Source organism: Ptychodera flava, chromosome 18, assembly GCF_041260155.1.
Source record: "Ptychodera flava strain L36383 chromosome 18, AS_Pfla_20210202, whole genome shotgun sequence".
Taxonomy (NCBI): Eukaryota; Metazoa; Hemichordata; class Enteropneusta; family Ptychoderidae; genus Ptychodera; species Ptychodera flava.
The window spans coordinates 22,209,349-22,267,540 of NC_091945.1; the positions used below are offsets into that span (position 1 = coordinate 22,209,349).

The 58,192-nt window shown below is 38.3% G+C and overlaps 1 long non-coding RNA gene across 1 annotated transcript; it reads left to right on the forward strand.

Moving 5' to 3' along the window:
* The first annotated feature begins 13,784 nt into the window (after nucleotides 1–13,784).
* Nucleotides 13,785–22,357, forward strand: LOC139117829 (uncharacterized). The gene is made up of 3 exons (XR_011548594.1): nucleotides 13,785–13,845; nucleotides 18,427–18,504; nucleotides 21,928–22,357. It is a non-coding gene; the product is annotated as an uncharacterized lncRNA (long non-coding RNA).
* The last annotated feature ends 35,835 nt before the right edge of the window (nucleotides 22,358–58,192 follow it).

A 58,192-nucleotide genomic window follows, 5' to 3' on the forward strand; every position in this document is an offset into this window, starting at 1 on the left:
GTTTGTCAAGTACTGCTGGCAGTAATCACCCACATGGGACCAAAGATCCATCTGCGTCACTGATTACAATTTATATTTGCGTGGGTTCGCTGATAGGTCCCGGCGCGTGCTATCAAATCAACGCTGCTTTGTTGGCTGGTTGCTTGGAACGCGAATTTCATTCACTGAGTGTTCTTGGCTGGAATAACATAAATGATTACTTAATTTACAGCTGCATTCCACACAAGCAATTGTAGGGAACTAAGGTCGTGACATTTATTAAGGTTCTATGCCGATAATTGATACCGACCATATACTTTGCATAGAGCGCCGGAGATAGCACATAGAAGTTGGTGAACTACTTAGCGCGGTAATTTTCATTCCGCTGATCAATCAAGCTTGCATCTCATCATTCCCATACAGTGAACCCAAGTGAATTATTTTCGAGCTTACAGTTAACTCATGCCAAACAAGCGTGAAAAACGATCAACAGTAAAGAGTAAGAGAATTCGCCCGGCTTTGACCAGACTAATCCTGAAAACACAAGAACGATCAACGAATTAGTACTAATGGTGCAGTCTACTTATCCAATTGCACTCTTTTGTAAGAAATTCCCCATACACGCGAGGTCACGTTTCTCAGATCTTCGTACCTGGAAGTAGAAAAAACGGACTTTGGATTAAGCTCACATTTGCTTGCTTATTAGTATTCTACGTCGAAGCCAAATTAGAACGATTATAATCAGATAAAACAGGCCAATTCAGTTTGTATCAAATCAATCGACAGTTTGTTTGATCAGGAGACCCCTTCAAAATCTCATATTCTACATTTGGAAGGAAATCCAATAATCACAGCCTTGTCAGAAAGCCTACCATTTGCATATATGACGTAATTAATTGTCACAAGTTGGCCAGGGCGTAGGTCCGGCCGATATATCGAAATGGTTTTGAGCTAAACGAAAGGCCAGAAAAGGTTGGACATTTTAGTTCATATGAGAGAAACACACAGAGATGAATAATATACCCTAACTCGTCTGAGACTAACATGAAAAACAGAAATGCACTAAAATAATACTATAGAGAATACTTAAACTTATAAAAATATTGCAGTTCGGTTTCAGTCATCTCGTGATGTTGCGTCCCTTTCAATTACTCATCGTACTCCTTGTCGTCAGAAGATCTTTGCGATAATACTACCGTACGTGTGTTGTCACTGTGGACGTGAAGGGGTCATAGTTTCTGCTATCTTGATCTTCCTATTCTGTCGCTGTTTGTCAGTTAAGTGGCCTCAATTCATCTTAGCGGCATCGAAATCGACAAATTAGCGCCACTTAATGTAACGGAATAACCTTTTAGTTACTTGCCGAAAGAAGGACGAACAGGCATACTGCAGCTGTGTACTCAGACTCCAGGATAAAGTTCATTTTGCCATTTCATTGATATTTAAGTATATCAGACACAAGCTCAGTACGGTTTGTTTGAACAGATCGGAATAAATCTCAGTTAATATGATACGCTAGTAAAATGAGCTATCAACATTTGGTACATATTAGCTTTGATAAACGTTTCGAGCAATAATGAAACATATCTCTACGCATAAAGAAATTTTTACCCGATGCGAGATTATTAGAGATTATACGAGAATCATAACAAGTCAACAGACACCCCTTCTCAGTAAGAAGAGATAATAAGATACAATGACATGTACCGTAGAGATGAAATGAGATCATTTATTAAGAAGTAATTACTTGACTTTGGTGAATAAGAAAGATGAGACAAGACGAGGCAAGATCAGGTTAGATCAGATTTGAAGCTTGAATAAGCGAAAGTGTTGATAGAATATACAAGTATTAAGATTTCGATATTTGAAAGTCATGTTTTGGCAATTATAGCTAAAAAATATTATTGTTGCTTTTTATCAAGATGAAAAAATATCAATATGTGCTAAGTAATATCTCAAATTCAATAGTAAGAAGTCCTTGAGACTTACGGCTGTTAGATTAAAAAGTCGTATCCATGGTTGCGTTATTTGTATTTCGTCGTCACAGGTGCGTGGGCAGGAGACAAGTAGACAGAAACACGGAACCCTGAGGCTTTCAAAATGGGAGAGTCGGTAAAGTATATTTTCACAGGTGTCATGGTGTTCAGTTGGGGAGGATAATCCAGTTTCAATTTAAGAAGAACATTGTTAGAAAATATTACGTAGGCAAATGTTAAGGACAAGATTCAGCGATGTTTACTATCATGGTTTTCAAGTTTTGCTGATTTTATCCTAGCCACATAATTGAATGAAAGATGACGAGGATGTAGGAATAGCCCTGAAGACAAGGAGACATGTGTCGCCGATCACCGTCTCAGTTTGTCGTCCTTTCAAAGAGTTTGAACACCATGATTGTAATATTACTATAGCCAGTGTGCGTGCGACAGGAGACAACATACGCCTAACCTCTTGGCTACCACGTGCGGCACCAAACATATTCACGTCAGACGTTATCCACAAAGTCTTCGATTGCTACACTAATTTCGAAAAAGCAATTCATCATGCGTTTAAATTGTTAGGGCAGTACACATAGACGGTACCATTGTAAATAAAATGACACGCTTTTTGTACATTTCAACACTCCACAGGTGAGTCTTAACATGAAAGGTTTATCATGACTATAGAATACACGAGACTTAACGAGATGAGGCTGAATAACAGTGTGCCGCAACCTAGCTCTATCACAAATCATCTACAGAAGCCCATAGAGTTACAGAGTAAAAGGAATGATTGTTTTCTATCACCGGCAACTGGACTGGTGCATAGAGTATCTAAATGTGACGGAATCTTGAAATAATCAAAAAATTACAATTCAATTCCGACAGTCCGGAAATAACATCTCTACGTCTATATTTGATAGTGATAACATATGGCTAATGCACATTGACGGGAAGGGTCGGGAGGGATTTGGTCGAGCGGTTTTGACAGTAACTAGGTGACTGGGTGCCGTACCTTGTGAGTTCGAATCTGATCGAAAGTCTATTGTACTGAATATGGCTTAATTCTTGTAATAGTATTTCAGAGAAAACACAGTAATATCAAATCCTAGAAAGGAGAAAATCTCATCATGGCCGTGAAAGAGATGGATTTTTTTGCTACCGTGTCGACAAACAGTTTAAACACTAATTTTAAGGAGTTGCAAATACCAGAAACTTATTTGTAAAGAGGCAAAGTTTTACAAGAAACCACCAAAATATCTGAAAGACTCCCTAAAAACTTGGGCTTCTGTAACTAACGGCCATACTGATGACTGAGAGATTTTACCTTGTATGGATTCTCTTCCAATCTGACATCTTACAGTCTACTGGTTATTCATACACGGCAAAATCTTTGAGTCCAGCCATAGGGATGTTCTCCTATACTTCGAAGTTTTTATGTCACACGATTTTAATTTCAATTGGTTTCTTTTGGCAAAAATGAAATTTTCTCACAGAGGGTTACCTCTGGAAGTCGTATTCTATCATGGTGTAGCCGAGTCCCAGTAAATTGACGATGATTGCGTGAGAACACAGGTCGCATTTAAAATGCAGGCGATGTTACCGCTTTAATGGGCGACCACCAAGTAGTGATTTGTTAGCAGGGTATATAGAATATACTGTCAAGTCACACCTGGACGAGTTACTGTGTAATGACGTTTAGAGTATTCAGAGTACATAGAATATGAATGTCTATCCACACCTCGACGAGTCACAACTGTGTTATGACGATTGCAGAATGGGACTTCCTTGGGTTTAAGGGGAAAGTTGACTCTGCCTTCTCCAAAGATTTCTCCATCAGTTTCTGGCACATGAAGTTCTTTACATTGTTAGTGCAGACTACTGACTACTGACTACTACTGCTGACGAATTTGGTTCAGTAATCGAAAGTTGGCGTGTCTAAACAGTTAAGACAACACAGTCTCTGGTTGAAGTGTTTGTCTGTGTCGCGATACACCATTTAAAATGGCATCTTCACTCCAATAATGTGCATCATGCAATAATATCGTGCGAGAGACAACATAAACCTCGCTATATCGTATTCTGAGGATTACAGTTTGCGAGGTCAACGTCAACTCATGAGTATACCTTTCTGGTATGAAATTCTGTCATCATGTTATTCATGTTATGTTAATATAGAGAGTTGAAGGGGAAACTTTATAGACCACAGATTTCATTGTTCTGTCCAGTGTAAATTATAAAGTCAGTCATCCAAAACTGGGAAAGTAATGCCTAAAGAGATTGACTTTTCCCCTATCATTGTATTGAATGAGCTTTCAACCCCTAAGTTACCATCCATATGAAACGAAGCTGTTTATTTATTCATCGATTTATTTATGCCGCCATCCAGTAGGCGGAAGCCCAATTACAGCGTGAGGTACCTGGTATCATTACTCAATGAGAAGTAAAGGTTCCTCGCTCCAGGGCACAACAATTTGCTTGAACCTCATCACTCATGCGCTAGTTAGTACTCTAAATCTTGACTTGCCAGGGTCTCGAGCTCAGCATTCTATGATAGATAGCCAAGTTTCCTATATAAAGAGATGCGATGCCTCCTCAAGGGATACTTCACATTCGCTTGATTCGTCCATAGGAAGGTCGTTTAAACTAACGGGCCGGGGTGTAACTTAGGAGTAAGAAAATACTTATAGAAAATACTCGTTGAAAATACTTATTGGTTAACAACACATTGTAATAAAAGTGAAATATGGTATTGTTAAGCGGTTTCAAACTCACAACGTAGTGTACCCAGTCACAATTTAGTGAATTTCAAAATAGCTCGGAATTACAACGTGCTTGTGGGTGATTACAAAAAACGTTTCTGGCGATGGACAATAACCCCAACTGCATACATTGCAAATGCTCTCCTTCGATAGATTTTGCAACAATTGAACCCAATACGACGTCCACTGTTCTCACTTACAGAACACGTTAGTGTAGGCAACACCGATCGGCGTTGTGCCGACCTCACTGAGGAAAAAACCTGTCGTTAGCGTTCTGTGCAGTTTCATCGCCGGAAAATGTGATAAAGACCACATAAAAATGTTCAAGCAGTCTGTGTACGGTGAGTTTTTCAATGGGAGCACGGCAACACTGACGATGTTGACTGTGGCACAGTGAACGTCATATTGGGTTTAATTGTTTCAAAATTTATCGAAAGAGAACGTTTGTAATGGATACAGGTGGTGTCATTTTCTATCGCAGAAACATTTCTCTTAACACCCAAGCACATTGTAATTCCAAGCTATTCTGAAATTCACTATAAGCAATCATTTAACTTTTAATTGTATTACTGTTTAAGCTTAGTGTCTACACTTCGGTAATTTCAGAGTGTTCATGTCTGCAAGCATTTTACCGTGGTAACGCACCCAAACACTCCGCCACTTTAACATCTTTCGTAAAGGATCATAAACGTTGGTTAGATATCGAAGGTAACATTGAATATTAAAACACCATCTACTAATTATTAGTTATTTCGGACAAAAAGAACAACAAATACCTTATTAACGTGGAAACCATGACAAACAACTTACACTTTTTTCAATAACACTACTTAGGTAAAAGGCAACTTAATATGAGAATGCTTAATGTAGTTTGACCACAGAATATTTTTCAAACATGGCGACGAACGCATAACTTAGATGTGAAAAATCAAATATAATCCGAGTTTCATTTCAAATATTGCCACAGCAAACAAGCGTCTGGATTTATTTGACCTAATCAACCTCTGAGGATTGAAAGAGTGACCTTAAAAAGCTTAATAACAGGAATTCTAAACATCTCTCCGAAGATTGGACGGTATTTTATTGTTAGATTCATGAAGAATTGACACTGCTAACAGGTCAGGGTTTGGAAAAGTAATAGCAATTATCCATAGCCACTATGTCATGCTCAACGGTTCGATATTGCAGCATCATTTGACCAGTTAGAATTTAATGCAAGAACTAAGATTAAAGTGCTATCTAAATGGTAGCAAGATAGTAGTGAAATGTATCGAAGCCAAATTAACATCCTTATGTAACAATCGATACATTATGGGTCATGCTTTTTACTTGAGAAGGCATAATGTGCAACCTGTACTTACTGCTGCCGTCTTGTGTAGTCGACATTAAGGCAAATACACGGTATTTGATTATCTGGCATGGAAGGATATGCTGTTGCGAAGCGGACCTATCTGGCTTACTTGTTTCATTTTCACAGGGCCGTATCCCAACACTAGGTTTTCCACCATAAAAGTAGTCCCAGCCTAACAGTCGGTGTGAATTATTATCTGTTTAACTATGATGTAAAAGTTCATATTATCACTATCTCTATAGTTGCCAGCTATTGATATGTAACCATCACGCAGTCGATAGAAAACTCGAACCTTTGATCTTGCATGGTAAACTAATGGATATTTTATGTGGCAAAAGATATCCTGTAAGTGTTATGCCATTAATGTGGCTTAGTGTTTTGTAGTATCCACGTCTTGATGTTCACAGCCCTGCGTAAAAATACACCCGCGAAAAGTCATACATCCCTTCTGGATGAATAATTGAATTAAACTAACTCTCTATCAGTCTCTAAAAAGTCTGAAAGTCAGAAACGCCCAACACTTTACAGAGATTTTCACTCCGATCAAGGTGCAAAGGTTTGGCGATGAAAAGAGTGTATTCCCTGCCATTTCGCTTTTTCTTATCTTTCAGATCGGCCTATGCAAACAAGAATCAAGTTCAAACCACACCGTAATAAGCTTAATCTAGCCTAAAACTTGTACTTTTTAAGTATATTGATGATGATGGTGGTACGGATGATGATGATGATGATGATGATGATGATGGTTATAGTTTTTTGCAATAAATACAAAGTGAAATACATCAAAAGACCCTTCAATGTACTTTTTCCTTAGAGTCAAACTACCCAAACTGCCAATGAACACGGCACCATGGAGTTTTTTTTATGGGATGCATTTTACTTAAAACAGTCAATAACTTTTCAATTTTACCTCGCGGGGTTCGGTGCCCCGATTTCAAACAAACTGCATTCTACTTCATACATGATCGACTTTTCAAAAACTCGTCTCAAAATTCCTCGGGGAGTGGTAGGTCTCACCTATGCTAGCTCATGGCCTAAGACGTCATAGTGGTACAGCGTGATTAATTGGTTAACTTGTTCTAGGCATCGTGTGAAATGAAAGAAACAAATAAATGTAACCAACGAAATCATGAAAATTATCATTTACCTAAACGCTTGTACATCATTACGACACAGTCTTAACAACCTTAGCTGGGTTTTAGTGAGGCATTCACTTGTCAGACACTGTCGATATTTGTGTTACATGTATATGGATGGAAATTAGTAAGCCCTCGTTTATTTCATGTATCGAGAAGTAATCAAGATAAATGTAACAACAAAGGCAGCAGAAACAACGACAAAAATAATAAATTGCGGTAACTTTTTTTTCAGATTTTGTCTTGCTTGGAGGTGACTTTAAATGTACTACTGGTCGTGTTCGGATTTTACACGCCAGGTAAGTAAATTCAAATGAAAGACTCTCAATTGTGACGTGTTCCTTTTTTTCATGGAGACAACAATAAGTGTCATGTATGGATTGCACGATAGAAACATGCAAGGCTTATTGCAACCAGAATAACTGTATTAGATTATGACCGAGCCACATTTTACCAGGGAAATTATTGGGTGGCGCCAAAACTATTCCGCCTGGTGTAATATTGCACTGAGCTGGAGCGATCGTTTGCGAAGAAATTGTAGATCAGGATGACCAAAGTAAGGCTTCGGGAACAGTCTCTACCTTGGGTCGGCAAATACACGGATTTCTTGAGCTGAGGTTTTATGCAAATATCGCAAGGAAAAAATCTGCATTGCTTCTCTGGTAAGCATTTGATAAATATATGATTTGATTTCAGAAAAAAAGAATTATGTCCATGTTTCATTTCATTTCGACGGTTGGGCACTGTAACAAACGTGACCACATGACCCATGTGCCTTTTCTTCCGACGTGATTAAGTACGACAGCTGTGAGCCTTGAGGCTTTTATTCAATAATCTCTCTGAGATTAAATTATTTGACTGTTTAGTCTTATTTAACGACGCATGAAGAATTGTTAGGAGTAAACCATTCCATTTCAATAGTGTATTTAAAACGGTCTGGTCGTGAGTTGTGCAGGGACGATATATCTCTCTCTCTCTCTCTCTCTCTCTCTCTCTCTCTCTCTCTCTCTCTCTCTCTCTCTCTCATAAGTTATGTATGACCGCTTGTACAAGTTTGCTTTAATAGTGAAGGATTACAGCTCGTCGGCCATTAAGAATGAAAAGTAAATCAAGTAATACTAAACGACGTATTTTCTGGTACCTTCCGGAAGTCACGTAAACATAGTCGGAAGAAAAAAAAGCACATAGTCACCAGATTATCTTCTTAAACCACACTTAAAATAATTGTCGAATAGTCGTGATCGACACTTTGTCATCTTGAGAGAATCATACCTTACATTGAACTTTTATCTGCAGTTGACTGCATAAAGGTTATTACTAAATAATTGATAACGAGAGGTGTTGTCGTGGTTTGGTTGACTGATTTTACATTAGCCGTAAGGGACAGAATTTAGAACACGACTTTGTAAAGATTCTTTTTTTAACCATTTGAAGCACAGTGTACTAAGCATCAAGGAAGATTAAAGCGCCATTCATCAAGTGCTCCTTCTTCATCTTTCCATTTACTAATCCCGAGCCTGTCTGTGTGTCTGTCTGTCTGTGTGTCTGTATGTGTGTCTGTCTGTCTGACCGTCCACCCGTCCGTCCGTATGTATGTATGTATGTATGTATGTATGTATGTATGTATGTATGTATGTATGTATGTATGTATGTATGTATGTATGTATGTATGTATGTATGTATGTATGTATGTATGTATGTATGTATGTACGTTGCTTCTTTTGAGATAACGGCTTGATGGATCTAAAATTATTATATATTCATCAGTATCTTTCTCTCCACTTCACTTCAGTATTAATTGTCATGATACCAAACTGAAAGAAAGATACTCAAGATCGGAGTGATCGAATACAAAGGATAGACTCACCCACGTTGATGAATCAAATATGTAACATACATATGTATGATTATCTCGTTGACTTTGTTTTTATTTATTTTCAGTTGGCTTTGTTTGTCTCGTTGTGTGTGTGGTTACCTTTGGAGCTCTCGTCGTCACCTCTGTCCTGTTGATAATTGGCATCGCAAAGGTAACAACTTGGATTGCTAGGTTCTACTCACTTTAAAACATTACTGATGTTGTGCATTCTTCAAGCTTGGAGTTATTTCAATGATCCGTGAGGAAAGGGAGTACCTCAGGAGACTAACAACTCACTGACTCTCTCCTTCTCATGATGAACCTGTTCTTGTTTGAGACTTTTACTCATTTGCTTGCTTCATGACATGGCTTGGATGTATAATACTGTTTTGAATAGTCAAAGTCTTAGACGCGATTTAGCTTTTGAATTTCTTGAAAAACTGTACATTGAACTGTTCAATGAAAAGGTTATGCGAAACATCATGCTTCTTACAGAATCACTCGTATACACACGTACATTCATATGGGAGTGTATCCTCTCTGATATTTACTTATAAACTCACGTTTTCCTCTTGAAGGACATAGTTGTTCTACTCTTGCCGTGGATGTTCTGCATTCTTCTGACTGTCGTATCTATCCTAGTTGTTGTCATAGCATTATTAGCATCTATGGTAAGTGATTAAATCGTACTATATGAATTTATATTATAAAAGATAAAAAAGCGGCAGTGTATATGCTCTTCGTGTGTGACCTTGATTTACGCAATCAAAAAATTATGTCGTAGCTATTTACACAGGATGCGTCAATTCATCACTCGAACTCAAACCATCATTACATCACTTTTTTCTTATAAATATAAAAGAGCAATGGGCATGATAGTCATAACATAATGGATGTTATCAAAATAAAGGTGTTCAATATAGTGGCGAAATCGTGCAACCTATTTAAAACGATCGCAAAACACCTACTTTAGTTTTTTTCAATAACAGGTACCTAGTGAAAAGCTAATCGGCACGCTACGGCTTGTTTAAAATTTAAACCAGACACCGTTTTATGTCCGACATCGGTTTCTGGGGAGTGAAACTACCACAATAATGTTTTGCTGTCAAAGTTAATGTGCAGATCGGAAAACAAATATGAAAAATAGTGATACGACATCTGCAGCGCTAAAAGCCATTTTCACATTTTCGGTATCTGTATTTTTGTATCCATTTTTCCAAACTTTCTCTTACTTATACAATGTATACAGTATAGCCATTTAACATCATACCAAAATTGTGGCAGCATGCAACGTCTTCTGACGGGAAGATAGTCAGGGCTGAAAGCAATGTCGGAGATGGGTAAAACGATGGCACCGCTTTGGCAGTACTGATTCAAAAGATGGTGACCGCTTTCAAGCACAAACTTGTCAATCAATGTCACGATATTCCCACCTCGTGCAAAATTCGAAAGCTGTGAATGTTGCTCCCGTCGCGAGGTTTTGATCACAATAAACTACATTAAAGTAGAGACAGACAGGCTGTAAACAGCCATTTTTCGCATTTAAAACTATGGGACTCCCGTGCTTTTGTTCAAAGATCAACAGTTAAACCGTTCAGTTCACAAAAGGCATCGGATTCCTCTTATAATAAGTTAGCATCAGAATACAAAATTTATTGCAGTCAGACAGGCTCACACCGTTTTTATGCTGATCTTTAAAGATAAAACCGGGTGATAAAAGGTAGTTGATGGGAGATAAGACTGTTCATTAGTGATCTTTACCTGTTCCTGAGCAAATCATCGATCATAGTTATTAAGAAAGATGTATAATGACGTCTTTGTTGTTTGTATCGTCATTTCATGGAGCACCAACAAGTTTGCGTGAATGGCGAAGTAAGTCTACCAACAGATACGTTTGGGCGGGCTGTTGTCCAGTAACTCACGATTTGCCTGTGTCGGCGATTCACAAACGTTAGTTTTCTTAGTTATGCATAATCGCGGCAGGGAAATCTTTTATGCCGGCACTTAAGGATTTTAATGGCAGGCATTTCATCTATGAAAGACAGTTTGTTGAGTGCAAATTTCCCCGAAGGTGTCTCAGATTTCCCCGAAGGTATCTTTGTCTACCTTCCTAATCGTAATTCTGATCAAGTATTTCTGACCAACGGGCCGAAGAGCAATATCTATCACTGTCTCCTCTCAAATCATCAGGGGATAACAGCACAATTGGGCCGCGTGAAACGACGCTCGCAGTTTTTTCCCCAAAGAAAGTGTCCCCGTCAATGTACTTTGCTGTTTTTCGCAACATAAAATATGATTGAAGAAGCACTGGTACCTAACAAACATTTCCAATTTGGCCCCTTCATACCCCAGAATGAGTTTAGAGCGAGTTGCCATAACAGGGTATTAACAATAGTTTGTACCTTTTGTCTTTACATACTCTGGAAAGAAAAATATACACGTATAATACATGTATGTTATTGCATATTTTAGTAGATAAGAAAAGGAAAAACTTTAAGAGGTTATATAACAAAATAACCACCTGGCATTAATAAGAACATTAAAAAATGTCGAAGGGTAAAAATGGTTGGTACATTAATTTAAAAGGGAACAAATTGTGTAGCACCCACGTGACATCCCTGAATTATCGAGTAACCTGACAGAAAATCTTAACTTGAAAACAACTTAAAAGTCAGTATGTGATGTTCCATGACCTGCATAAGATTACATCGTCTCCATTAAGCGACTAATAGTCAACACGAGAAGCTGCAATTGCAAATAGAAAAGCATATTCTGTATATGTTAGCACGATCTTGCTGTAATTGCTCTGCAATCGAAAACTCCTAATTCAAATCTCTTGTCATCTTGCAACATAGAAACTTGGCTCTGTTTCTAGCCAAAAGTTTGAGAGTTAAAGACCTTAAATGTTTCTTTTACATCTTGAGAAATATTGCAATGTACAAAAGGAAATAATACTGATGATGGATATTGATCAAATTACCTATGATTGTTTGTTTTGATTTGAAGACGACTATATCTCTATTGTTAGGAAGGACGAAAATGTCATCCCTTTGCAATTGAATGCAAACCGCTACCCTGTGATGTCTGCAAAGATATGCCCTTAATCAAATATGAATTTAAGTCACACCATGGGATAACCGTCTCGCAACCAAATACAACCGGACCGCAATAGTCAGATCTCGATAGAAAGGAATCGCCTAGGTGACGGTTGTGTGACTTGAAACAGCAATCAGAAATTGGGAAGGGTATTCTACTATAGAGTGCGCATGTAAGTTTTCGAAAGGACATACCAGTGATTGGGCATGATCACATTGAACACCGTTTTAATCGATGTGAAGTCGTATTGCTGAAGGATTTCAGTCTAAGTACTGGGATATTATGGAAGTTGTTCCAAATAGGAAACCTTCCACATTTAGTATCAGGACCTTTGACGGTACATTTGATTTCAATGAACTCAGAGTCAATCTGTCAAGCGGAATAATGGAAGACACCGCAACAATAATAAAAACTCCAAAAGCCCTTGAATTGTCAATGACGATGCTTGGGCCTTTAGAATCTAGTTTAGCATTGCAGGCAAATATTAGCAAGGAAAACATTGAACTTAGTAATAAGTCAACAGTTCCGTCTCTTCTGTTAGACATACATAATGTGGTCCAAAACGAACCGGAGACAACAAGATTAACTGCTTTCTACTCTCGAAGATACATTATGTTATTCAATGAATTTAGAAGTCAATCTTTCAAGTCGAGCATGCAAAAAACCGACAACAGCCACACCATAGAGCAAACCTTCATGTGTTTAGCAAAGTAGGCAAATGTTTGTAAGGAAAGCAATAAACTTATTGATAGAACAGTTCTATCTCTCCTGTTTACGAATACATTATGTGATCCAAAAGTGCCGGGAAATAGCAAGACTAGTGTTGCATATTAGCTCCGAGAGGTTTGGCAATGAGCCTCCAAATATTTGCATTTTCATTTGATGATATTTTGATAGAGCAAAGGACATGCTAAGTCATAGATTGTAGTTTTATGCTACTGTGAAGCGATAAACCTCAAAAAGAGGTTCAAGGGTCCATTGAATGAACTACTAAACTACTGCCCAATGAACCACTATTGCCCTCGTAATATTGTTTTCCCCCGAGGGTAGACAACTACAATGTCAGTTTACATATGTAGCTTATTTTTACATCGGACATTAGGCCAAGGTGGCTGCAGGGGAGAAGAAAAATTATTAATATTTGACTATGTTGATATTTCGGCCCATTTACGCAGCCTGGAAAGGCTATCTAATTGGCCGAAGTTCGCAAACTATGTATCTTATTTCTCTGTTGTGTTCATTCAAGTAGTTTTCGTCCTTTTACCGTGAATTAAGGTCAAATTGCGTAGAAATACATGTATGCCAACGGCAAAAAGTGAGAAATATACTTCATATTCCGTAAACCCTTTCGAACTATATCAAAAAACGATTTCATTTATGACCCACTTTAATGTACACTGTTCATTATTTCAAATTCGTTCGTAGCGTAAAATATCAGCTCTGCCACTGAAATAACTTAAAACGCAAATTATAAAGTATAATAAAATAAATAATATATATATATATATATATATATTATATATATATATATATATATATATATATATATATATATATATATATATATATATATAAAACAGTTAACTTTTCACATGACATGGCAACTAACAGATTCCTTCTCATTTAACAGGGATTTTCGATTTTCACAATTGTATATCTTGGAGTGTGGATTGTCACCAGCTGTTTTAATGTAAGTATTCACAATTAGCCATAACCATCGGATATCTAGAATTCCAGTAAATTATCCATCGGAAAGGGCAGTCTTTGTTTGAGTCTTATTTACATATTTTAGTTCAGGCGGGTTAATTAATGAAAGAGCTTCGCTTGATCATGAGATGGATGGTTATGACTCTGCAAGGAGCAAGTGGAGCAAGGGAACACAGATCCAGGCCAAGTTCTGTAATTCGTGCGGGCCATCCCACGTGTGAGTCATATTATCACTGTACCTATCGCAAAATAATGCAACGCCTCGTCGCTCATAAGTTCACCCAGCTCTCGATGGTCTTGCCACCCAGCATACATACCACACATACTATGAATAGCAATAATGCTTTAAAGTATATAATGTCCCGTCACACCACCACATATCCTCAAGTCAAAGCTGTGTCCCAGCAGATTTTGCTCATATAACACTTACATTCACATCACAAGTTCACACATGGCTAAGACAAAAACGTTGACCATCAAGATGTGTATAGTCCTTAGGCTCTGATCATCATCAAGATGTCGAGTAGTGACACTGCAACTATCGATCAGTACGCGACTGACCATATCTCTGAATTTATAGAGATGGAGATCGCAACTTCCCTCAGTTATATCCACCCTGAACTCTTCTCCGCATTCGCCAATGGTGCTACAAGTTTGACAACACAGCATATGTCTAACAGCCTGTTGTCCCCAGACCATATATGCCGGAGCCCTGTAACCAGCATCAGTCATCACCACTGGTCCAGAGCAGCTTGTGGAGCAGACCCACTCCAAACACAGTCTACAGAGTTAACAAGCTTTAACACTACCGCAGAAAGTCGTCACTGTGACTAAACCTACACAACCTGTCATAAATTCAGTCTCTATAATGGCTCACACCACATCCTGAAGTATAGGGTGCAGCTCACAACAATACGACCACCATGGCTGTGCCTTTGGTTCGATAGACTTGACCAGATGGTCGCGTCGAAACATCATGGTGTCTACTTTCCAATGAAAAATCTAAGAGCTGTGGATGCACACCACCCAATCTGCTTTTACTATACATCGAGCAGACAAATCTAAATATTATCTGGCTAACTGCAGTAACTTCATTGAACTTGGTAAACTATACAATGATGCCCTCGCTTAAACAAATCACAGGTCACAAAGACGCATATAGCATTTGACCAAGACAAGCAAGGCATAGCCACATTCACCACCTAAGTCAATTACAAAGTCATCGGTGATTTCAAGACCTGATCACAAAACTTCAACACATTCCTGGTGAATCGAGGTAATTTTTATCACCCACACGTTAAAACACCGACAAAGCGCATCATCGCTTTAGAAGCAGCAGACTAGAAGCCAGGGGCCGGGCTAAGTTATGACAAAGCCCATTACCTGAATGCTTCACAATGTCCATATCAGCTCAACAGTAGCAAACCAGCCCCAGAGCTCCACCTCCTCCAAATCCAACAACACCAACACCTTCTAATTTTAACATGCTTCACCTGTAATCAAGAGTCTCTTCAAATTTGAATGTCCCAATTAAGTACCAGAGAGGTACAATCGGCCCGTATCCCTTGTAAATTCCTAGTGCCAAGAAACCATCTTACTCAATTCAGGTATGGCACTCCTCCAACAATTGTTCCTGCAAGGCCTTCTGTCCCAATTGCAGAAAGTTGCTCTGTGTTCAACAACTTCCCACAATGCCCAACTGCACCAGCCAGGTCATCAATCGCTTAATACTATTTTACGCTTGGAATTCTAAACATATTATGAGAAAGACTGTTGAACATTCAGACTCGATGGCGCCAAGTATAGTTTTATGGCAAGCTACAGAAGGTAACTAATTAGACATATGTCTGCCTAGCAGTCTTTGGAACAGATAAACGTGTTTTATAAGGGATCTGTTTGTAACATATTTGTGTTTATGCAAGATTAGCATAGGCTTCTTCATAGAGGTTGTTGGCGAGTACTGAGGCATTGATCTAATTATCGTAACATTTTATGATATTTAACATTTTAACGAATCCGTTAATATGCCTGACAATTTTATGATCTAAAATACACATTAGGGATTTGAAAATTGAGTAACTGGTAGACACCCTAACTCCTAGAGCATGGACATTCACTGATTAAGCTCTCAGGAAGTAAAGGCAATGTGGAAATAATGCGGCATTAAAAAAACCGTGTCAGATAAAAACAGCTTTTACAAGGAACATTTCTTTATATCTCACTTGCCTACACTGCGGATTTCATAACATGAACTTTTCAATCTGATTTACTGTTTAACCACTTTTTCAGTGATTCAATAGTTTGTCTGTAAAGTATGACGTCCAAAGTAAACGCACAGTTCTTAGATAACACAAGGTCCACTCCTTTCCCTTCTTGTTCTGTCTTTATAAAATTATAGAAGATGAGCATTGTTGATTTTATAAATTCGTATACTGGTGATAAATGATACCGCTTATTCTCCAAAACAATTGTCTTCTCAACTGGGGGAGTATAGAAAAACGATGATCGGTCTCATACGCGAAACGAGGGGTTCACACTAACTGCCCCGGGCCAACAATGTTGTGAAAATACATAAACTACATGATGGTTGTTCTACTGTGGAAGTGGCCATCCTTTAACGCTCACTATACGCATAGTTTCTTTATCAAAATTGTGTTTCCTCCAATTGCAAGTAGACCATCGTACATGCTTTTATTCACGTATTACTTACATTTTTTGTCCAAGATGATCCTTCCTGAAGTTGTAAAGGTTTGTGTTTATGCGACCTGGTAATTTTATTACCTTGTATCATTTGGATAATTTGGTTTGTTTTGAAGTCATATCATGACGATATTCAGATTTGTAAACGTATCAATAACACTCACATATGATCCGATATTTTGTAAAGACAAAAGGACAGGGTCATAATCACTTGAATAATACTTAATTAGCCTGTGTTTCACCCTTCAAAAGGATTAAAGCCAAGGTACCGTTTTTTTAACCATTTAGTTGCCGGCTTGATAGGGAACATCGACTAATTGACTATCATAAAGAATTTATCTGCAATATGCGCGAAATCATAGAAATATATGTGTCGATAGGCGTAGGAGATAAGTCATGAGAGCCATCATCAATTCTTCATCAACCGTTTATGGACCGAGTTCTCGTGAACGATACTTGCCGAGAGTCTTTGCTGTATCATGGGGTCTATGAATAGTCTCTCATAGGTGATTATATGGTTCTAAAATATTAAGGTACTATAGGAAAATGCGTTAACATAAAGATGTATGTGTGTACATCTGACACGAACAGGTAAAGTTTAGACTCCTTGAAATATTAAGAACTTCGTCATAATTATAATTATGGGTTCTTATACAGTACATATCCACAAGTACTTGTGCTCAAGGCGCTTCTCAAGTATTATTACCCCTGGTCCCTGGACCTAATTTGATATCACTCAACTCCCTGGGGAGCAAATTAAACGACATCTCACATGTGCAGCCAATCAGCGCAGCAGACCTAAACTCACAATTTACAACCACTGTCCTACCAGGTGGGGAGGAGCAATGCGTAATAAAGTGCCTTGCTGAAGGACACAACACAATAGGCAAGCCTTGGCTCAAACTCACTATCCTATGATTTTGCGTCCACCACTGAAGCCACAGGCCCATGGTGCCTCCTTTTCATGAAAGGCAAGACTTGAGAATATGTCAGCTTAGGGATCTACTGTCGTCGAAATGTCGCTATTAGTATATATTTGGTTTGTTGATTGTTACGTCTATCTCTATCGATGTTGTCACTATAAATGGTTGAATGTTTATTGAGATATTTGGCGGAAACTTGTGCATATACATGAAAAAGCTAGGTTATGTTTTCGCGTTCTGTTTCTATGGACATTTCAAGTGAATAAAAATCAATCTTGCTGGACAATTTCATTTTATACACTGAGTAACGAAATTGTTACAAAAGTAGCGATACCGGAAGTAAATTTTCTTGTTTCTCTTAGTTTTTAGCGTAATCATCTGGGAATAGACCGAATGAGCTACCTCATTGTACAACTAACCTTTCACAGGTTGATAAATTGAGAGTCATGATCCGGTTCGCGACAGAATTACAGCGTTGCATGTTGCCATGAGACTCAGTGTTACAACAGTAGCCAAATGACATAGTAACTTTCATATACATAGAGCAAGTGTTTCAATCAATTTCGCTCCTACTATTTTCATTGGCTTGATCCACATGTTACCACCATGGCATTCTTCTTCACTCACATCGATATGTAGTTCTGCCTCTTTTTAAAAACGTGTACGGCATTTTCTTTGCTATCATTCTTTTGCTAACATGATCATCGTAATCGTAGGACCAATACCGACACTAATAGTGACCAGTAAGTTGAATGCTGCGGAAAAGACGGAAAATCGTGTAGTCGGATAAAATAACGATGGAAATGATTTTTTGAAGGAGAATGAGATTTTAAATAAAAGTAAATAAAGGTATCATGATGAGGTAGGTGTAAGATAAAGATTAATTCAATCCATTGATAAACCACTATTAACTAATAGTATTCATGCTCGTTTTTTTATAGGTTTATGGTCTGCTTATCGTGCTATCCCAATATCAAGAACTAAAGGCCGGAAGAGGAACAGCGTTATACTATAAAAGGGTAAGCAGAACAAGCCCCCCTATGAAAACCTACTAAAATAAGACAAATGATAACATAGGGATGATTAAATATCATCAATCTAGGTCAGGAATACGTCAATCGAAGCCGTATATCCATAATTCATCAATTTCACAATTGGTTGGTAACTAAGTAGACAACTATTTTTTATGCTTTACACGTACCACACAGACGGTTGTTCTTGTTCACCGCAGGATCATTCATTCTAGGATTTTGACATCTTATACATAGCCCCCAAATCGAATGTGTAATCATATGATGACTTTTATTAACAATGTTCGTTTTCATAATTGCCTATCGTAAAAATTTCTAAATTTAAACACGCTACTGAGATGTAAAACATAGGCGGATATTTTATATCATCAATATGTACCACTCTAGTACTAACGATACCTTCAACCGCAGCTCGCAAATCATCGTCACCGACATTTGCCCTGTGAGGGTTGTAAATTGTCTTGTTTCCAGTGTGAACAGTTCGTTCATTGGCCTACGTATAATTGTGGCTAGTACATATTGTCAGCAAATCTAAGACCCTATTAAACTGATAACACCCCCCTAAAAATCAACTACAAGAACCCCTAAAAACAAACAACAATCAAACAACCCATAGCATATGAGCATTACTCTGCACTAACTATAAATAAGCAAGGCTTTGTAGAATGTAATTATTGTTGCCATACACGTCTCTATGTTTCACACCTTCACAATTTTTCAAGCTTACCTTAAAAGCACGCAGGATCACTTCGCAAAAAATGACTGACCTCCTTATCTTGAACTTCTGAGGCAAGGACTAAAGAGCTACAAATGTGACGAACACCGAATGTCGAATATCCTTGGTGACCCACAAGATAGTTTACAACAGAGCAAAACTGTTGCACGACGATCGATCTTTACTTCTAATTTCTTGCTTTCACGTCTTGAGAAGTTTTGGCATTGATAAAGTAGAAATCAAACGTATCATACACCAAGGAAGCATGTCACAATGGTCCTAAAATCAAACTGTTCAAATAATACACCATTTCATAGTAAGGATCCTTACGAAAATGTTTCAAGCGACGAGCAACTAGGCCTGCCTGAGACATCGCACAGCAAACTCAAAGGATAATCACCGCCAATCATCATGGCATGTGTTCTCAGATTGAACGTAAGAGCAAAGAATCGATCCATCGGTTTTCTTTAGACACTTTTACATTCAAAAATTGTCCAAGTACGCATAAAACGCTCAGAGGTACTTCTAATAACAGGATTACCATAAAGAACATATTACCCATGTCCATGAAGATTTATTTTCATACGATTATCAAAAAGATCTAAAGGTAAAGAATGAAGCAAGTTGTACCGTCTCTCTTCGTTCTCCTTCTTACGCCTTGACGCACATGAAATCTATTTTTATACAGTAGAGGTTTCAAGAAATCCATCTAAGCAGGTAATTCTAACACTATATATAGGGTAGAACATAACTCTCTAACAAAACAGTGCATCCTGAGAGTGACGCATATTAAGATGTACGTCGTTGAATTGGGGAAAACAAGACAAAACAAAACAAAACAAAATCACATAACGGCCTTTATTCTTAGATCACGTTAATAAACTAACAGCTTTTTGTATTGAGTAAACCCGGTTAACAAAAATAGAATTTTACACTTTAATACTATCAGTGGTCGTTTAAAATTTCATAGCAAATGACAAACTTTGGGGCCAGCCGTCATTTTGAAACCCAAATGCCGTTGAGGAAGGACGAACTTCTTTTTTATAGGGGGTCTGGCGTTTTGTTTATTTGACATCATGCGTTCTATACGTTTTACCCTTTTGTTTGCTCAAGTATGTACAGTGAAAATATATATCACAATGCCTATATCTTAGGCATTCCTAGTATTATACGCGTGACTTATCTAGCAATTGGATAAATCAATGAACACCTGGAGTAATTAATCATAGAACAAGATTTTGTGTACGTGAGTGTTCCTTAGTGTCTATTGTGACTTACGTAACTGGTTTTGCAATAGTTTAACGAGAGTTGCTGTTTTTGCTGAATGATGTAGACTGCATCACTTCACCTAGTTATTCTGTATTATTGAAATTTGATATTGTTTCCGCATCTACGAAAGCCTTCCTATATTTTCAGAATGTTAGGGCCGTATAACTGTAATGAGTTGATCCGCGTAACTGCTCAATCTAGCGTAATTTACATTCTGGTAAGAACGCTGTTAGAAATAAAGGTCATGGGAGGTGATTCATATCCTAGGAGTCATTGATTTCATGTGCCTTAATAATATTGACAATAGTGCATCATTTTGGTACATATTGTGATAAAAAACTACTTCATTTGTGGGAATATGTTGTCGAACAATACATTGACTGATGAGGTATCAAAAGTGTTCGGGCCTTCCCAACACGTTTCGTCTACTTGGTATACTGAGTAGCGTCTTTCAGCTTTCTTCAAATCCAAATGATTACTATCGTTGGGTTCAAGCTATACATGCAATATTCCTCCAGTCAGTTATGAGCATGTAGTGAGGCAATGAAAATTAATTAGAGGAGGGTGTCTACAGCTAATGAGAGGTTTTGTCTCGATTTTTTGAATAAAAAAAGTGTGACATTACGAAATTCGTCAAATATCCCGAAGTTATCGCTTCTTCACAAAAGCCGCCATCAATCGACCCTCATTTTATCTCTTTATGCTTGTCGGGATTGCGGTAATTTGTATTTTGAGAGGTAACACGTGTTAAATCACGGTTAGGGGATCCAGAAATGATGATAACTTAAGCAACGCACGCACTGATAAAATGCTTCATTCTCAATTCGAAACATATGGCTACTGATATATTTATACTTCTTTAATCGAACTTCGCTGATTTTTCCAGGATTCTCTCTGTGCTTTTAATCTGTAGCAGTTTAGATTAGTTGTCGCTGCTTTCATAAAGCCCCATAGCTATTTGATAATTTGTATTTTGTTATCACTAAAATTTAAATGACAGCGATGTATACTTGAGATGTGCATATTTATTGTGAGCTCGTATTCCATCACGTTAAGCGCGCTTCTTTTGACTCTAATGGCAGTTGTAATGGGTTCGACAGTATGGCAATATCGCAATAATAATGTTTTGGATGTGGCAATTTCGTCCCTTGACAGACGCGCAGTATCGTGTTTCTCTCGTCTTAGGTGGAAATGCTGCCTAACCACCCTGTGTTCTCGATTAAAACATTTATTCAGTGCCTTGCACGAATACGGATGCAGGGGTTTTCTAACGACATGGCATATAAAGCCCTGGCCTGGTATCAAAAGTCTGGGTATAAAAACATCAGTCTTGTTCGCAAAGGACAGTAAAGCATGAAGTTCTTTTCAAATGAAATCCTGCAGAAGCGAAATATTTGTCTCACCACCTTTTTATCTGTAAAACACAGGCTACAAATGATTCAAAGATTGGACCGAATAAACAGCGTGGACTTACAGAGGGGGCAGAAGAGTCACATCCGGGTTATCCAGAGAAACCAAGCTCAACAACCAATACTCAAGTATAGGGAGATGGATTCGAGTTGACATATTGTGAACATTCCATTTCGGAGCCTTACTCATAAAAATATATATTAAAAATCGTCAGACTGAAGAAAAAGCAAACTTTATCATCATTTCGGAAAGGCAATGACCACCCGTGCTTCGTCGTGTCTTGAAAGCAATTGAAGACGTACTTTCTACCGGGACAAAGCTTTCATCAAGTAGCCCGACCGACGGACTTACTGTTTCCTTGAAACAGCCTAGGCGCGCCGCAACTTTTCCCATATCAAGCCATCTATAAGTAGACAAATTGGATCTTGACTTTGGATTGAAAACTATTGTAGGACGCAAATTTTCCACCACGGGTTAGTAAGAAGAGCGAACTACATCATTTCATTTAGTGTTTGCAATCTTTGCATTTTTCCGATTCAAAACGAAAAAAAAAAACCATTGTCGACAATATTAGTGATAAATAGTTGTTTAAATTGTTTGTTCCGTTACAGCGCCAGTCGTGAGGAAAACTGGCACAATGTCATTAGTGTATTCTAAAAGCCAATGTAACTTCATGGATTTGGCACTAATTCGTTATAATGACTTCAGTCGTGGACACTTCGATATGTAAGAAAGTCATCCTCCCTTTTAACAGATATTCGAGTTACTCATTAGAAGGGACAGTAGCTGTACTAGAAGTTGTCAGCTGCATGGTATTTGTAGTGACACACACAAAAATACTACCATAAGGTTCAGTTTCCTTGATAATTCATGGTGAAGTACAAGTGTTTGAAAGCTCTGCAGGCTTTCTTAGTATTAGAATAGGTGTTGACAGGTCTGTAATGCGGCAATATTATTAGAGTGACAATTTACAACGTATACAGGCACGGTCTGTGTTATCAAGGGGCTGCAGTCACTAAACAATGGTAAAAATTCTAATGCAGCAGCTATCATGTCGTTACTTCTTTCAAAAAGTAGAACATGTATATCTGCCAACTATAACCACCCGTGCGTCCATTCAGCTTACTGTGGTGCTCTTGTATATTGTTATTATATCAAAATATTTTCCTCAATGCTTCTCTACTGGAAAAGGCCACAATGGCCTTTAAGTCACGCATGTTTTCAATGAATGTCTTGTTAAAATTATTGGATTAACATAATGCTTGGCGTTATTGTTGATTTTTTTTAAAATTTACATTTATAATTTTTTTCATTTATTAAGCACTTTTATTTCACGCTACGTGAAGCAAACGTTTTTACGTCAAACCCTATGTATTCAGTGATTAAACATGATTTCAAATCTATTTTCTACATATAAAATATGCACCAATGCACCAAACATTATATATATATATATATATATATATATATATATATATATATATATATATATATATATATACAATTTTTATATAACATATACGCGTATGTCAGTATAGATGTATGAGAGTATGTACATATAGAAAATGTCATTATTAAGTCAATATTATGTTAGGTTTATGAAGGTGATATAAATGTTATTGATTTGGTAAAGAGGACCATGTGCACAATTAAAATTTACCCACGTTTTTTAAAAAGCACTCGTTAATGTACAACGGCTTTCACTTTTAATCTCCATTGAAATGGTAGAGCTATTGTTATTTGACGTTATATATCTTATCTGTCACATGATTCAACTGCCAAGCGATATCATGCATAAACTAGCTACGCGTGCGTAAGATGACAAGAAATCAGTTGGAAGGTCACGCTTAAGAGCTACACTCTCGACTACGCGAATCAAACGAGCCGTGACTTATATTTGCAGCCATTACCACTGCCAATGTGTTGACACTTAAAGAAATGTGTACGACAGTGCTTACTTTTGAAGAAACTTTGCTCAATCATTTTATACCGTCCCTATTGTGAAACCTAAGTTATTTGTTTAATTTTTTAATCATATTCTTTTAACATTAAAGCTTATAACGAAACTTAACAGAACACTTCATTTTACTTCAACTCCAAGAGTTCAAAGCCATGCCTCGAGAGACACTGTGATCATAACTGACGCGGAATACTAAACGAGTGGATGTCCATGCCCAACTGTGATTGTAACTGTAGCCTCTCTACTGTTTGCAGGTCAAAGCCTTTCCGAGAAGCATTAGGAAGTTCCTCCAACTTCACAAAAAGCAAAAGTTGTCTCGGGATGAAGTTGTATCTCGGGGATACGACAGCTATAATTACAGAGCTTGAAGCGTTTGTGAATTTAACAGGGCTATAATATGGGTCATCGACCTATATAATGCTGGTACAAAAGCACGCCGCATTCAAATTATAGGGTGTGACATTACACCCAAGCTAATGGTGGTATTATCGTCAATTGACCTCGTTTTTCCTTCGGCGCGTTCTAAAAGACTGAGCTACAACTTCCTGTATGTCATCGTTTTCTAGTAAGCCGCCGGCTGTTGTTTCCGATGATCAATGAAGCAATACAACGCAAGGTTCATTACAAAGGTTGAACAGGTCGTATATAGTTTTATGTGTCGTGAGACCATAAAAGTCTGTAGTCTCTCCAGGGATGTGTGATGCGTTTGATAAATGGGATGTCGACATATTGTGTCACTACCAGATTGCAGCGAGTATTTCAATATCTGGATTTGTTGTCATGGAGACATGAAGCATCAATCATATGATGTTTTGACGTTCATAAATTATGCCTGTTCATAAAAGACCATCTGAGGGTAAAAAAAATTGTGTGTTTACTCTAGCACTAGCGGCACTTTGCAAGAAGGTAACCATGTGGTTCTTAGGAAGAGAGCTCACAAGAACCAACGTACTAGTAACACAGGTCTTTCCCTCGTTCAACATCGAGATGTTTCTTGTAGCAAGATTGATGATTGCGTTCCATACCGTAACCTAAATGATGACAGATTTTGTCCCTTACTGGACCAATACTAAATATGATAACAGATTTTTACCGTTTCTAATTTTCGTTCCACCTCTTTAAAAGGAGTAGTTGTAGGATATAATTATATAATTTTTCAAGGCAAATTAAAGTAACTATTAACGCACGCATTGGACTGCTGACCTCTGCTAGTCTCTGCTGATCTCTCTCTCTCTCTCTCTCTCTCTCTCTCTCTCTCTCTCTCTCTCTCTCTCTCTCATATCAAGTGTATATTATGTTATATTGAATATAGTCATGATAAAAATTCCCTTATCCTTTCAAAGCTAGGGATGGGATAAAAATTTTATCCAGATTGCAATATTCTCCGCTTTAACAAGTGTTAATGCAATCCGAACGTCAGGTTTGATTTTTGGAGGATGCTAACGTCACTGAATAGTCAAACGGATTGGTAAATGAACAGATAGGATCGAATATCCATGGAAATTGAAAGTGACGACTATGCTGTTGCTGAAAGAGATATGTAAGACCTCCTTATTACGTTTTAAGTAGATTCTAGATGAAAAAATTGCAAGACAGATAATAAAACCCGCAACGCCAGACGGCATTCAGCGTCCTGCTGATAGCCTGTATCGTAAAAGATCTGAATGTCTGCTTTCGAACAGACCTTGGAAGGCATCGAGTGTATTCAAGGGGTGATATTCCTTTCTCTTGCTTTCTTCGTCTCGCGTTCAGACAGACACCCTGCTAAAACGATTATGGGTACATGTATCAGAGCGGGCGACGGCGCAGCGTACGAGTCGCTGTGACGTCTCTTTACTCAAGTTTACACAGTGACCATTGCAAATAGGTCGCCGGCAACATGGTGCTGTATGTAGGTCGACGTAAGACGTACTAGACAGCGACTCTAGTCTGGTGTAGTAAAACGCGACGGTTTATCAGAGGGAATTCTTCTTATACTTAAAATTTCTGTCCACTCTGAAAGCCAGGTTGGAAGATTTTCTTCAAAATGCATTTGCAAACAATGAAATCAAAGTTAGATGCCAGGCCTCTGATAAGCCATTCTTGTAACAAATTCAAAAAACACATTGACACATTTGAGTACAATTTGTTTTAAGGTAGTATGCGCCTCGAAAGTGAAAGACTTAAACTTTTCTCAAACTTTCCTGAATGAACATTACAAACATTCTCTTACCAATTCAACAAGAAAAATCGGGAGTCACCGTGAAAAGTTTGGAAGTTTGAAGCGAAACAAATCAGCCAACATTTTACGATATTTGAAATTCAAAAAGGCCGCCATTCCTGTGTTAACTCTATGGGGAAAAATTAAATTTTGGCTTTCGAAAAACTAAGACAGTGAACGTTTCTCTTTCTCCAAGATTTTTAAAATGAGCCCCAACAAGTGGTAGTCTGATATCAGAAAAGAACTGTAGCATTTTTGAGAGTCAGACTATCTGCCCCAGAGGCGCGTTCTACCGTAACGGGATTGTAAAATGAATTTAAATGTTAATGTTGAAAATGTAAGGGCACAAGTGGCAGGTGATGGACATCCTAAGGCTGAGAGGGTTTTGTCCGTGCGTGCAGGTATGACCGAATGCATGGATTTGCTAGACTCAAAAAGAGACTACTGGAAAGTATACCTTACAAAATTTAAATGGTTACTGAACAAAATATTTGTTTGATAGTCTGGAGTGGCGTGTTTCAAACGGGTTATTGAATGATTCGCGTTCTGTGACAAATTTGAAGAGACTCAAAGTTGGTGTGATGATGGTAGCAGTTGTACGTAATCGTCGCAGAACATGAGCAAGCAGCTTGGCGGTCCGGGCAAAACAATTGAAATCGGCGAGTCGAAATTTGCCAAATAAAATGCCACAAATGCAAGCATGCAGAGAAGGCCGGTGGGTCAGTCTTTGGTTGGATAGGTAGGGATAGTTCTCACAGAAAACTATTCCTTACCACTGTGGAGAAGAGGTCGAAAATCCCGACCACACTTGATATATGTAGAGAAGTGGATCATCAGTTAAGTGGACAACACTTATATTCAACTGTTGGAATTCATACGTTATACAATGGGAGGAAAATGATAAAGGCTTTTGAATGTCACCCTCCGCGAGCACTTTAATTTAGAAATCAATCCACGGGAACCCGCACAACGTGCCCACACCAATACATTTGAATGAAGTTTGCTTCATGTCAAAAGGAGCTTCATGCAGTCCGAAACTGTAAAGGGCGAGTAGGCAGATAATATGGCGAGTGGTGGCAACGACAGAAATTTCGATCTAAGACCATAATATTTCAACTCAGCCGATTTCTTTACATTAATGCCGTTCTAACGACCGTAAGCGTTAAGATATATTCTTAGCCTAAGAAATTCACATTGTTGTACTTGGGCCTCAGCCCAAGTACATTTGTTTTCATTCCGTGGGAAAAAACTGTAAGGTATAACCATTTCTGGCTGAGACCAGGGAGGGCAAAATGTATTGGCTTCATCTTTCTTGGCATAATAAATGGCGTAATGATGTTAACTGAATGGAAGTGCTGCTCTCAGCCAGTCTTGAATAAGTGAGATGTGAATATAAATGCTTCTCTATCTGAGTTTTGCCACAAAATCTTCTGAATATAATCAAAATGTGCATCGAAATGCAACAATTAATGCACCCTCCGTTTCCTAGGCGATGGCACGACCCTTGCTACACCCACTGGACGAGCCAAAGTGGGAGGGGTAATTTCGGTTTGGTCGAACAGGAGGGCTCGAGACCAGAATTTAACATTTAAACTTGAAACATGTTTAATCACTGACAAGATGTGGATTAGTGTAAATCAAAGAGAAAGTTTGAAAAGGAAAGTTTTTATATCCCGGACACAATGAAAAACATTACGACTGGAAACTGTACCTCCGGTTGAGAATAGTAATGCCCACAGCGATGGAGAACACTTATCCTTGAGCTGAGAAAACCAGACCATCATTTCGAAATAGAGCTGCAGATTCGAGAAGCTCGTTAAAAATAGCTAGGTACACCCCATAAGGGGTGGTTTCGAGTCTTGAGGGCAAATTTCGCCTCCTTCATTTAGAAATCGTACGTTTGTTTTTCCAGGGGAACACATCATTTGACACAAAATTTGCATGAAAAGGGGTCGCCAGTAAGCACGTGGTCAAATCTGGCATAAGAAACAATATGAAATGTTGGGTAAAGCCAGTCCAAAATAAACTGATTTGAACTTTTGTGTTTTGTAATTTATACCACTGCAGTAACATGACTTTTTTTTGACAACATCACCAATGTAATACGTTTTGAAACTGAATACTCCAACGTATTCTGTATCCCCTTTGCTAAAAAATACGGTATGCCGATTACCATGTAAGGAGATGATGACGTCAAGACAGATTTGTAGTGCGTTTGGTCTTGGATGGTGCACGAAGTTTTGTCGAGGTAGCTTGTGTATTTATTCCTAAATGGGAGATATTAGGGTCGATCTAAAAGAAGGCCGAAAAATGTTATGATACTCTAAGCGAGCTGAACTCCAATGCGAATGGTTGGATAATTTGGAGGATGTCTAGACTGATCTCGTCTCATTAAGATTATTTGGCGGTCAGTATTGAATTTCAACTGCTTGCGTCGAACGGTCATGAATCAACGAACGATATTTTAGAAATCTGGAGACATGGCACATCGCAGTTTTATTTTAGTATTTTATATTTTACAAAAGATGTAAGAAGCAATGATTTTGTTGAAAATTCTGAAAAAAATATTGGAAGATTTGATCGCGAACACATTTTCACTTGGTGGTCAACTAGCCCTGCGTACGATGCTGTGTGTTCCGCTACAGCTAACTGCCCCGCACACCACAGCCCTGCAAAGACCCGTACGTTGGGTCGGTGACTTCAAATCCATTTTGGGACTTGACGTAAAAAGCCAAATTACTGCCGAAATTCAGCGTTCTTGGGCCCAAGTCGTATCCCAGCCTACCTCAGCTTCTCGATCGCTCCCAAAAATGACAGTCTTTTATTCACTTCTCGTAAATAACCGTCGATGTCGGCAACTCTCTCGCTGGCCCTGCGTACGATGCTGTGTGTTAGCTGTAGCACATAGCATCGTACGCAGGGCTAGGGGTCAACATGGGGTCGCAGCCATGTTGCCTCAAAACTTATTTCTGTCTGCACTCAAAACTCAAAAATGTCGCATATGAACCTGAAAAATCGATGTAATTTTGTCAAACTTCGGCGAAATTTCAGCCTATAGACAAAATTTCATCTAGGTAAGGTAAATTTACTGAAATTTGATCGACAAATAATCCTGAGCTTGAACGTGACAGCTCGCCTTCTCCGGGAAGTCATGCATCCGGCCAGCTGCCCATATGGCCGGGTGCATGAGATTGTTTTCAAGCGACGGCGGCAGACCGTACGGGGCTCTGATATGAACCTACCGCCAGTGTAGCTGTAATAACTGTTGCGTTGTTTTTAATCACCACGGACGAAGTCCGAGGGGACTTATAGGTTTGGTCATGTCCGTGCGTCCGTTCACGCCTAGTACCCAACCCCATACAGATGCACGTCGATTTGTTTCACAATGCTTTCAAATTTGGCCGTATCAGAGGACTTTTTAGTTACACCTCCATAGACTCCCATGTATAAGGCAGTTCTCCATAGACTCGCATGCATGATGCCAAGAAAAATAAAAATTTAGTTTCTCATCGTATTCATATTGCCTAAAGGATGCAGTGACACAGTTTTTTTGTCCCCACGGATAAAGTCCAGGGGGCTTATAGATTGGCTCATCTCCGTCTGTGAGTCCATCAGTGAGTCCATCGGTTCACGCAGATATCTCAGACATTTTGACAAAATATCATGTGACCTTGGTGACCTTTGACCTCAAATATAAATTATTGTCCATAACTCAGTAACCACAAGTGCTAAACCTTTCATATTTGGTATGATGGGACACCTTATGACGCCACATATTGTACCTCATTAATTATGTGCATATCTAATTGTGAGCGAGCCAATAGAGCAAGAGGTCTGATTTCTGGTATATAGGGATAAGTTAACAATATAATTTGTTTGACAAAACTTCACGTGACCTCAATACCTTTGACCTCAAATATACATATTTGTCCACAACTCAGTAACCACAAGTGCTACACCCTTCATATTTGGTATGAAAGGACACCTTATGACACCATATATTGTACCTCATTAATTATGTGCATATCTTATTTTGAGCGAGCCAATAGAGCTAGAGGTCTGATTTTTGGTATATAGGAATAACTTAGCAATACAATTATTATGACAAAATGTGACGTGACCTCAATGACCTTTGACCTCAAATATATATATTTGTCCACAACTCAGTAACCACAAGTGCTACATCCTTCATATTTGGTATGATAAGACACCTTATGACACCACATATTGTACCTCATTAATTATGCGCATATATAATTTTGAGCGCGCCAATAGAGCTAGAGGTCTGATTTTTGGTATATAGGAATAACTTAGCAATACAATTATTTTGACAAAATGTCACGTGACCTCGATGACCTTTGACCTCAAATATATATATTTGTCCACAACTCAGTAACCACAAGTGCTACACCCTTCATAAATGGTATGATGGGACACCTTATGACACCACATATTGTACCTCATTAATTATGCGCATATCTAATTCTGAGCAAGCCAATAGAGCTGGATGTCCGATTTTTGGTATATAGGGATAACTATAGGGTAGAAATCTAAATATGCCCATCTAAATATTAGACATCTACCATCGAGAACAAAAGAAATTTGCTGTAATTTGAATATTTAAGGAGTTTAAGCAATTCCCGCTATAAATAAAGAACCCCTGCCTCAAACTCCACAAAAGTTGCTAGACATATTTTGCCGTTGTCATGCCATTGCTTCGTTTAATAACCAGTTAATCAAATGCCTCATTGACTGGAGGAAATTCAAGACCATATTTGAATAGTAGTATATATTGTCCTCAAAATTACTCTATCACGGCCCAAGTACTCATTGCCTTCAGCAATACTGCCTTGTTTTCCTTTCAATGGATGGACATATATTAAGGTAGCTACATACCTTTTAGACACTTTCAGATTTTATTTTTTTCTCAATTGAACACGACCCAAACCCAAATAAAGTATACATTTTCTGAAAGCCCTGACATAGAGCTATCCGACCGTGCACAATACACGGTCATTATTTGCATAAGAGTCACGTGACAAGCGTTTTGCTGAACCTTCCAAAAACCGGTTTTTCCCGCCTTATGCGAACACGCTGCAAGATTTCCGGTTGGAATTTCTTCATTGACAAGCCTTGACAATAGGTATTTATACTCTGACCTTGTATGTATGACGTGCTGGCTACTATTGACTGCTGAACAGGGCCAGCATTTTAAAATTTGTCAAGCTCTATTCTCATTGAAAGAAAATTATGAAGGGCTGGCAAAGTCTCGCTGATTCATCATGAAGCATCTAGCAAACCACATCATTAGGACTTTGCATGTCAGGACAAATACCAATCAAATCACAAATCGTACAATTTCTGTCCATTTAAATGTAGAAATTCTGTATCTATTCAATGTTGGGCACGACACTTTCCCCGATTTCTCCGTTTCCAGGATCGGAGATGTCAGGAAACATTTCTGTCCATTCAATGCAGCAGCAAGTCTAATGTACCTTGTGAACCTCTAGTATCTTGCACAATCAGCATTTAATTTGATGTAGCACTGTTTGTAAAATACCAAACAGTTGAAGTTGTTCTTTTGGCTCTAATCTAAACAAATGTGCGAGTTAGAAGTGATGGATTGACATTATTTCTCATCCGAAGTCGACATGGTAGATATAGTATCGTAGTTCTATTCAACCGGCATTGCCTTCAATCTAAACAGTTGTATTTCATTGGTACTATCGAAGTCCTGACGTATGTTCAAAAATTGCCGATCAAAATTCCGCTTCCGATTATCCAAATGCCGAATGGGACAAGGCAGTCCAAATTATTCAAGTTGACAAAACTGGTGGTCTGCTGTCTCTTTTGTCTGATCTTAACTTTCTTCCGCCAGTGTGGCACCTGTTTGCGATACTTCAATTATTTGGTCAAATCCGTGTCCCTATATTCGCGCATTGTTGGAGTGATTAGCTTCTCTATACAACCGGATTCGCCTCCTGACGAAACCACAAATCTTCGCAACTTCGTAATTTTTAGGTACGGACTATGTTAATCACTGACAACCTACATATTTATGCCTAGCCCAAGATATTAGCACTCGCAAACTAGCACTGTCATGGCGTCACACGATTCTTGCGGAACTTATGCATTCTGTACAGGCGTAACCAGTAGTGTTACCTCAGTGAAAGAAAGACGGCATGTATCACGAGACTTCCCCCATAATCAACGAGAGCAAAGGCCGGGTATATGGCTGCCATAAAGCATTGTGATATTTTTGAAATGCGCATGTGTACAGGGATGGACCTGTTGTGATAACAAATACTATGTACATTCACGTGTGCATATTTTCGTTTAATTGTACCAACTGAAATACATACTTCAGTTGCTTTCAGAAGGGATGTGTAAGTAACTGTCGAAAACTGCTCTTACTTAATCGATAAAGTTCTGTGGCATTAAATTAAAGGATTAGTATTCGTGTATTTCACATTCGCAATTCAACATTCTGAACACGTGCATTTGACATGTGTTCCTTTGACGTGAATCGATGTCACTCCACAAATACCAACAGTTGATGATGTTGCGATCATAAAAACTGACGAGAAACTGAACACAACACTGTAGCAATCATTTCCTTTGCTGTCGCTACCTGTTCGGCGCCGATGGAAAGCCTTTTTTTAAAAAAAACAGCAAGGATCACCCATTACTTTATGAGGGGAAATCTGAACGACTCAGTGCTCAAAGTAATGGACTAAGTATATAAGTAAGACACGAACACTGTAAATACCTCATCAACAAACGTAATTTCTAACAAATTAGTAGTTTTCACCACTTTGACACGATCAAGTTGCCTTATAATCTCTTCAGTCTTGCGATCTCTATGAACTACGTGAGATATGAAGCTTCTTCATTGACATTAATCTCGTTGCTGTTTGTTATGTGTTCGTTTTCAGGAGCTTATACTGTCGCGCTGAACAGCTCATTAAAAGTAAATGGACTCTAACGTGCCCTTCGGAGGATCATGAAATAATTATCATTCAATAAAATCAGTGTAATACCTGTAATACGTATGTAAGCTACCGCAGATGGGGAAATTAAACAATATTAAGTTGTCATAATACATAATACTTACTTTTTGAGGTGAACACGTTTAAAAAGCAAGTTTCAGCGTTTCTGTAGTAAAAGATTACGCACACGAAAAAGCTTCATTATTCATTAATGATCTTAGTACAGTGAAACCATTCTCAGATATCTTCTTTCTTTTTTTGTCTACTCGATCGACCAATCTTTCCATTGGTGTTTTCATAAGAAGGAAAATAACAGAGAGTTCCCTAAATTGTCACTGCACGTGCTTTCATGGTACGCCATTGAATTAAAATAGGTCACACCATAGAGGGTCTATGGTCACAATCAGTATTGTTCACAAGGCTTTCAATTCAAGATACCCCACAGACTATAATGTGAAGTGTCTGGTGCTATCAACAATCTTATCAACTCGTTAAAATCAGTTGTGGAGATACATTCGGTCTTCCCTAGCTTATGCACTATTTTTGCCTTTTTAAATTCTCTGTTCTTGAAGAAAGGCGAGTATAAACCAAAGATGCATACAAAGAAGAAAGCAAAGATGCAGTGCACAAGCTAATCCCCATATCTAAGTTTAATCAAAATTACGTATATTTGGAATTTTCTGTACTGTGTAGACGAAAGATACTGAATGTAAGAGAAGTCGAGATCAAGAAAGATAGGCAAATTGTCGAATAGAGTTAAAGGTTAAGGTACAAACCTGGAAACCTTCTTAAAACCCCTGTTAGGGTCGTTGTGAAATCTGTAGCCAAGTATAAGTTATTTATATCAGAACAAAAGACTCCCATATCATTATGATGAGGAATGTGAGTTGGATAAAATTTTCTTTTCACAATACATCAACTAGTTGTTGACCAAAGGTTTTCCTTTCCTTCATTCTTGCAGCTTGTTTCAGCGAATAGGCTGCATTCAGTGTATTGTACTTGAACATCACTAACAGCCCTACGAGTCGACTTTGATACTGTGATATTTGCTACATAATTAAGCGCCTTCGCATAAACCTCATCGCTAACCGTTGTGTGTCATCGACATCATGGCTGACTTCTGCCAATTGTAATATTTGATTCCCTGTCTTCCTTGCAGTTGCAGCGAAAGTTAGAAGATTTTTTCGATGCGAAGCCGTCGGCGTCGGGCGTCATTGCAAACCATGGCACCATTACTATTGGTGTTATTTGCACGTTCGAAATAGGATATATTCAAGCATACGAAGTGCATGCGCCTGTGGCGACAATGCCAATTATCTTTTCTAAAGCGTGGCTGGTGCTTAGTTATATTGAGAGTGAGGCACACTGAGGGTTTTGAGAGGTTATGTGTCTCGCAATGATCGGCAAGAATGACGATAAGTGTACACTCACTGCGTTTTTTTAATCAATCACTTGTGACAGAGGGAGTGGTTGTAGTAAAACCAGGGTCGATGTACACATCAAGAACCACGCCAGCCTTTCAGCTTGCATCCAAAGTGATGACTGTTCTTCATATCAACAGCATCAGCCGATGGAGTTGCCTTCCCTTTTTATTTGCTGCGATTATGTGTGTATAAGAAAAACTGACAGCAAAGACAGCGTGACAATTTGCATCCTTCGTGGGCGAAAATTTCCATGTTAGTGATCTAAGGTTGAGAGCATTACGGTCAGAGACCGATTCATTACGACATGAACATATTTGTCAGTTGGATTCTGTATTTATTGTCTTTCTCTGGCTCATAATATATACTTTCAATGACTGAGCATTCAATTCAATGCAGTTACCAGGAATATCCACCATGTACTACATATTACACTACAAAAAGATTGCGTACCACACGTCACCTCGACAGGTATGAAATCCGATACTAGCTTTCTTTGGCGTTATGTTTCTCGCAGATAGATCCACTCTCCATCCCTGCACAAATATGTCAGTTTCGTACCCAGGACCGCAAGAGCTCGTGTCAACTCGTCTGAGTAGTTTCCTGTATAACCTTATCATACCCATTCCCATATCGCTCCATCCTGGTGAAATTTACCTTAAAATATCAGCCGTAATATTTTGCTGTAAACGTCGAGATATGCACAGCAAATGTCATCAGTTTTTGAGTGTTCCCGAATTACATTTGCGATTTTATAGTATACTAAGTAAATAAACAAACTGGTTGCCGCTCTCAGCATATGAGGCGATGTTGCCGACATAAAAAATAAGGGATATTTGAGGAACAAGGATACTTCGGGAAACTAAATACGGTAAATAATAGTTTGAATCTTCTAATGTTATTCAGTGGTTAGTACATTTTAAAGTTCTTGTGATTTTTAGGACAAGATTTAGCAAATACTCTACCACTTCCATGGCGCGGTTTACGTTCACACAGGTATATAGAGAGCACGTAGCGTGACAGCGATGTAGTGCGCGCTACATCTATTGACATGGCAACTCAGCGTAAACAAATAAAATGGCCGCCTCTCTCCGCTCGGTGCGACGATCGAACGCGATCGAAATGGAGAGAGCTTTAAAGGAAATGAACGTGTTTTCATTGGTAACGATTGTAATAAAATGCATGTAGCATCATAAAAAAGTTTTTCCCTGGCGATTGTTTTTGAGTCTCGATATCTTCTCGTATGGTGTTCATCGAGATATGGAAGATTCGTCCACGTCTGCGAAAGCAACGTTGTGTAGTTTATGAATGAAGCCTGTTATGACAAATCTTTCCATTATATGCCCATGGCGGAATAAAAGTAAAGCCTCAGTATTTATTACCAAATTTCATCAGTTAATTGAGTAGCAACAGCGCTCGTGTCATTTGTACTGCGTACAGCACAAATGACACTCATGATGATAGGACACAGGACCAGGGGTTATTCGGTAATAGTCTCTAAATATGTGGCGCCGCTGGGTCTGAATAACGGAAAATCCAGGTCGAATGTTGAGATTTCCAATCGTAAAATAGCATTAAAGGGCACTTAAGCTCAATCATTTGGAAATGTAGCACGAAATCCTATTAGAAGCACCGTTAAATATATCAATTTGCTATTATTTTTAAGAATCTCCAATGATAAGTACATCTCGTATCATAGAGGTAGCATGTGGAATGAAATCTGGAACTCGGGTAACATTCCATATATTATACTTCTGATGAGGTAAATGTCCAATGAGAGACTGGGTCGTATAGAAGGGACTAATGAAAACTTCTCTTCCGACACTTTGTTGACATACTAAGTTGTTACACGGTGAATATGATTTCAAGTACTTCGTATTTATTTAAAATGAACATCTGGTAGTCATCAATGGCAACAGTGTGAGTGTGGTTCAAACGAAAGCTACAGAACGAGATTACCATCGCCAAGGAAAAAATAAAGGTTCATATTTCAATTTTGGATTATATCACATAGAGGAAAAAAGGCAGGTGAACGTACAATTACACCACAACACGAAGTCACGGCTTCAAAATCTACAGTAACACTTGTACTATCCATATGTCAATCTCCCAGCCGATCTCAAAACGGCCAAAGTTCGCTTAAGTGCGTGAAACCTGAATTACGTACAAATTTAATACTCGCAGACTAGGTGTTTTATGTTTGTGCTGGTCTGTCCTTTTCCGTCGAGCACTCGACTACCCTCCTTCATCTTCTCAGTCTAGCTTGGAGCGCGATGTGTCGATCAGAGCAGAACCCTGGGCAAGCCATTGAAAAGATTAAAAAGCAGTTGACAGAGCCTCTTTCTTTGATGAATATTTCATTTTGCTTCAAATGGTTTTAGGCGAACTTTCGCAGAACACGTTCGCTACATTCATTCCCTGACGGTTTATCTAAAACAAAGAGTCGGCGAAACCATGACGATAACAGTCAGCATTAATTATTCATTGTTAACCTTTATATAGGAAGTCAATCGAAAAAATAAAAGTGCAGATGAGGATATTTTTCTCCAGATATAAAAAAAAGTATTTCGTGACCCTTTGACATTATGTTGACGGGATTTGAAAAGGTTTTCGTAGTTCTGGTGAATTTATGTCATTTCTCTGTCTGCTTTCAAATTGTTTACATGATTTACGTACACTGTGGAAATTTGGACTTGTTTGTGTGTTACATATTTACATATAGTATGACTGCAGTAGCCTAATATCTCACTGACCCTTTTATAACCTAAGGTAAAAATACCTTTTGGGTGTCAATTGATCGAAAGGATATCACAACAGATGGCGGCTGTCCTTTAAAAAGGCGTGCAATATCTCCCTAACCATCCCATGTGTATCGTATATGCGTCTTATTGAATAGTCAGACGCCAGACTGATCTATGCTCTCCATGGAAGGCCGACGATTATCTTGATGAAATGTCACCTAAGATATATAATTAATTTTTATTGAAACGAAGACCTGCGACGTTTGTGCACTCAGGCTCGAACAACAGCTCATGGATGTCGCTTTAGGCCATAGATACCCTTTTACGATGGGAAAATAAAAATTGAATTCAGGTAAAGCTAATTGTTCCCGTTTTCTTTGCTTTCTGGGATCTCATTCCACTTCACTCTTTCATACATAAGATCTTCATATGCGTAATCCGGCGTCGTAAAGTCATAAAGTCAAGCGACATACAGCAATATATACACTTAATTCACGTATTTCCTGATTATTGCTCGTTTTCAAAACTAGCAGGGATTAATCCCGTTCTAAGCCACTGCTCTTTGATTTCTTCCTTGCCTCTCACGTATTTTTATTGTCTTGTCTATCCATGCACGAGAAGCAAATCACACTCACGCAAGGATCGACTTACGTTTATGAATTATCACTCTAACTCTGTAAAGTCCTTTCCCGCTGTTCATGTAACCCGGGAATCATGGCATTACTTTCTGTTACGTTAATCATTATTATTTGTTAAGGAATTACCGACATCAAATCCAAAATCAAATTCCCACTCCCGAGAGAACGCCAGATAAATATTCTATTTTTCCTGCAAAATCCAAATTTGTAACAGTTTTGATGGCGAAATCGTCGTACATGCAAACTGTCCTCAGCTATGTAAAAACAGACTTAGACTCGCAAATTCTGCAGGAAAATCATGTCTTTTGAATATTTAGAATGTTAATAGTCTCAGTCACTATCTATGCCACAATATCAATATGATAATCGTAAATTGGCATTCGATCATATCATTCTGAGTATTTGCGTAGGCCTTGCAATAAAAAGACAGATGTACAGTTACACATGCACACTTTCCTTCTGGCGTTGTTTGCGCGCGCATGAACTACGTCAACGACTAACATACAATTACCAAAAAAGATTGTAACGTAACCGTCCATTGGTAGGTCATAAACCTCACATTTTGACAGACGTTTACCGCGATACCTGTAATTGTTATAACTGGAGTGGTGTGGTTAACCTCAGTGGTGTACCAATTTCCGATAGGACTGCAATTAGACCTAATGTCAATATATATGTTATCATATGGGTAACTTAGTGGTCAGTTTCTTGTGAAGTACTGATATTACACGTAATGTAAATGTTCCAAATCTTACCATCTCTCCAAAGGCAATGTATATTTGCAATCTATTTTGCGAGATATTTTTCTGAAATGATAGCCTTATATCTTTGTGGCTCTGCTAGGGAGGGGGTGTGAACATCTCAGTGATGCATAGTCATGGCGTTGCAACCTGGGCAAGGCTTTATACATATATCTTGCATGAACATACTGTTGAATCAATTGTTGCATGCGTGCCCCGGACCGCTTTAATACGCTTTGGCCTGGCGAAGTACGGGCACATCTTTGCTACGCACAATTCTTTCATTCTTTCTTTTAATTACTGCAGGACACAGATATATATTTAATACCAAATGAAAGCATCGAGGGTAGGGAGGAGAGAGTGATGACCTTTAAACCAAGGTGAACGTCAAGCAAACATGAATAAATACATTCGAGTCTGTTGAGAATTTAGAGTAATAAATGCTATTTGTTTATTTTAGAAAAAAACATGGCAAGGTATTCAAGTCTGCATTATTTTTTGGCCATGGGATTGCGTGATATATGTATTCATACAAAATCCGCAGAGAACCATCCCTCTGCGCCTCAGATACTTTACTTTCAACTTTTACCTCGCCTTTACTCAAGATATGACAGGGAATACAGTTCCAAAAGTCGTAGTCTAATCATGATGGTCTTAAGTAGGTTCGCTCGCAATAACACCTGCTCAGTGCAATATTACACCACATGGAAATAGTGTTGGCGCCAACTGACTATTTCTATGTTAAATTGCGGTATAGTTTGGTTAATCTATTACCCTTACACTTTTCGCGATAAATCTTTATTTTCATCACACAATGTACTCCTAACACTTAATATTATCCTTTGTAAACATAAAAAAATCTTTTTAAAAAAGAATGATCTTTTGCCAAAGGGAAAAAAGCAAAGGCATTGATCGAGTAATGAATGCAAATGGGTTTTCTTTCTGTTCATAATTTTAGTCCGATTATTTTGTCTAGTCTGTCTGTGTGCACTTTTCTGAAGAATGAGGCAGCCGTCACGCCAAAGACTGTGGGGTTAATGGTTTCTTGCAGTATGTACTCCAGATATCACGATGATATTCGACTGGCGACTGAAAGTACATTTTTGTTGTGACCTTACTCAAGGAAACTATAAACTACTCCGTTACATAATCCGGAGCAAAAATCAAAGGTTATTGTTCAAGGCTTGGGATAAGAGAAACAAATTACCTAAAAAACCTATATTTGAAAATTCAAAAAAAAATGACCCATCCGTTATAAGCTGTGATAACTCTGTTGGGAAACGCGATTTCGATTTGCAGATAACTGAGACGATGAAAACTCTATCTACACCGCAGGCTTCAAATTGAGTTCACAAAAGCTCAATTCAGAAAAGCATTGTAAAAATTCACAAAAAACCTATGCCCTAGGCGAATTCAATGACAAGCGACTTGTTTTTTCCAAGGTGTGATATCCGCTGTGAAACACCTTCGATGATGAATTAGCCATTTTGGTGACAAACTTGTTAACGAATACTTCCCATTAATATTTTGACGAGGAATAAATATTTTAAGCTCGATATTTCCACGTGATGGAAAAATGTCTTTCATCAATGAATCAATCGTGATGATACCTTCCTGTGATTTATGAGCAGAATCGAAATCGGTTAAGAAACAGTAAGAGCATTGAACTTAAAGAAACCATGGCAAAAATGAATCGATGGTCATGACCATTAATTCATTTTCGCACTGGTTTAATTTAATTTGTCTAAAACCGGGGTCGAATATATGCATGGTCACCCATTTATTCAGTATCTTTCAATATGTCAAACAATATATTAAAAGTAGTATCTCGTATCAAACAAAATTCATTAAAAATGGCCGACTTTGTCCCTTTAACTCTCTGAGCGCCAAAGTCGATTTTTGCCACCTATATAAAATATACCCTAGTCAATTTTTTTCACATTTTTGCCAAAATTTTGATAAAACCTATAGCAAAGGAAATATGATATCTATTTGGTCCAAAAGTGTCCAAAAACTTACAGAAAAAGCCTCAAAAACTAGTAAAATGTTGTACTTAAATTTTGGTGGGACAAATTCTGGCACTCAAAGGGTTAAGCTGTTTTTAGAGATTAGGACTACGGTGTCCAAATACGACCCGTCCTTTACTCAGATGATCAGTGACTGCATTCTTGTCTTTGACTCGCACTGGCAGTCAATCAGTAGCTTTCTTGAATTGTCTTGTAATTTTGTTACTTTTGGCCACCTTTACGGTGAAGCGTACTACCTGGGGTTACGCTTACCCTCTCCCGACATCTGGTACAAAGATTAAGCTAGCCCTACTATTTATTATATATATCACTTGTTTCACAGATCGTGTAAGTTTGATACATTGCAGTAATGTAGATTTTGATGTCATTTTGTTTGCTTCAGTAAAACTATCAGAGCAGGCAACACATTTATTGGAAATGGAATTTTGTTGATTTGTCAACTGCCTCAATACATGTAGTATCATGATGAAGTGAATTGCACTCTGCATATACAAATATTTCTATGAATCAAAGAGACTTATTGTCTAAGGCCACGATCGAGGCTGGGCGTAAATCCGTGTGGTTCGCCATGTCACACTGACTAAATTGAAATTACAACGATATTTTTACTACTCTCAGAAAGAACGACGTGCTCAGACACTCAGCGACGTATGTGTCACCAATTCTTCCAAGCTAATCCAAAATCCTCGTTATCTCCCATCCAATTTTGCATGAAGGACACAGGCTAGCAATACCCCTTCTCCCATCCAATTTGCATGAAGGACACAGGCTAGCAATACCCCTTCTCCCATCAAATTTGCATGAAGGACACAGGCTAGCAATACCCCTTCTCCCATCCAAATTTGCATGAAGGACACAAGCCAGCGACACCCCTTCAGCAGACACCATGATATATAGTTCTGAACAACACCTTCTGTCAAGCGATGTTTTTCCCATGGAAACGAATAGCAAGACAACTTTGACAATTAATATCACTTTTTTCAAAACCAGCGGGTTCCGGGATCCTACCTACCTGTCTCTTTTCCCGCACCTGTTACAATGAAAAATGCACGTAGCCATGGATACGGCTGTCGAATCTAACAGCAACGAGACCAGTACAGTTCTGGTAATTGAATTTTAGATATTTATTTCCCACAAACTGAATACTTTGATGAAAATCGAGGCAGGGAAAAATCTGTGATTTTTCTTGCCTGATGTTTGACATTAATTTATTATTGACTTTCGAATACCGAAATAATGATGTTCTTCATCAGCACCTTCCAAATCTATCTCCTTCCGTCTTGTCTCTTCATATTTCATGCACAAAATACATCGTATCTAATCTATCACAATTTATTGTATTACATCTACATGTACATCACATTTTATTTTCTGTCATCCTACCAAACCATTCTCTTCCCGTATATCAACATTCTCGTATCATCTTTTATGTTCATTAATCATTTCAATATAGATATATCTGATTATTGCTCTCCGTTCTTCTTTTGCGTTAATTTTATCTTTTGGTATATGTGCTATCTTATAGAACTATACATATTATCATACGAATCGCTCCTGCCGTACAATTAAATTTAATGTACCAAGCTTGTGAATTTCAAAAGATATTGTAGGCTTTGATGGAATCGAATCACCAAACACCAAGTAAATAGAAACAAAGCTTGCTCGCTGATGCTGAGGCTAAAATGACTGAAAGGTTATTTCATTACAGTAAGTGGGGTCATTCTATCGATTTAAACATAATTGATAAACAGGGACACGGAACGTTATTGATAAATAGGGACACGAATAGCTGAGCAAGGTTTCATAAGCACTTACGGATTTCACGTCTATAGTCACGACATATACATCAGCATTGTCGCAATGGTCTTCATATGGCAAGGAGCAACGCGATGGTCGGTATGTATGACAAAAGAGACGGACGAAGTAACGGTATTCACACAGGATTTTTAGTTAAAAGAGTCGTTCAAGATCTGATTCATCGTATGTAAATTTCGTCTGTTTTCTCTGCATTTTTCATACAGGATAGGAATTTTCAGGAACAAACATTATCAATCTTTTAAAAAGTTGGTGGGACTTTGGATATGAATTTTTTGTGGCATTCCAGGGTGTGACAATTTCTTTCAGAGTCCACCTAGATGCGTGCAAACACGGAATACCAAAGAATGTGCTATATGAGTACTTTACTTAAAGGATGGGCAGATGTTTCGAAGTCTTGTAACTTCGACATTATTAACGCAATGGATGCAGATTTATTAGCCGTTCTAACAGAGCCGAGAAGAGTGGAAATGTCAACAAACTCACAAACGATTTTTTGTTTATGAATGAGGAACTCCTGGAGTGAAAAATCAATTGAACTGAGTAAAGTAGCGAAAAGCAAACAAACCGTGTACATAAAAACCAACTCACTTTCTTGGCCTGTATTGATAATTGATCTTCTGTTTGCAGGGCTTCGAAATATGACATTCTTATAATTGCGAGTCTTGCTTGACGGCGATATACACATATATATATGTATGTATCTATATCTGAAATAAGTAGCCTCACGTCCACGGGCCGGAATAATCCTTTAAACTGTCTTTAGATAAGTAACGTCATTTAATACTTATTTATTAACCGTTTCCGCGCAGCCGCGACAAATTCGAGATTTGCCTTACAACGCTTTGGCGGTTTCTGGAGCGATCTCATGAAAATTTTACTTTATCGTTTCTCACGTCGGGCGAGCTTGAATTGGACCATAAGCGAAAAGAGAATACACTCAAATAATATACAGGTCCACTGTCTCAAAACACTACGATCTAGTTGATTAATCAACGAAATGAACGTTTCCTCGCTGCACAGTTCATCAACTTTCGCTTCTTATCCACGCTCAATAGTCGTATATATCGTCCACATCGCCTTTCACTGCAGAACTTTAATACCGTCACGACCTTTCCTATACATACTTGTACGCCCAGCACTGTGAGTCACCGTCAGTGAACTAATAATTTATATAATTAGAATCAGCAAGGTAAAGGAAAGTAGTGCTTTGGGCACAAGCCGACAAATTATTGTAGACTCGGTAGAACACGCTTGACCCTTTCAACTATTCCACACAAAAACAAATTATAATCCACTGCTTACACAGAATAACTTGCTCTCGGTCCCTTGACGGTGATTCGTGTCAGCAACATGCTACAAAAGCCGTAAAAACCAATCCTGATAGCTCCATCCTACGCAGTATCGAGCCCGATAAGACACCATCAACAATATATCAAAATTCAAATAAATAATAAAATATGTAAAACTTTGTTTTTTTTCCTCTTCGTGACAACGTTGTAAATACTTGATTTATATTAAACAATAAATAATGTATTTGTATATTCCAGAAAGAAATACTGACTGTAAACGATCTCTGCCCAAACATTTAACTCCAAGAAGAAAAGACGGTCCAAAAAACCTCTATAACTGAACACAACCTCTCAGAACGTAACGATCGCAGTCGCTCGCTCAGACTGAATCTCGAAATATCAACGTTAACAAGAAGAAGATGCAAAAAAGCAATATTTTGAAATTGGTTCGTACAATGAATATCATATGAACTGTGTTTAAATGGTGATGGCCAAGGACTTTAGGGAGTATCATCGGATTCCAGAATACTCAGGCTATCCTGAATTGCCAGCAGTGTCTAGGGTATTGGTAATCATTGAACTTGTAACCATTACTTTCTCTCATGGACTTAACCGATTCTTGTGAATGCTCAAGAGCTTTCTCGAGACGTTACCGGAAATTGCGGCAAACCCAACTTGCTATTCCCGTATTCCGAAGTATTCGCATATTGACAACAAAATTTCCCCGAAACTTCCCAAGGGATTGAGAATTTTAAAGATGAGTTCCTTGCAGCGTAAGATTGGGAATCTAGAGTCGGTAATTATTCCGCGATTGAATTGAATATACTGTCGGCCAAAAAACCGACACCGTTACAGTAATGAACTCACTTGTGTCTACGACGTACACCGTTCTACTAATGTACTAAACAAACGCGATATCCAATCAGTTAGGGCAAATAAGGCCATTAACTGTGGAGGGATTTAGACCTAAGTCGTATTTTAATCCAGCCTTGCTTCATTTAGAGGTTAGTAAAATCAAGAATATATCTATCTCGCACAAATTATATTTTTACGTGTTTACATGTGTCTAATCCGATGTAAAATCACTTATTCAAAATTTGCAATCACATCTGTAATTGGTATGGTTCACTTGTACCGTTGAGGTCAGATACGACTGTCGAAAAAGGTGAATTTTGATTGACAGACCCGCAATTATCAATATAGAAAACGACTTCGCTAATACATGAAATACTGTCTCGGTATTTTCCCGCACGCTTCAGGGCTTCTTGGCAAATAGCGTAGTGTGTTGTATGTTGTGTCACTTCTTGTAACTTTCATTCGTCAGTAAAAACTATTATGACAGAAAATTCACCGAATTAGACTGGAAGAAGGTACGCAAGCCATCGCGGAGGAGGAAGGGAAGGGGAGTGGAAGTTGGAATTGTGAAGTGATATACACACAAGTCCGAATAGCTACATGAGCATCATGTTCGAAAGTAACATGACATTTCTGAACGATCAGTTGTATTATTTCATGACAAATTTCGAACCCAACTAGTCTTTTGATTCGTCCTTTTCACATGTGTCTTGCTTCTTTCTTAAACATGCTATCATTCACCAAAGAAAGGGTAACAAACAGTCGGTGAACAGTTTATTAGTGAACAAGTCTGTCACACCAGAGGAGCATCTTAAAGTCACGGTAACTGGCGAGCTTTCGAATCATTGCAGTCAAATCAAGGATTTTTTTTTTGTAAAATTATCGTTCTGACTTCTTCGCTGCAGTTGAGGTGGGATTTTCCATGAGTTTTTATATTTGTGTGACACGTGTGTAAACACGTGGGCTATTGTCATAGCGATGTCTGTCTGTCTGTCCGTGTGTGTGTGTGTGTGTGTGTTAGTGTGTGTGTGTGTGTGTGTGTGTGTCTGTCTGTTTACACGATAACTCAAAAACGCCTGAACGGATTCAAGTCAGATTTGGTACACCGGTACCATGTGTTACTTGCAAGAACTGATTAGATTTTGGTTAGTGTGGCTTGCATATTAATGAAGTTATGCAATATTGTTTTTTTCCTTACAATGGTTTCCCTATGGAGACGGTAATGACAGTGTAGACATATATCAAGAAATACTGCACCAAATTTCATGAAACTTTTCACAGATGACAATCTAAGAACATAATGATGATACTGTGAGTGTCATGTCAATTATCTTCTCATTTGCATATTTAATGAACTTTTGTTATTAGTGAGATAACTCTGAAATTCCTGCACCAAACTTGATGATACTTGCAACAAATATTGATCTAATATATATCTAATTATAGTTAGAAGCATTAGGCAGTGTCAAGTTAATAAATAGCTCATTTGCATATTTTATGAAGGTTTGTAATTAGTCATATAACTCCGATATAACTTCACCAAATGTGATGAAATCTGCTGCAGATACTGATCCGACTGATATCTAACTGTAGTGTACAGCATTTAGTAGTGTGAAATTAATTAAGGGTTCATTAGCATATTTAATGAACTTTGTAATTAGGTATATAACTCTGAAATTACAGCACCCAAGTCAGTGAAATTTGGTACAGATATTGTTTTGATAAATATCTAATTGTACTGAGAAGCATTTGGCAGTGTCAATTTAACAAATAGGTCATTTGCATATTTTATGAAGTTTAGTAATTAGTGATATAACTCCAAAATAACTGCACCAAATGTGATGAAATCTGCTGCAGATACTGATCCGACAGATATCTAATTGTGGTGTAGAGCATTTAGTTGTGTGAAGTTAATTAAGGGTTCATTTGCATATTTAATGAACTTTGTAATTAGTGATTTACTCCATAATTAAAGCATTAAATTTGATGAAACTTGCTACAGATGTTGATCTGATAAATATCCAATTGTACTGAGAAGCATTAAGCAGTGTCAAGTTAATGATTAGCTCATTTGCATATTCCATGAAGTCTTATAATTAGTCATATAACTCCGAAATAACTGCATCAAATGTGATGAACACTGCTGCACATACTGATACGACAGATATCTAACTGTGTTGTAAAGCATTTAGTGGTATAAAGTTAATTAAGGGTTCATTTGCATATTTAATAAACTTTGTAATTAGGTAATGACTCTGAAATTTTGGCACTAAAATTTTGTGCAACGTGCTACAGATATTGACTTGATAAATATTTAATTGTGCTATGAATCATTGAACAGTGTCAAGTTAATGTAGGGTTTATTTGCATATTTAATGAACTTTGTAATTAGTGACATTACTCTAAAATTACAGCATTAAATTAAATAAAACGAGCTACAATTGTTGATCTGATGGATATCTAATTGTCCCATAAAGCATTGAGCAGTGTCAAGTTAATGACAGCTCATTCGCATATTAAATAAAGTTTTGTAATTAGTGATTAAACTCTGAGAGTACTGTGCGAAGTTTTAAAAAACCCTGCTACATATAGTGATAACATATATCTCATTGTTTCTGTGAAGCGTACTACTATTAATGAACCGTTGTAAAACCACGTGAGCATATTCAGTTCATATCTGGTTATATTTGTGTGACACGCGGTTCATTTTTGGTGACAGATCCGCCTCAAAACATATAAACGCCGTGTGATATGAAGTTTATCCGTTTACAGTGTAAGTCCCTGGATCATTCCTTTTTTATCTAGTGTGAACTGACCCACTTCGTTGCATGGTTTAGACGGATCTCTATGATCTTTGTGAAATACATGTAGGCCTAGGTTTAACATTTAAAAAATATACATGTAGGTTTGGCATTTAAGAATTATTACATTAAAATTACATTATTTAAACAATTAATACATTTATTATTTGAATTCGGTACTATCAGTATCTGCTTTCTCGCTAGCTTGTTTCATATACTTGATGAATATGTCATAAGTCTATCACCACGTCTGATTTGATGAACAAAAGTATTCCTCATCCTCAATTCTGGCTAATTGTAAAGGTGGCATTAATTATTTTGGCGGTAATACTTCTGACAAGAACGTAATTGACCAAAAAGGTCCAGTTTGGAGCAGTATTTTATAAATCACATTTTTGTTTTCCTTGTGAAACATTTTTTCCTGAATCAATCTTTAGAGTCACCTAATTTTGTGAGCAAGGTTTATCGTAAACCCGTTGTCTGCCTATAAGGTATAGAGTGTCACCACAAACAGAAAACTAGAGGATGAGGTGAAATTCACTCCTCATGACAGCGTGTTAGTAATACTTTGACACATTTGACGGGTACAAAAGAGACAAGGCAGTAGCGGACCAATTGGCATGCTTTAGATGAGAGCGTGAATTCGAAAATGCATGTAACCAAGTCTTCACGATGTTTAGAGAAAACTGGTGACTAATATTATCAGCTTTGCCAATATCAGTGAACATTTGTGACATCACCCCCAGATTATTACTGATATGTTGTATCCGATATGTTGTATCCGATTATCATGTTTCGTGATCCAGATGTTTTCTACATCTTTAATTCTCTTGCGTTGCCAGAGCTGTAATTTTGTAGCAATAATATACCCCCTCCCGGCCTACAATGACCTCATTAAGCAAACTTTGCACTCCATAATGTACTCTGCTTCGCCTCGTGTATTATGTCAGGCAAATTTTACTTTATGCCATTATGGTCAGGGAGTGGAAAATTATTGCACAAACATTTTGCTTTAAACTAATTATGAATCGACGCTATCGAATAGAATTGGGTAGAATTAGTGGTAGACTTTGGTAAAATTAGTGACCTTCGGCAACGGCACGGTGTCCCCCATATTCTCCGAATCTATTTGCCTAATATGCAAAAGATCGAGCAATCTCCATTGTGCTATGAAGTCTTGTATGGTAGACTTACGTATTACTGATAACAAAGGCATAAGATACCGTTTAAAATGATATCATTTCAATATTACGACTGTACACCTCTCTCAACTATTGTGAAAATAGCGTTGTAACTCGACAAAAGGAGACAGGAATTGTAAAGGTGGAAAGAAAAATAAAGTACGTTATATTATATTATCTTTCAATCACCTGTTTGATCACAGGTGTCCGGAGTTGCCGGTGTACATGCATAGAGAGAATGGAAAGGTTTGACACGATTTTGCCCACCGGACCGTGAATCCAAACAAATAAGGAGTTTAGAGTCAAATAAAAGGTCTACGCCGATAGCGAAATACCTCTTGCCTTTTACGCTCAAGTTTCAAGTGGGCAAACTAGCATTTAGTCTCAATATCGGCCAAAACTCTCTGGTAACCCCGTTCATCAGGCTGTTACGTACGGCAGCCATTTTAATAACCAGATTCTTTCCCATAGTGCAGTGCGGGTCATTAGCATTCGACATGAACCCGTGACCCCGCAACCGCTAAATTTAAAACCCACTATCAAACGGGCTACAAGTATTGGTGCACACAACGTCCAGCTTTGCGTTTTGCACAAACTCAAGTCATGGGAAAGTTTACCATTGTTACGTTTGTTTTGATCGTGCAAAGGTCACGAGTTCATCACTTATGCGCGCTGAACCATGGGTAATTTGTCCCGTTCAAAATGGCTGACGTACGTAACAGCTTGAGGATGTACGTAACCAGGAATTTAGGGCCAAAAGAGAGACTAAATAACAATTAACACGTCTCAGGGTTGGACATTAAACGTCAAAGGTATTTATCTGTCGGGGAAGGTAGTTTTGTGACTGCATGCGTTGATATACGTGGATTTTTATTGTCTACAGGATTCCGGAGGGCAAAATCGTGTCAAACCTTCCCATTCTCTCTATGCATGTACACCGGCAACTCCGGACACCTGTGTGTTTGATCATCCCACCCTGAAAGATTTATCCATTGAAACCACAAAGACTCGTAGAAAAGATGCATTTGCCGGCAAGTGTTAATTATTAGGATGGGACCCTAGAATATTACATTATCCGCACAAATTTGCAGAAAGTGTAAACAATTTCATATGAGATTTGCAATTTACTTAGAGAAACACGTCACAGTGTCATGTTTTGAATACGAAATCGCGGCGGCCATTTATTGTGCAAGGCTCATATTTCTGAAAATTATTGATGATAAGACGTCTTCATTGGAAGTTTATGTTCAGCGGAGTTTTTATTTCCGGACAGCGAGTATTATAAGTCCGGAACGGGTAACCCAAGCCTTATTCGCTTATTGCAATCTTCGGTAACGGGTTTCGTTGTATTTAATCATGAATGCAGACAAACTAAGGTGCATAAGTGGAGATGTACAATAACGTCCAACCGCCATCTATTCGAACGTATTTTGCCCTACTTCTTTAGGCTTCCTTAGAGAAATGCTTCATATCAGGTCTACCTTAATCTTTGGTATGAGGGTCTAGTACTTTGGTTAATACCGTAAACGACTCTCAAATCCAATATTTCAAAGATGACAATGCCGTCATGACTGCGTCTCTAGCTTAACACATACTTGCATACATCATGAACAGTAGAAAGCTGCCTAGCTACAATGCATGAATCGGTATTGAGAGATCTGTAAAGCCATGTTTGCCCGTGAAAGTCAGAAACACTATACAGTTTTGGCGGTCAATTTCTTACCATGGCTTTTAGTGGAAATCAATCACTTGTACATGGTTTCTATGGATGCAGGGAGCAAAACCACTGAGCGGCAACTGTATTGATACATCTTCCAGGGACCAATTTTCCTCACTTGACAGGCAATGCACCACAATGCCACGATGCGCTTTAATGCCTTTGGTTGCTTGTGGCGAAATTCATTTTGAAATTGCAGGCACAGCCTTGACCAATCAAACGCTGTCGTTTGATACGAAGGGGAATAAAGCATTCACCATTACATTCATATGTTGGCTCGCACCAATAATGATTCACGACAAATGCAGAGTCCCTTTTGAAAACACTTCTAGTGACCTAGCTGCCAAAAATGCTCCACTGTGACGTTTCACAGTAAATAACCACGAGAATTGTGACGTTTTTGTTGTGCTTTCCGTTTTCCCCGAGTTTCCATGGCGTAAATTATGTAAGAATTCTTCAAAATGATATTCCCTGTATAATACATGTGTGTTAAATTAAAGCTGTGTCCCGGTCTGAAATTAAGTCTCTTACAAATAAGATTTTTCAGTTTCCTTTGAAAATCACAGCTTTGTCCATGATTGTGAAATATTCCTTCAAAACAAGTGTCATGCTTCTCTTTTCGTGATATATAGCTGTCATCGGGGCTCTCACTCACTCAAAGTCAAAATTGCTGAGAGACACTACGGGGAATCTTAATACTTTCAGTACATGGAGGGCACACCAAGAAGTCAGTTGCACTCACCACTTCAGATCTTTATTTCTAAGGCAGAGCGACACTAAGCCCGTACTCAGGTTACAATGAAAACTCTCCGCCCAAAAATCTCCTCCCTTGTTTCTTAAAATTATTGACTTTTATACATTTCTGTTCTAAAATTATAACACAACTTTTGAACTTATATTTGCTTTTTCACATAATCTAGTTAACTGCGATATGTTGATTTATCGTTATGTACGTCCATGAGGTCCCTCGTGTACTTTCAACGTGAAAAAGTCATAAAATGATTGATATGGGTAAAAGGTCAAAATATCATAAATTCAAGGTATAACACAAGAAACCTTACAAACTGCCTACATGCATTGGCATACCTTACAATATAATCAAGGTTAACTGACGCATAAAGATATGTTAGTAACCATGGTTATATTGTAGGAACATCAAATTATGTGTACGAGGTTTCATTTTTTGCGGCACTTAAAGCAGTATTGTATTTTACGAATAAATATATAAGCAGTGGATAAAATGAAGAGTGACGTGCACGCTACCGTGACTACGTTTTGCGTTTTGATGACTTTGAAATTACCATCCGACGGACAACGACAATCCCGGAGGTATTTCAAGTCAGTTTCATTTTTACGCCCAATAAAACTAGACATTCCGCATTTTCCTTGCTGATGGGGTAGCCTGCATGAGCCAATTTCAATGGCTCCGCCCCGTTTGTTTTTTAAGAGACACAAGGTAATTTCCATTGTATTAAGACGTTTATCTCGGGTGCGGGATAATATGATGGTCTTACAGCAGCCGATGTCAGCTTCATTTGAAGTACATGTATTCTATAACACACATTATGTCATACTGTTTTGTCACCATACAACATAAAGTTTTGTTTAACAAGCCTAAAATTAACAATTTCGGTAGATGTATGTCTAGATGTGAATTTGCACTAAACAATTTCTGGCAAAACTCGTCTTGAAAGAATACTCGATCATACAGCACCTCTCCAAAATCATGCACAGCATTTGATTGGAAAGGTAGATGTAACAATGGACTGACTAAACAAGAGATGACGGTTAATGAGACACGCCATAAACAGAAGTTGTGTATTTATTATGAACCGTTTCTTTCCAAAAGGGAAAACAAAAGCTTCTTCGATTCAAAGTGGATTGCGGTTTGGATTTACAAACGAAAAACCACGTTCGATGCTACACATACACATTTTACTAGTAAACAAGAATTATGTCTGTGAGAGAGAGAGAGAGAGAGAGAGAGAGAGAGAGAGAGAGAGAGAGAGAGAGAGAGAATAATGAATCATGAGGAAAAGGTACCATTCAATACCAAAAAGATAGTCTCTTTTTATGTTGGGGGTCTACCTTGAAATGTATTGCGTGGGTTCTGCCTTGCTCCTAAAAGTAGCAAGGTGGAACCCACTCAACATTTCCTTTGAATTCCTCGAGATTTAGTATCCTTGTAAAAAGTGGATATTCATCTTGAGGACTCACTCCAGGATACATCTCCAGAATTAGCGAAGCCTTCAATGTGGCTTTTTGTCTTTACTTTGTAGATTAGATTTGAACATTTTAGAACCAACGTCCCGGCCGCTGAGCATCGGATATCGAGTGATACTGCCAAGAAGAGATACTTTGCTTTAATGCCATTGTCATCATGGCCTGCGATATATGACTTTACATTCACCGCAAAGTCCTGCTGACCATCACAATGTTTGTTTTTCACAGATATAAGACATTGGATTGAAGAAAAGCGCGTACTTGGCGGAATCTTACGAGTGATGAAACAGTAGTGCGTAATGGATAATGATGATCATCACCTTTTCCTAACCTTGCTCTTCACTCACTCATAACTACCAAAACAAGTATCTCTGAGTCTCCTAGTCACCTTAAGTGTACTTCTATCAATTCGAAAATTTAAAACCGACAACACACAGGTGCATCGAACGAACAATACACTTTTAAAGGAGTCCTTATTAAGATATATTATGCGGGACAAGTAATGTTAACTGACAATTTTAAGTCCAGAGGGTAATTAATTAGCTGTTCATAATTGGCCCTCAAATTGAAATTTTTTCGACTTACCCTCCCGCACTCAAACTTCAATTTCACCCACTCCACACATATTTTTGCCTATTTCCCCTTCCCATTGAGAATTTTTAAAGCTCCTGTGGCGAAAAAAATTTGTCGATTCCCCTGCACTGGAAAACTTTTCCCCCTTAAAACGTTATCACTTCTCTGCAGTCATGAAGCTTCCCTGCGTTGTGATGAAAACACCTGTTGATTCACCCCTGTCCCCGTTTACAGGTAACTTCCCTTCTCCTTGTTTTCCAAATCCCGGTCCCCAGGCCAATCAACCGATATCTGCCCTGCCCTACTAAAACAAACATAAAATCTGCTCCATGGCAGCTAAAAATATGCCCCCTGCCCAAGCAAAATTAAAATTTCCCCTGCCTTCAAAAAACTGCTTCCGGAATAGCTTTTTCGATGAATAGCTCCGTAGGCTGCGCCTGAACACACCTGAGCAAAACATTCACCAGTGCCATGTTTGATACCGGTAATCTACCAGGTTTAGCCTCGATACAATTTAAATGATTTATGATTTTAATTTTATCGACTGTTCATAGAAATTCAATGCGCTCCTGTGCGCGTACATCGGTATATATTGGTTACCCTGTGACTTCGCCTGTGTCACCACAGGCCATCTAGTCTGATTGGCATTTATAGAGATTCTTCTCTGTAGAAACTGTATTCAGAGAAATTCGGGCTAATTTTAACTCAGATGAGGTGAGCTGATTACCTCTTAAGATTAAATTTGCAGGTTTCACATTTGATTTGACAGTACCCTTGCTCCGGATGATTTCTCTCTCTCTCTCTCTCTCTCTCTCTCTCTCTCTCTCTCTCTCTCTCTCTCTCTCTCCTTGTCAGAATACAGAATACAAGGCTTATTGGCCCAATGGCAGTGTCTATTTGCCCGACATCACAAGGGCATGTGACGGTTTCCAACAGCTACGGCCCACAGCCAATGTCCATGGCATACCTTTGATTGCCAATGTGGTCTGTTTATATTCATCACGAGAACAAAGTTTCTTTTGACCCTCTTGTGTGACATCGGTTAATATTGGCAAAACGTTAAAACAACCGGAAATCACTGTTGCAAGGTGTGTGAAAGTATTGCACGTCAATTGTTGGGTGGTCTCTTCGGCTGTCTTTCATCCCCATCATGGCTGACCCTGAAGTAGCAGACAAACCTAGCGATGACAAAAAGAGTAGCTGATTTTAATCTGAGAAGACCACCGCGACGAGCTTTAGGAAGTAATTACAGAGAATAATGTCAAAGATCTCGATAAAGATTCCATGATAATGCCAATACTTTAAAATCCACGGAAGACGATGACCGACAATTTATGGAATACTTGACTTAGAACACAGTCCCTCCACAAAGGGGGGGGGGGCTTGCACAGAATTGTAGCGAAATACGGAGTCCTGAGTGTATCAACGACTGCTCTGAATCACTTACGGCATCACTTGTTTATTCTAGGTTATGGTACAGAAAACGTCGTCGCTAGTCAACACGTTTACCATATGTACATAAAATATTTTTTGTGCTACAACGAAATTAATAAAACAAATAATTGTCGTTCTCACAAAGCATGGCATATCAGGTGTACGTACTGAGCAATATGCTATAAATGCTAAAGTCTTAAATTAAGATTTTTTCTTAATTGTCGTTCATTTCATTAAAGATTCAAGTTTGTTAGTTTGCTAGTCATATGCTTTAACACTTTTCTTTCGCTGCACGGATGAACTCGTTTTGGAAGGCACTTCCAAGGTAATTTTGAATTCTGCTCGAAATCAAAAAGTGTAAAAGCAGTCAAGAAAATTATGCATCATTTCGGGGAAAATCTCCGGAGACCCCGACTCTTCTACGGGCCCCTAAAACGAAAGGACAGATGTCTGCCTCGTCAATGACGCTAAGATAAGCAAGATTTCTTGTAAAATAATGTATAGAAAATTATGTGGTTTGCATTCTATAGACTTCATCTTCCATTACCCTGACCGACCAAGTATAACCTAGTAAACATTTAGCATAAACAGATCTTTTACCGTGCTCGAAACGAACAGAGCTCTCTATGGAAAAAATTCTCATTTGCACTGTAAACCTATGGAGTGAAAACATCTGCATTGGTTGTCTTGATTTCAATATCTTCGAGGGTGATTCAGATTAAATTATCAACAAGAGGTGTTTTACAGATCATTTATTCCTCCGTAGCCAGTGCACGGCAAATTATCTCGTGGCCTGGTGACGTTTGACGCAAAAGAGTAGAATATTTGACTAACTCGACCACTGCGGCGTTGGCGCAAAACTAAAAGAGATACAAAACACCATAAAGCGATGGGTGTATGTTTTTGTGGTGTCTGGTCACCTTTAGTTCAGATGAATCGCACTAACCTAGGCAAAAAAGTAAATGACTACGACAAAGTTTTTTGTGTCATATATACGCCTTTTGAAATTTGAGAATATTGAATCTTTCCCGCTGAGCCGTCTTATCTATAAAACCAGATTGTCGAAGAAATCGCCTTCAATCTATAACGTATATTTTGATCAGTTTTAACTTCAGATAGTCTTCCAGAGGATAGTATTTCAAAAGCCTCGACGGTGATTTAGGAATTTCCAAATCATCTTATCCTTAAAACATGATATCACAAGTCCCAAGAGATTCATACTTATGTCTTTAGTTTGATAAACGATACTGATTAATGGAAGCCTACTAGCTATTTATAAGAGACGGATGAACAACTTATGCGACCATCTTTAAAGTATTCGAAAGATTAAATCTTCTGACTGACTATTTGGCAAAAACTTTATTACCCTAGTATTTAAAAAACTTTCTGACGGCTTGTGTCGCACTCGATATGTTTCCGTAGTAACGCCGACGCAACTAGAATGCACCTCGGGGACACTCGGGCTATCAATTTTGTTTCAATATTTTTGTGGTCTACCACGTGGGGGAGGGGCTCATTTTAAAGCTCCTAGCGTAAGAAACATGTTCGTCGTCCCAGTTTTCTTTTTTCAAAAATCGATAAATTTATTGTTTTGGGGTTATAGCTAATACATAGATGGCGGTCATTTTGAATTTCAAATATAGGTAAGCGTTACGCAATAATTAGTAACAAACTTTGCACAGTGACCCTGAATTTTATTCTTGATTTGATAAGAGAGTGTCTGAAAGTTTCATTAAGTAAAATTTGAGCAAAAGTTTACTACTTTAAATAGGCTTGAGCGCTTCATCTTTTACCATGATTTGTTTTTAAGCCATACAAAGTGTCGTGCGCAACGGATTGGTGAATCAATGAAGAAATGTAAAGGCTATATCGTACATTTGTCTGTTGAATCTGCATTTTTTTGTCCTTTTTGAGTGAGCCATTCCTGTTTGACTTATTGCATATAAGTATACCCATTTCCGACTCATATAAAAGAACGAGTCTGTGACTTGTTGTAAAAGCGACAAAACAAAAGACTCGGGGAATGTTACTGGGTGACAGTGTAGCCCATAATAGTCTACCGAGCAATGTCGAGATGTCTGGCCTTCCTTTCAAAACAAGCGCCATAACTATAGTGTCATCTTCCCCTGTCCGCGCCACTCTGGCCGTATGCTTTGGCGTATAGCCCAACAGAAGAGCAGTACCGCAAGGATTAAAAAACAAACAAATAAACAAACAGACAGACAAACAAACAAACTACAAGCAACAACAAACAAACATATAAATAAATAATAAACAGAAAGTAATATTTTTACTGAATGGACTCTGGAGTTAACAACATTGCAGCAGGGTAAGTCCACACTTCTAAGATGTAAATTTTATTAGGGAAGTGCACAGATAAGTGATTCGCCTCCCTTCATACATGTATGGGACAATATGAATATCTTTTTGCTGCATTTCTGTTGAATGTCTTTGACTTGTTTATTCCGTCGCCTGTTTGGAAAGTAACAAGATGTACGATTCCAGCGTTGGTAACTTGGAAAAAGAAGAGGGTCCGAGCAAGGAAATGCGCCCTCATACATTTCTCATTAATAAGGATTGGCAGGTTTTAAACATCGGATTTTAAACATTACTTTTCTTATGTTGCGGCAACAGCAGTAAGGCGATAGCAGACCCATTTTCTCTTCGTTTGCTGGCTTAATCTTGTGTCGCTTGGCATGGGGCGATAAAGCTTATCTAAAGTCAACTGAAAGAAACCCCATGTGTCTCCAGGAAATGCCCTTCTCAGTTGTATTTATCTCCCTTCTGCAACTGTTGCACGAGGTGAAAACACCCTGGCCATTCTAAGCTGCTGTTCCATCTATCGCTCACCTTTTCTTTGCTGCAGTGACGATGAAAAAGGATGAATGAATCATCTTTGTAATACGCCACCGTCTGATTTTTCTTGAATTTTGCTTGCAAAGTGATTGTTAAGTGTAAATGTCATTGAAAGTTTTCTGAAGAATGCGGACAAAAAGGATATGAAATAAAGTGTGTAAATATACCTTTGAACTTTGAGGTGGTTAAATCCCAATCAATCTTGCTGTATTGTCGAATTTACTTCACTTCGTAGCAAATTGATGTACACTTCACGTACAGAAAATTTACCTCTTTGAAAACCGATTATGTTTTATTTTCTCTCGATTTTGCTGTCGCCAGCTTTATAATCTTTGTAACTCGAATTTGTTTCGGCAACAAGTCTGCAACAGTGCTCTCCATTTCTATCTAAACGACTGCAGTGATTTGTGTTTTTTCGGCGCTGCTTTCCGCAGAACATCTCTCGCTCTTTATCTGTTGTTAGTTTTGCAGATTGACGGCGCCAGGGCAATAGCTATATTCGTTCAGTCAGTGGACTGTTACCAGAAACTATTACTGTGGTAATATGTTGACTACACGTCATTTCCAACATTACCTAGTGATATCATCGTATGCATACCTGTTCAGGGGTTATAGAAGTCCCAAACCCCGATAAAGTATATATTTCTGAAAGCCCTGATGTTTGGAAATCCGACCACGCACAGTACACAGTCATTATTTGCATAATAGTCACGTGACAAGCGTTTTGCTGAACCTTCCAAAACTCTATTTTTCCTGCCTTTAGTGAACACGCTGCAAGATTTCTGCTTGAAATTTATGCATTGACAAACCTTAGCAATA